General features: G+C 37.8%; 1 protein-coding gene and 1 long non-coding RNA gene across 2 annotated transcripts; both read left to right on the top strand.

Moving 5' to 3' along the window:
- Positions 1-16,806: 16,806 nt before the first annotated feature.
- LOC118279331 (cell adhesion molecule Dscam2) lies at positions 16,807-47,339 on the top strand. Its single transcript, XM_050698223.1, has 31 exons — positions 16,807-16,876; positions 17,093-17,187; positions 17,718-17,809; positions 18,999-19,153; positions 19,258-19,348; positions 19,869-20,114; positions 21,912-22,080; positions 22,588-22,723; positions 23,173-23,292; positions 24,295-24,471; positions 26,014-26,158; positions 26,963-27,111; positions 28,392-28,557; positions 28,904-29,043; positions 29,852-30,004; positions 30,151-30,241; positions 30,710-30,792; positions 31,354-31,482; positions 35,129-35,281; positions 35,652-35,781; positions 36,316-36,494; positions 37,090-37,269; positions 41,021-41,212; positions 41,683-41,880; positions 42,298-42,458; positions 42,945-43,122; positions 43,544-43,661; positions 44,463-44,617; positions 45,015-45,140; positions 45,920-46,000; positions 46,746-47,339. Exons 1-31 carry the CDS (start codon positions 16,807-16,809, stop codon positions 46,772-46,774), a joined length of 4,287 nt encoding a protein of 1,428 aa, XP_050554180.1. The 3' UTR covers positions 46,775-47,339.
- Positions 33,574-34,548, top strand: LOC126911418 (uncharacterized). Its single transcript, XR_007705971.1, has 2 exons — positions 33,574-33,857; positions 34,210-34,548. It is a non-coding gene; the product is annotated as an uncharacterized LOC126911418 (long non-coding RNA).
- Positions 47,340-72,089: the final 24,750 nt, after the last annotated feature.

Here is a 72,089-nt window from a genome sequence, read left to right as displayed (position 1 = left end):
GGAACAGCTCTTTCTGTGATCCATTAATTATTGTTTTGGGTTTGGGTATTATGTGCATGAAATTGTATGTTTGTAAATGTACCCATGACGTGAGAGAAAATCCTAGTGTGGGGTAACGTATACACAAATATTAAAAAAAATGACGCTGAAACTCCTGAACAGATTTAGATAAAACTTGGTACACAGACATAGTATGAGCTGTCTTGGGTAATAGGATACTTTTTATCCTACTACAAAACTTATGGTAGAAGCTAGTATGAAATAACTTTAACACTATCTTTCACTAAAAATATATCCTAAGCCTTCTCTCAAAGTTTATCTTTTAGAACTACATACCTACATAGATCCATTCGTCATATTACATAGAAGATATATACTCATATACCTACATATAAATATACATAGAAAACAAATAAATACACACGTACGTTTCTATCGCTGCGCTGTACGTGGCCAGTAAAAGTTTGAGAACATTTCGCTCGCCTGTTTCGCTCTACCAAATATTTAGTTGGTACACTTGCTTGCAAATTTATCGGTACAACGAAAATTAAATTTCATTTTGATCATTTTATAGTTTTGGTTGTGTAAATAGTGCTCTGTTTATTTTGTTAGTTAGAATGGTATTGTGATAAGTTTATGGAATATTTATTTTGTTGTTTGAGGTTTTTTATGTATTTGTGCAAGAAGAAAATGTTGTTCTATTGAAAAATAAGTAAACTCTAACCGCCGTGCTCACAATCGTTTAATGATTACTTAACCAAGTCCTCAGCAATAGTTTTCAGAACAAAATCATTACTGAGGAACAGTTTAAGTAATAATGAAAATATGTTTCTGAGTACGGTAGTAAGAGTTATGATTATTATGTGGGTGGAACTAGTATTTTTTATGTTACACCAAATTGTCAGAAGTTATATTAGAATACCAATGTAGTACAAGATGAGTCTATCAGTCATACATCGGACATAATACCAGGCTAGCACAGAAAATTCTTCTCTTTTCCAAAACAGTTGTGCTGAATAACTGTTAATTGAATATAATACAAAAAATATTCATAAGATTAATTCCTATGTATTAATAAAACACCCAAAACGAACACTAATTCACAAACTAAACCACGCAGAAACCTTCAACGTATTTAGGTCATTAAAGCGAAATTATGTAAACGCGAAGCAATTTCAGTATTTATACACTACGATAATAAATTACGAACGATAGAAATTTCAACATTCAACAGTTGTAAATCATATCTTAATGGTTACTCGGAGACAATAAATAATAAAGTAATATTATTATAATACAGTGTACAGGAGTAATATACTGAGCACGTTCCTTTAGTTTTGTTTACAATGGTAACTGGTAATTTGCTCTGATCCGGAGCTGCGGACTACCTAGCGGGTTTGCCGGGGCTCCGGCTCGAAAAGTAGGAGTAGGAACGGGGTGGTTTTTAGTCAGTAAGAGTCTGAAACTCTCCCTCGCTTCGCTCAAGGCGAGAGAAGCCATTGAATGATTTTCTCTTCTTAAAAATAACTGGTGATGTACTGTAAGAGGGACGATGATGGGGTATGAACATTGAAAATCTACTTAGTTCGTCAGTTAGATAATGAAAAAATATTAAACACGTATTTTTTACATTGTCATTACAGTATACGATTACAATATTTAGGTAAAATGAATAAAAGTTTAGGAATGGAAGCAAATACGACATTTCAACGTATAAAACGTATCTAAAAGTGACGTCACGCGATATTTTAACCAGCAGTGGCCACTTATAGGCAGTTGATGTGTATGTGAATGTGCTGCTATTTATTATTGTTGTAGTTTTTAGTTATCCGAAAATAGACTTAATAAATGACTAGTCAAGTGTGGTTTTTCTACAAATTGTTACGATTACTTCCTAGAACGTAATTTATTCGTCTTTTATTTTCTTGATTACAGAGAAAGAGGTGCATAACAACGGAACTTTTCACCAATTATGTTATTAGTCCCATTATTATAAGGAGCGAGCCTATTGTCCAACACCTGCCACCATTTTAAGGCCCGTGCTGTTTTAGAAAACTTTGGAATTGACAATAACACTTTTCCAAAGTGGAACTCGGACCCATGTTTTGAAAACCAATTGTTAAAAGCATTTAATTTTTTAAATTTTAGTTTATAATACCATTTGAATGACATTTAAATAAAAAGTCAACGATGGTAGTATGTTAAAGTTGTCAAATGAGTTATGTTGTTATTTCATAATCATTGCCTTTTTATCACTTTTCACCATTTGTGTTATAAGTCCCATGTAATAGGGGGTGAGCCTATTGCCACATACTGGGCACAATTCCAGACTCCGTGCTACTACTGAGAAATTTTCGAAAATCGGATAAAAGCCCAGCAATTTTTTGCCCGACCGGGGAATCGAACCTCGACCGAAGAGCAGCAATAAAAATAAGTATAATATTTAAATACGAAATAAAATTAATGTTAATCATCGATGAATATGATTAAAAAGATATAAAATAATTACAATACAACTGCTTATAAAAAAAAACAACAAAACGAAAAAGAAAAAAAACAAATCTTAACAAAAAAAACAAGGAAAAATCTTCCCCAACCAAAAGTGCGCCACAAATTGTGTCCGCAACTGCACAAAAACTTGCCCAGCTAGTCTACTAAAATTGCGGAGTAGACTGTCCGGAAGCACTTCTCTCGAAGCGAGTTCGCGATATCCGCCACTTCTACTTTTTTTTTACTTAATTAATTGATTCCCCTGGCTATTGTCTGTTCTAATTGATGCATAGTTGCAATCTTCGTGAACGATTAAATTGGATTTTTGCCGGCCAATCATGAGCTGTTTTGTTGTTGTCGGAAAATGAACTTAATTGTGTGTGATTATATGTTTGAGAGTTTGTTTTTATTAATTATAGCTTTTGCCCGCGACTTCGTTTGCGTGGAATAGTGACTTCCGGCAAATTTTTGGTTTTAACCACATAGTTCCCGATCTCGCGGGATCTCTTCAAAAATGAGATGTGGAAGATATTCCAGGGAACTCTTCAAAAATCAACATAATGAGCTCTGCGTTTGAATTTAATAGATGTATACTCACTTAGGGCATTGAAAAAATAGTTTAAAAACGGACTTAAACTGACTTAAAACTAAAGAAAGCTACGAATTACGAATTTATAACAATTAAAAAAGAAACTATATTACAACCTATCCTCTATGCTATAATAACCAAGCTTAAACTAAATAATTTAAAAGAAACGACTTAAATCTAATCTAATTAAAAAAAATATTAGACTTACAATTTTATTAAAAAAACTAACTACAGTAACTACTAATAATCGATATCAAACTAAACCTACGTTAAATAGTTTAACCACCAGGAAAACCCAACAAATAAACTTATTAATTGACAAATACAACGAAACCAATTTAGAATATACGAAACAGCAGGACCACTACAGACAAATAATAATCATACGACTGATAATACACTTTTTCTACGATAGTACCGAAGCGCTCGGCCGATACCCAACCAAATGAATGTAACGAAACCATAGCGCGATCTATTTCGATCCCAACGCCATCTATCGAGGATAAAGACAACTTGGATTATTTATTTATACTCCGTTCGGGCATTTTCTTTGTACTAAAAGTTTAATTATATTGATATTATTTTTTTCATACCTTTTTACTATTTATTTACTTTTTTCGATGAATTAAAACAATAACATGAACCGAAGTCGTGTAACGATCGACATAGAATTATCTATACTCCGTTAGAGCATTTTCTTTGTACTAAATGTTTTATTATATTGATATTATTTTTTTCATACCTTTTTACTATTTATTTACTTTTTTTCGATAAATTAAAACAATAACATGAACCGAAGTCGTGTAACGATCGACATAGAATTATTTATAAATAATTTATTTCTTATTTTTATTTTTTGATTTTTGAAATAAAAATATATCTATGTCCTTTCTAAGGTTCTAAACTATATCTGTACCAAATTTCAACCAAATCCGTCAAATAGTTGCGGAGATTAATGGTATAAGCATAGAATGTTCGACGTGATTCTTTAATTTGACATAACTTTTTTATTTATGAACCGATTGACATGAAACAAACACTAAATGTAAATTTAAGCATCCCACAATATATTCGTGAAAACCGCATCCAACTCGGATCAGCCGTTTCTGAGATTAGCGCGCACAGACGAACAGACAAACAGACAAACAGACAAAAAAAAAGTTAATTACATTTTTGGGTTCGACATCGACATAACAATAACCCCTGCTATTTTTTTTATTTTTATTTTCAATGTACAGACAGCACTTTTCTACGATTTTATTATATGTATAGATATTGTCTGTTTTTTGTGGGAGAAAGATGGAGATGTTTGATGTTATGAAATGATGTGGACATTGACTATTAGCTATGACCTTAACTATAGACTCAAAAACATGAGTATCGATTTAGATTTCTAGGATCTCGATTTCTGATTTTCAATAACAATCATTTACATATTTTAATGAAAATATATTTTACTAACAAACGCAGGGAACTCCGTTTCGGCACAAATTATTTTCCCTGTTTTCCTGCTTGCTATAAACCTCACGAAGCTCGACACCTTTCCAACGAATGCAAAACCATGAAAATTGATTCGTGCGTTCTGGAGTTATAGCGTCAAGAAGGAAAACCTGACTTGTTTTTATATTATAGATAAGAGTGACTGATTCTCGATTTCGATATCTTTTTTTTTTTTGAGTGTGGAAAATCATCCGATGACTTCTCTCGCCTTAGGCGAGGCAAAAGGGAGTGTCAGACTCTTACTGACTAAAAATCACCCCGTTGCTACTCCTGCTTTTCGAACTGGAGCCCCGGTAAACCCGCTAGGTAGTCCGCAGCTCCGAATCCGATTTCGATATCTAGGATCTCGATTTTTGATTTTCAATAACAATAATTTATTTTAATGAAACTTCTATACTTTATTAAATCTTGCTCTAATACTGAACACCACAATTTAAAAACCCCCCACCCACATCCAGTTATCCACACTACCTTCAAACTTCAGTTCCACCTTCCAATCTCGTCCCTGGCAATAACTCCAGCCGTCACCAGCAGACAGTTGTTCCAGAAGTTTCCACGCATTGTCCCAGTTCGTTTACAGTTGGCCGTACATTCAACACAAGCTATACAGAACCAGTTTAACCTGACCTTCGAATGTTTTTTTTTTTATGAAACAAGCCGGTAATCGAGCAGACGTATTACCTGATGGTAAGCAATCGCCGCCGCCCATGGACACTTGAAACACCAGAGGCGTTACAAGTGCGTTGCCGGCTTTTTGGGAGTTAGGAATTTAAGGGTTGTTGTTCGGGAATCGGGGTTGGGGAAGATTGGGAAGGGGGAATTGGGCCTCCGGTAACCTCACTCACACAACAAAACACAACGCAAGCGTTGTTTCACGTCGGTTTTCTGTGAGGCCGTGGTATCACTCCGGTTGAGCCGGCCCATTCGTGCCGAAGCATGGCTCTCCCACACTTAGATAGATGTGCGGATAGATTGTACAAAGGGAGATCAGGATAAACTGGTTTTGTATAGCTCCATGCAGCAAGCTAACCAACCAGTATAAACTGACCGTCGAATGTATGTAAAGATTGTACAAAGGGAGATCAGGATAAACTGGTTTTGTATAGCTCCATGCAGCAAGCTAACCAACCAGTATAAACTGACCGTCGAATGTATGTAAAGATTGTACAAAGGGAGATCAATATAAACTGGTTCTGTATAGCTCGATATGTTGCCGTGTGTACCTGACAGCGTAATGGAATGAATCGACGCACTATTTTATGCGCACTGTGAAGGGAAAGTTTTAATTTTTTTTTTTCGGTACTAAAACTGCCGGTTTGTAATTGGTTGCTAAATAAAGGCGTCATTTTTAAGTCTTTGACTGCCAATAGGAAACTGTTGAAGGCAAATCCGCTAACGTCGGTCACCGGTGACCACCACGGCGTTCAATGTGTTAAATTTTGAATTGATGCGATACTTTAAAATTTTCTAAAATATTTGCTTCAACTAACGGCTTCACTCGTGTTCCCATGGGATTAAAAGTTTCTTATCACCCAAGTCAGCTCATACCTAGTTTATGGAACACACAAAGAGTTGCTTAAAGTCAAAATCAAAATGAAAGCATTTATTTGAAACGTCAAATTGAATTGTCCGTCAGTCTGTCTGTCAGTAAAGATAGGTGCTCGTTCCAAAGTGTAGCTTCGAATGGAAAAGATCGAGTAAAAAACTCTATAGCGTTGTGCGGGAATCAAACCAGCTACACGTTGCGCGGCAGCCTGTTACCCAGACACCGCATCAACTGTGCAGTCGCAATTGATTGTATAACATTGTATAACTACGACATAGTAGTATAAAAACTCAGCTTTATGCTACAATTTAAAATAACGATATATATAAAAAATAAAAATAATTCATTCAATCTGTCCATTCAACAGTTAAAAACGTTTATAGTATCAACTTGGCAGTCAATACAAATTGTATATAAATCCTACAGACGGACTTTTCAAATGGATATATATTTTATTTTTAATTCTCGACTGACTCGTTAGTGAATTGGTCGCAAGCGTGACTGTCTGACAAGTGCTCTCGGGTTCGATTCCCCGGTCGGGCAAATCATTACTGAGCTATTTTCGGTTTTTAATAGCACGGAGTCTAGAATTGTGTTCAGAATATGGCAATAGGCTCACCCCTAGTCCCAGTGGACTTATAACACAAATGATAAAAACACACAAATGACGTTACATTACATAATGTACACCTCTGCCTATCCCTTCGGGATAAAAGGCGTGATTACATAAAATCGAATCGAATCTCTCTCGCTACACGTTGCCCGACAGACGGTAGCCCAGCCACCGTGCCAACTGTGTAGCCAAAGCAATTTAAAACACTACGATAGAAATACGCCCAAAAAAATAAACTTGCAAAGTCCGCAACAATTCGCAAAACAATTTTGTCGGAAACATTTAAAAAACCCGAAAATAATCCTTTAAAAACCCTCTTTTTTCAATAAAACAAAACAAGAAGGAATAAAAAATTAAAATCCATTCCGAAAAAAAGGGAAACTTTTAGAGAGAAGCGAATCCGAAAATATTTTAATCCCCACTTATTAAGGGCCCGAACAATTCGTTTCAAACTTCACCGAAACGCAACGCAAAACTTTTTTTTCAAACAAATTTTATTTTACTTACCTTCCCCGCCTTATTGCTATGTACATAAAGTCTAAATTGGCGTAGTTATTAACAAAGTTTAGTACGGATTAGTGGTTCGGAAGCAGGAAACTTTACCGAGAGGAAATAGTGTTGGGAACGTTCGAATCGAGAAGTCGATTTAGTCGAATAATTTATATATTGACAGTGATATATTTTATGATGTTTACGGTCACAAATTCATGATAATTTATTTTCTAAACCTTTGGCTTGTGAAAGGAAATCAAAGACATTTGTTTGTCTATTGTTAGATACGTTTTACAATAGCAGGAAGTTATTAGGTACGTCGAAGGGTAATTTATTAGGATTTCGGTTTAAGATTGCAGAAAGTTAAGATTTATGATTATTTTTTAAAGGAAGGTATATAAAAGTGTTTATAGAATAGTTTAAACCCACATTTCGTTAGTTAAAAGTCAAAATGTAATATGGTTAAGTTTTTGGACTCAATATTTAAGACCCAATATTTTTGCAAGAATGAGATCATTTCTATTTTATTAGGTATTTATGAATTCAAATCTAAGTAAACACTTAAGATATTACTATAAGAAATTTAATCAATTAATTGGTCTATTTTATATTTGATTCCATAAATAATTTTATTATAACTTTCGTGGGACATACTAAATTAATTATTATGTTATCAGTTTAATCACGTAGCAGTGTAACAATTGCCGCGTCCTGTGTCGCGGAATGCTGCTCGGAGCCTCTAGCATTACTATTAACAGTTACGTGAGTAAGCTGATAACATAATAATTCATTCCATAAATATTACATTAAGGTGGGTTGAGAAATAAATTTGTCCTGGCTTACATTCGTCAAAAGTCAAAAAATGCCAATAACATTAAACTGTGCTCCCCTAAATTTTTTTCACTACTCGACTATTTCATCGACATTAAACTTAGTCGATTACCAACAAGCATCGATTAACTCGACTAATTAGTCACATCACTAGCCGCAACCACAGGCAACGGAAAGTTTCCAGTGCATCGGGAGTTAGTTCACTAGTGGGTACTTTTAAACTAAACCGTTTGGAAATTGCTGGATTCCACTTTTTAGTTTTTACCCCTTTTTTAACGTTTATTTTTTTTAATGGGTAAGTCGGTTAGCTTTTTTATGATTTTGAGTTTGGAACTACAAGATTGAGAAAGTTTTTTGTTTTTTTTTTTTTGGTGTATTTATATTTAACTAGTGGTCGCCTAGTGGTCGAAATTCGATCATATGCGATTTAATTTACAATAGTACTTAACATACGTTCTAGGATATTTTTTATTTAACGAATTGCTATAATATCAGTTTTGTAAAATTCAAATTAATATATTCCGACGCATCATGAACAGGAAAACTCTATTCATATGAGACATGAGAATATCATCGCAATGTCTGTCGTTTTTGACGTTTTGTCATATGTATACGATCAGATACTATGCATGGTAGTGTGTAATGTTTTATTTATTGATTTAATGTACTCAAGCATTATTTTTGAAAAATATTAGCGTTCTGCACTTCTACTACACATAAACTATAAGTGTACCAAATTTTATGCTCCTACGTCCGCGCAATTTTCGTAAAAAGGTGTCCAAAGTTTTTGCATCACGTATTAATATATAGATGCTGTTAAGTTACGTAAAATTAAATGTAAATAACAAAATTATGTGGCGAATCTTATGATAACAGGGATGGTGACGGGGTATGAAAAAAATGTATTCCGTCAGTTCGGTAATGAAATAATATTAGACAGGTATTAATTTTTTCTTTTATTGTATAAAAAAACAATACTGTGTCATTGTCATGGGCGGCGGCCATTGCTTATCATTGGGTGATCCGTCAGCTCGTTGTACCGTCTTATACCATACCAAAAATATGTATTTCAATTCCAAACAAAATACACCGAATTTTTTTTCAACAGCATGTCATTACCTATTGAATAAAACAATTTGACATAATAATATTTGAACATCATTATCTATTTAATTAAACAACACACTTTTCAGACAACCTTTCACAGATTTTGACAGCTCTTTCCAATCGTCTAAATCGATTGACAGATATTCAATCAATGGCGAGCGCTTCGCATCTCGACTGAAAGACCGTTACGAAGTTAGTTCCAATTTAAGCCACCGAGCGGTTGAGCGCTAGTGTCTTTGAAGAGCGATTTGACATTAATTTGATGCAAATTCGAGCCGATCTTTGGATTGAAGATTGAAAATGTTGGATGTAAATGATAATTTTTGATCAAAGAAATGATAATTATTTGTTACTTATTCTGATCTTCTATTTATATTATGTAAAGCAAATAAAGAGAGAGAACAGAACAAAGAATAATTTAGATTTTTATACCAATGAAGTTTGCGCACACTCCGTGCTATTAGTAAAAATAAAAAAAAAAATACCGAATAAAAAAAATAAAAAAAATATTTCAAAATATTAGACGCGTATTTTTTATGTTCTTAAGGAAACAAGTACTTTTGAAGATATATAGATTTCAAATATCATGTGACGTCACTTCAAGGTACATTTTATACTTACGTATTTGCTCTTATAATTATGCCAAAATTTAAAAAAAAACGTGTCTAATATGTTTTCATTACCTAATTCTCGGATTAAATAGATTTTTAATTGTCATACCTCCTTATCTCCATTTAATTTGAGCTCATTCCACCAACAACACAGATTGAAATTTTACTATCACCCATTTTTTTCTCAATGAACTTCCAAACTCCAATCTATGCAGATAGCCTTTTATTTTAGCGTCCCCTAGAGTAAAATAATGCTTTAAACTTTTGTCAACTTGATCGACTTCTGCAAATACCCGTATGGCTGCCCTGGAGAGCTGTGGAAGTGATTCAAAGTACATTTAGAAAGTTCTCGAAGAATATCCACCGTTAGCCATGAAGTTCTTGACTAGTCTTTAAAGTTAGATAGAGAGGACAAAATGGTTTTTGATGCTGATGAGAAATAGCAGAAGAGAAGAGTGAGATTTTTTTTCCATTTAAAAGCAAAGTTATTTTTGGGATATTTCTAAACAGTTATTGATTTTTTTATGGTTTTAGCCGGTAAACAAGCAGACGCATCTCCTGATGGCAAGTTATACTATAGACACCCAAAACGCCAGAGGAATTTAAGGGTTGTTCGGGAATCATGGATTAGGAAAATTGGGAAGGGGGTATTTGGGTCTCCGGTAACCTCACTTACACAACGCAAGCGTTGTTTCACGTCAGTTTTCTGTGAGGCCGTAGTGTCACTCTGGTCGAGCCGGCCCATTCGTGCCGAAGCATGGCTCTCTCACACTTACTCGTATTATTGATAAAGAAACAGTTTTTAAAAGTATTCCAAATTTATAAATAGATAAATATCGTATTAATTAATTATTATTCTTGTATTAATTATTGATTATCAAACAATTTTTAAAATAATTCCATATTTTTAATCAGATAATATTGGGTACAATATATACACCTTATCACAGTAAACTCACAATTATATTATACATCCATTTAAATATAAGCAAAGTACATTATTCAAGAAAATATCGCTTTTGCTCTTCAACGTGGTAATTATTTTCTCATTATTAAGTTTTATTCAACGTATTCACTAGCAGAACTAAATATAAAACTAGCTAGTGCTCACGAATCTCGACTTTTTTCTTCTTTCCTAAGTTGTTCTACAAAATTCTGTGGGAATTTCATTTAATTTATACCAATGCAGTGTTTGTATACTAATTATTTTTATTTTTATTCCTACAGGTACTCTAGCTCGAAATGAGAGAAAGAATTCACACATATCAAAGTAAGTATTTCAGTCTTATTTTTTTTTATTTCTGAGAGCTTCCTTAATCGTCTACAAACAGGTACATTTTCAGGATGGTTTTGAATCAGTAAGAGTTTGACATTCCCTTTTGTTTTGCTCAGGGCGAGACAAGTCATTGGATAATTGACCAACTTAAAAATAAATAGGTTGAACGCAATCGTGTGTGTTGTTTAGTTATAGCCATTAGACACACCTTATTACAAAATATCGATTCACAAAAATTATGTGAATTTAATTTAACAAAGCCTCAGCTTTGTGGAAAGTCTTTGCTATTTTTTATGGGATAGGAGGCAAACTAGCAGACGCACCACCTGATGGTAAGCGATCAGTGCCGCTCATGGACACCCGCAACACCACAGAAGTCACAGTTAGGTTGCCCGCCTTTTAAAAAGGAAAGGAAACTATCCGAATCGCACGCCGCTGTAGGCGATCCAGAGAAGTAACTGGCACTAGGGTACCAGCCCCCTATCCGGAGCTGCGGACTACCTGGCGGGTTTACCGGGGCTCCGGCTCGAAAAGCAGGAGAAGGAACGGGGTGGTTTTAGTCAGTATAAGTCTGAGCCTGATACTGCCTGTCGTCTTGTCCAAGGCGGGAGAAGTCATTGGAATATATTCCGCCCTCAAAAAAAACATAATAATGAAAAATAATAGATCGTTCCAGAACAAACGTATTTACTTTTCACTCAGTCGTAACATAAACTAGTCCACACATTTCCTACAAGTTATTCACAAAGCATGCTCGTCTAAATTTTGCATCATATTAGTTAGGAGCAGTTCTGTTATGCAACTGTTTTTCTATGCAGCCATAATACTTTTGAGTTATGAGCGTTCTGAGTAAGTGTGGCGTTGTTTTTGTGTGAATGGAAGATGGGTGCTGTGGTTCTTTGAAATCATTATTATACTAGAAAATAAAAAATAATACTGCCTCGTTGGTCGAGTGGTCGTAAGTGCGACTGCCAAACAAGGGGTCTCGCTTTCGATTCCCGGGTCGGGCAAAGTAATACTGGAGTGTTTTCGGTTTTTCGAAAATTTCTCAGTAGTAGCAAGGAGTCTGGAATTGTGTCCAGTTTATGGCAATAGGCTCACTCCCTATTACATGGGACTTATAATACAAATGATGAAAAGTGGGTGTACATTGTATAGCGGCATTACGTGTCGTAATGAGTACCTCTGCCTACCCCTTCGGGGATAAAAGGCGTGACGTTGCTGCTTTTATAAAAAATAATATTTTGTTCTATTAATATTCAGTTCCGTCTTTAGTACGCTTAGTAAGAGTTTGCTTCACGTTTAAAGTTATGTAGTTAGTTAAGAAACGAAGCGCGTTCGGCGCTCTGATTAGTTGATTTATTCGAGTCAGCTAATCAGATCGCCGAACGCACTTTCGATTCGATCTTGTTAAATGTAAGGCAAACTCGTACTGAGGGTAGAGGTAACTGTTAAAAAATGGTATTTAAATGGGATTTCATAAATTTTTTTTTGGTTGAGTGCTTGTAGAGGGTATCGATTTAAAATCCCGAGTCAGACAAAGAACTACTTAAATTTTTTCGCGGAAAATCTGGTTAAGAGTAAATGTTTCATTACATAAATACATCTGCCAGTATCATATGTATTTTTGCCAGTGCCCTTAGGTTGAGTTTGTTTTACGTTGAACGAAAATGAAACGAGAGCACGTTCGGCGCTCTGAGGTCTTAGTACGAGTTTGCTTTACATTTAACGAGATCGAACCGTGAGCGCTTTCGGCGCTCTAATTGGTTGGTTCACTGTAGCCGGCCAACGATGGCGCCGAACGCGCTCTTGTTTCGATCTCGTTCAATGTAACGTAAAACAACCTCTAAGTAAGCCCTCTGATTGATCGCCACAAATGCAACCAACCAATCAGAGTGCTGAACGCGCTCTAATTTCAATCTCGTTAAACGTAAAACAAATTCATACAAAGCCTTCTAAATAAAAGGCGTGACGTAATGTGGTTGTTATGAAAATCTCTAGTTGAAATACTTTTTTTTTATTTAGTTACTCTCTTTAAAAAAACAGTTACCAATTTTCCCCTATCGACCGAAAAGTAGTTGGTCTGCATCCATTATTAGGAATGTTAGTTCTGCAACTCCGCTGAGTCGGCATTACTATGCATTGGCACGGCTCGCCATATCGATATGCTTGTAACATTGCAGCGCATACTATAATGTACTTTATATTTATACATATTGGAATTATTTTGCCTTCCTTTTAGCATTTGTTTGTAATATTATTGGCTGTCTAGTTGAGTCCAGTGAGAATTGTAGTTTATTACTGGGCATGTCGAAGTTCTTAGTAATATGGGCTAGTGAATGATAGTAACTACTATTACTATTAAGCTACCGTGCCACAAATAGCGGTATCAATTCCTACACGGAACAAATCTTTGTATGTGTGAAATCGTATGTTTGTAAACGCACAGTAGACACATCATCTGGCGGTAAATAAGCGCCGCCGTCCATGGAACTTGTAGGTTGATGTATTCTGATGACCGCTAAATGAATTTTGAAAAAAAACATAATCCATTTAAAAATTAAAGGGGCAATCCATACATGGAACTGATTAAAAAAAAATCTTTCACCTTACCTATCCATGATAGATAGGACTTTAAAAAAGACATTAAGGTTTCTAAAACCATTTTTCGTTAAAATTAATATGTAGTTTGAAAAATAGATGCTTCCAAAGTGGAAAAATTAGTGCCCCCCCCCCAAAAAAGTTGTCTGGAAGAAATCACCGTGTGTGATAAGACCGCCCATTGTACTCAGCTTTAAAATTACAACGTAATTTTATTTGATTTATGTGTGCAATAAAGCATATAAACTTTTTACATTGCACATAATTTTATTTAAATCCTTATAGACTTTTTACACTGCACATCATATTATTTAAATCCAATCCTACAAAACCAATTTTCATCGCCTTTCTTACATCCAGAATTGAACGTGGCTCCGTACATTTTATTCCCGTTGAATTTAGAGCTGATTCCACCGGCGATACGTAATCGAGTGTCAGCCGAACTTGAGGTATGCCTGACAGTCCATTTATTCTGTTCCCGACAGCTTTTTAAACAGCTGATTGATCAACCCAAATAGCTTGTCTTGTATTGATTAATTTATCTTTTTTTAATTGTCGTTTTTATGGGGCATTTTGTACGAGTGTATAGAATAATCAGGTGTGTTTTGAGTGGAAATTCATGGTATAGATTTTTATGTATTGTATTGTTGGTGGGGCATTTTATGTATTGAATGTTGTCAGAGTTTACGGACTTTTTAATTATTAGTTAAATTTTAGGTTTATATTTAAATAATTTGGTTTGCGTTAATGGAGTAGATGACTATTTTTTATTTCAATGTCCGTCTTGTAGATTATTTTAAAATATTAGACACGTATTTTTTATTTTCTTACAGAAACAAATAGGTACTTCTGAAGATATATCGATTTTAAATATCGCGAGACGTCACTTTTAAGTACGTTTTATACGTAAAAATTAAGTATTTGTTCCTACTCCTACTCCTAAACTTTGACTAGTTTTATCTAAGTATCGTTATCTTATATGACAAAAAAAAACGTATCTAATATTTTTCATTGTCTAACTAAGGGACTAAATAGATTTTTAATTTTCATACCCCGTCATCATTCCTGTTGTTACATTTGGCCGGCGGGACAAACATCGTAGTTCTAAAGGTTCAGTTTTATCAGACAGCATTGCTGGCCGGTCTCTGTCAAAACTGTAGTTTCTTTAGTCAGTTTTTATAACACCCACGGCAAGAGTAATGGTAGCTACAAAGGTAAACTCTTCCTTACAACACTACACGGTGTCAAACAAACCCACCCACATAGTTTAAATTCCAATTTTACCCCGGAAAACACGCAAAAATTCCCCCATTACCCCATAAACTCCAATGTCCCGAAAATCAACGATAAACTAAATAAACCCTAACAAAGTATAATTACTAACGGGCGCAGTTTAACAGCAGTTAACTTAACTATGCATAAATTAAACTTAGATTAATGAAATTACCGTACATGGTGGATCGTGCTGTTGCATAATTTGGCCTCAATTTGAATTTATAGTCAGGGCTTGGTAACATATTGTTTTGTTTAGTGTTCCAGGAACTAGTTGATTACTAAGGCTTGGATACATGTTGTTGTGGTGTAAGCAGATATGTTTAGTTCATATGTTGGTAGCTTAGCTGTAGCTATGCTACTTTAAGTGTAGGACAGCCATGCTTCGGCACGAATGAGCCGGCTCGACCGGAGTGATACCACGGCCTCACAGAAAACCGACGTGAAACAAAGCTTGCGTTGTGTGAGTGAGGTTACCGGAGGCCCAATTCCCCCTTCCCAATCTTCCCAATCCCCGATTCCCCAACAACCCTTAAATTCTTAACCCCAAAAGGCCGGCAACGCACTTGTAACGTCTCTCGTGTTTCAAGTGTCCATGGGCGGCGGCGATTGCTTACCATCAGGTGATAAGTCTGCTCGTTACATCGTGTTTCATAAAAAAATCTGAGTAACTGGCTAGTCCGGTTTTTTTTGAGGGTGGAAAATCATTCAATGTCTTCTCCCGCCTTAGGCGAGGCGAGAGGGAGTGTCAGACTTTTACTGACTAAAAACCACCCTGTTCCTACTCCTGCTTTTCGAGCCGGAGCCCCGGTAAACCAGCTAGGTAGTCCGCAGCTCCGGAATAGTAACGAGTAGAGTTCGATTCCCCTTGCTTATTATTAATTTTGTATGTGATTCACAAATTGTTTTTTGTAAACAAACACACATGATGACACAGGAGGAAATTCTAGTGTGGAGCAACTCTTTTTAAGGAATTTATATGTAAAAGCATTTAATTCAAATATGCTTGCAATTTCGCGACCGAAGTTGCTTGCATGAAAAGACTGATGACTGTTGATGAAGCGAAAGAAGTGTGTAAGAACCGTGGCAATTGGCGTTTCATTGTCTCTGCCTACCCCCATGGGAGACAGGCGTGAGGTTATGTATGTTTCTCGACCAAGTTAGGGAATTGGTAATAATATCAAATACGTGTTTGAGTTTGTGTGTGTAATGCCGCGTTTTAAGCTAGTTACATCTAACGTTCGAAATATGATAGGCGTAGTTCTCAATTACGGATTTCCGTATTTAACAAAAAACAAACATTGCCCTCAATTTTTTTTTACTGATTTGGACTGAGAATCGATAGCCGAGTTACCTCCTTGAATGTTTCTCGGCTTCAAAACGACAACCTGTATATACTATACAGGTTGTCATTTGTTTTTTACAGTACAATATTAACTTTTTATTATTTTTATTTTCAGACAAAATAAACAAAGAGAAGAGGATCAAAGAATATCTGAGAGCTATGCGGATGAACGTAAGTCATAATAAGTATTGTAAATGAATGGACGCATTAAAGATTTCTTTATTTCATTTTTGTCATCGTATAAGATTTTATTCACATTTAATTAATGTTCTTGTCTAGCATTTCCTTCGATTCACCTGCAGTTTCTTTTTATGAATTAGTCGTATTCTTCAATATTTTAAAGTTTCTATGAAAATTAATTTTGTTGTTGACAACTACTGTTTTGAGCCGTTTGAGGTGGAAACACTTGGGTCATCCCAGTGCACTGTTCTGTTTTTAAAGGAATTGCTCGTAAGCTTATCTACTCTACACGTGTGACCAGAAGGCTGGCTATTTTTTCGGTCAGAAGATAAGCATTGCCATTCAACGTGGCAATGCGGCCAGTCTTCTGGGAACGTTCTCCCATAGCCTTCGCTCCTAATGGGAGGTTAACGCCTGATGAAGGCATTTTTTTCTTTGTTTTAGTTTCAAATTATAGTTAGTAGTAGATATTATATTGTATTACTTATTTCAGTTTTCATTTCATGTAGATTTATATAGTAGGCATTATGTTTAATTTATGTTTCAAACTTTGAATTCATCAAGATATTATAAATACTTTGTAGTAAGTAATGTTAGAAAAAGTATGAAATTAGAAGAAGATCACTAAACATTTTTCAGATGTCCACTTCATAAGGACTAAGAGAGATCTTGGTTCTGGCAATGTTATCATCACTCAACATTTTAGTGACAAGGTTTTGAGCCCTGGCGATGAGGTAAGAAGTTATTCAACTAAGCTTAACTAAGTTTTCCGTACGGTAAAACGGGGTGAATAGAATTCGAGGGATGAATAGATAGAGAAGAGAGGTGAATAAATGTTGGGAAAATGTTCTAACATCTATTCACCCCATTCTTGTATCTATTCACCCTTTGAATTCTATTCACCCCATTCTATTAAGTTATAGGTCATGAGTATCTCCTGTAAATATTGAATTTAATTGATTATTTTCATTACTTGGACGAAAAAAAAGATGTTTTTATACCAAACTATATAAACATTTCGCGCCCGCGCTGTCGGAAGACTAGTAGGTATTTTAGTACTTTACGCGCGCCTGCTAATGAAATTTTGTTGTTTTGTTATTGTGATATAAATAAAACTAATGAGTATACAAAAAAGTTTCTTTGAGAAAGTTGTTTGTAATCATGAGTACAATCACGTGTTTAAATATCGTTCACTAATTACCAGCCACCGTATATAGTTTCTGTTACTCTCTTGCCTGTATTACCATGATCCTAATATTTTCAGATAAGTCTGCAATGCACTGCCACAGCGGACAAACCTCCACGGTTCATATGGGAGAGAGATGGAGTAGTTATATCTCCGAATACTGATCAAAGGTAAGAATAATATAATAGCAATAGCTTGGTATATTCAGTACAGTAGTATTAATCGCAGATTGGTTGGTATATTCGAGCCGGCCAATCAGAGCGCCGAATGCGCTTTTCTTTCGGTTTCTTTACACGTAAAGCAAACTCGTACTGAGGGTAGAGAAAGGAGACATACTGTGATTAAGATAAAATGACTCGTGACTAGTTAGAGATCTTTAATTAGGACTTTATTATTCGTGTGTTTTGGGCATTATTTTAGGATCATCTACGAGCAATTTAAATATAGAAAGTAAAAATGTTTTTTTTAAACCTACTTTTACACTTTTTACATTTCTATTTCATCAAGGTCAGTGAGAGTGAGTGTTTGGGCCAACAAAAACCGATTTTAATACTGAACCTTAAACATTTTTCAAATTCAAACGAAAATACTGAATCCAAATCAATTTTGTAGTTCGTTCGTTTTTCCTGAACAAATAAGTAATTAAGCCTGAACAGGACGTTTTCGTTATAAAAAAATGGTTGTTAGGAAAAGTTCATTTTAAATAACAAATAGGCACAGTACGTAGAAGTAGAAAAATTCGAATTGTAAATTGGAATAACGTTTGAAATAAAAATACAGACTGCCAGTGTGAACGTCGAGTTTGTATTAAGAACAACAAAATTGGGAATTTAGTTTTTTGACCGTTACAATTTAAATTATTCGGTCTAATATGATAGATATAGCGTCTGCTTTGTTCAAAGTGTAACTGTGTGGTGTTAAGTCAAAAATGTTTTTTATGGTATAAGCCAGTAAACGAGCAGACGGATCACCTGATGGTAAGCAATCGCCGCCGCCCATGGACACCTGAAACGTGCGTTATAAGTGCGTTGCCGGCCTTTTGGGGGTTAGGAGTTGTGGGTTGTTGGGAAATCGGGGATAGGGAACATTAGAAGGTGGGGACATTAGGCCAAAGGGGTAATTGGGCGATTTTTGATTAATTAGTCTAAATATTATACTTAATTGTAAGTGTGAAATCGCCAACCCGCATTGAGCAAGCGTGGTGATTAATGCTCAAATCTTCTCCGTATAAGAACAGGCTTTGATTTTCAGTGGCCACTAATAGGCTGTTGATGTATCATCATCATCTCATAGCCATCTACTACTGAATATAAGCCTCTCCAAGACGACTTGGTGATAGCCTTTATTTTTGTATTCCAGGTACACATTAGGTCAAATGATGTCACCGACAGGAGTCGGAGTGGTGTCACAGCTGAACATCACAAGAGTGAGAGTTGAAGATGGAGGCTTATACTCTTGCTTAGCTTTAGAAGGAGACTCCAATACCGGACATTCGTCTAGAATTGACGTTTTTGGTAAGAACTTAACTCTTATTTGAAAGAAGATAAGGTTTATATTTCTTTGAGTAGTAGATAGCATTTTAAAGATTTTTGTGTGTTGATACTTATTCTTTTTGCAGGACCTCCTTACATAAGGACGTTACCACCGATCAAAGTTCAAAGTGGCGAACCATTAAAGCTGAGATGTCCTTACTATGGATATCCTATCAGGTAAGGAGTAGATATAAATATGTATAACTATATATTATGCTTTGAAAATAATTTAAAAGTTCAAACCTCTATTGCACAATAATAGCACTGAATTTGTGACAGAGAAAGCTTAGCTAGATCCTTTTAAGTTCGAAAGTAATTTAAAGAATTGACTTGCTGAAAGATAGAAAGAGTGAAAGAAAAGAAAAACGATTTATTTGCACCGTTACAAGTTATTGCAGGCAAATCAAGAAAATAATGTAATAAATAATCGACACAGCGTTAAAGGCTAGTGCTCAGATAAAATGTCGTAACCTGAGCATGTAGACACAAAATTAATAAGACAGAGCCAACAATGTCCATACGGAATGTGTACGTTGCTTGCGATGCGTACCTTAAGTGGTCACCAATGACCGAAGGCTCCTTTCACGAGGAAAATTAAATTAAAATTAGAGCATTAACCTACACGCTTGCTTAATGCAAATTGGCTGATCAATGCGAATCACACAATATGAAATACAAAATTATTTTCAACTTACAGCAAACTAGAATGGGAACACAAAGGAAAGAAGATTATCAGCTCAAGTCTTCCCCAACATTCTAGATATAAAAGAACATACTCAACAACTTCTAGCAACAGTAAGAATACTAGAAGAAAACGGAAGAAAAGACAGCTCTTTGAGACTGGGGCTGATGGCGTGCTGAACAAACCAAGAGTGTCGAAGGAAGAAAATGGAGATACCTACACTTGTATTGTGTACAGTCCATCAGGAGAAATGGCTAGAAGGTAAACCAATAGGATAGCATGAATTAATGATAAAATAATATTTAATAATTACCTCACAGGCACCGGTTCGACTTTCGCACGGAGCAATGCTTTGTGCGATCCACAAAGTTCGGGTCTGGTCTATTCGCTGTGGTCTGTCAAGTGTATGTGACCTTGTATGTTTGTAAACGCACCCATGACACGGAGAAAATCCTAGTGAGGGGTAACGATTTTTTAAATAAAAACGAAATCTAGAAAAAAGGAGAGACAAAACATTTTCGTAAATACTTGATCGCTGTAACATTTCTTGTAGTGGACCTCTAAGAATTTTATGATCGCAGTTAATGGGAAACGCATTATTCTTGTAACTGTTTCACTACCTTACAGATCATTTGAAATTCAAGTAGTAGAAGCACCTGAACTAGACGAGTTGCGGGTGGGCAGCGGATTGAAGGAAGGCCAAATAGTCCAGATAACTTGCAACATTATCAGCGGTGATCCACCTATTTATTTTTCTTGGCTAAAGGACCGGATCGAGCATCAACCCTACTGGGCCCCAACTGTGGTGGTCTGGCTCTTTGAGGCGCGCGTGGAACGCGACGCGCCGTACGCACGGGTCTGGTTCTGGTCGGGCGGCGAGCTACCCTTGAAAACCCGGAGACCCGCACTTACGGTGGCCGGAGATCGTCCTGCGATCCCCGACGCTCGGAGTGTCTTCTGCGGCGGCTGGGGCGTGAGGAGGATCGTTCCCTCACGCGCTCCGCCTCCTCCTTAGCTAGCATGACTGCTTCGCAGAAGGAGGAGACGGCGTCCCATTCCCCCTCGCTCCGCACCATGGCCTGAACCAGGGCCGGACGCGAGAGGTCACCGTCGCTGATCACATCCCTAAGGACACGGCGATGCTCAGCCCATGCAGGGCACACCGCTACTGTATGTTCCACCGTGTCCTCCGGGTGATCCTCGCAATGACGACACCCGGGCGTTTCCTCCCGCCGAATCCGAAACAGGTACCTACCGAAACTTCCGTGTCCGGTAAGCACCTGCGTCAGGCGGTAGGTGAGGACACCGTGACGCCTCTCTAGCCACTCCTCAAAGAGGGGACTTACCGCTGCAATAACAGCGAGCCCAGCCCTCGGTTGCGACAGTCGCTGCTTCCATTCCGCCATGAGATCACGCCGGAGCTCATCCCGCCACGCACTAATCTGACGCGGCAGTGGGGTTTCGCCTCGGCGATGCGCCTCCGCACGTAGGCTGTATACGTGCGCGAGCACTTTCGCCTCCAGATCCCACGGCGGTGATCCCGCAAGGAGGTTAGCCGCCTCCCCGGAGATCGTGCGGTACCCACGGATCATCCGAATGGCCATGACCCTCTGGGATGAAACCAGCGCCCGAGCTGGTCGTCGCCTTAGATGTGGCGCCCACACCGGGGCCCCATAGAGGGCCATGGACCGCACGATCCCCGCGTATAACCTCCGGCAGGAGGCGTTTGGTCCCCCGAGGTTGGGTAGGAGCCGCTTTAGGGCAGCCCCCGTCCGTTCCAACTTGGGAGCCAAACGTCGGAAATGTTCCTCGAATTTCCACCGACTGTCGAGGACGAGTCCCAGGTACTTCATCGTCACCTCGATGCCGATGGAAACCCCTCCTGCCATGATCTGGAACTCACCCGGAGGTGGCGCATTCCCGCGGCCATAAAAACACATGGCCTCGGACTTATGAAGCGCCACCTCGAGTCCCAGCTGTGTAGTTGTCCTCTAAGAATTTTATGATCGCAGTAAATGGGAAAAGCATTATTCATGTAACTGTTTCACTACCTTACAGATCGTTTGAAATTCAAGTAGTAGAAGCACCTGAACTAGACGAGTTGCGAGTGGGCAGTGGATTGAAAGAAGGCCAAATAGTTCAAATAACTTGCAACATTATCAGCGGTGATCCACCTATTTATTTTTCTTGGCTCAAGGATGGAATGAAGCTGCCTGCTAGTTTGAAGGTTTGTTAAATATTTTATCTAAAAGGTTTGAGAAGTGAAAATGACTCATATTGTAGTGGGTTTTTAGTAAATGATACCTTAAAAGAGAGTAAAACACACGAAATACAAAAACTGTACATAAAGTAGAATGAGTTAGCAGAAAAAAAAAATACAAGCATATTTAAGGAAAGGATATGTATAAGTTACTTCGACTACTTCATACAAAAGTAAGAGCTATAAGTCTCACTGTCGCACTCATAGATATTTAATAATAAATTGTATTTATTTTTGGAAATAGGTTACAACGTAACTCTTTTACTCATCAATCTCTTAAATAACTAGATGAGATTAAACTATTCCATAGTAACGATTTTGTATCGAAAACAATTTCTAAGGACTGAGTTAAGTAACCATTAAATGACTCTGAATACGGCGGTCAATACAATATCCCAATATTTAATATTGTATTAACAAAAAAATTATAGGACCTAAAATACAGCCTTGAGTAACACCTTATATTTTTTACAGATAACTGAAAGAAGTTCAGATTTGTTCAGTGTTTTGATAATTAAACGTGTATCGCTAGAACACTGTGGGAAATATACGTGTATAGCAACTAACCATGTCGGTAAAGTTAACCAAACAGCCGATCTTTACATAAATGGTGAGTCAAACGCTTTTGTTAAGTTCAAAAATACAGAAAAAAATATATATATACAAAAATGGTACATATTTTTTAATTTATTTTATTTTTGAAAGTTACTAAGAGAAATAATTTAATCAACATAGAAAACGTTGGGGCAAACCCTTACTGCAGAATAATAATTATGCTTTTTTAACTCTTTACTAAACTTTAAAGATTGTTTGTTAACTTACTAAAGACCATGCAAAAATCACGTCGACACATTGGTTACCATTTATTTAGGTGTAAAAAGAAACAAAATATTCATTAGAAAAAAATAGCCTTTATTATAAAACTTGTTTTTACTATTTCATACAAATACGTATACCAACTTTAAAATAGTTTCTTTGCGTTTAAATAAATACAGGACTTACCGGTAAACGGTCGTATCTACACCATTACAAAATAATCCATGCTAAATTAATTTACAGTTGCACCAAAATGGATAGAAGAACCAACAAACACATCCTTGCTGTTAGGACAGCGTGGCGTGGTGTATTGCAACGCAAACGGCTATCCAACGCCGCAGATACATTGGATGAAGAGGGATGGTAAGTGAAATATTTACACACGATCAATAGACTGTTCTAAACTGCTACTGTGTCTAGAATTTTGGTGTTTAAGGCCGTGTAGGAATTGAATGTAATGTGAATGAGATGATTGATGTTAGGAAGGGCTAAATTTGGATGTATATAATTGGTTCATCTGACTGTTTCGTTTCTTGTGTTGTAAGTGGATAGTAATTTACAAAGAAAGGATTTTGATATTGATTCCAAAGTTGTGTAAAATAATATTATTAAGTTTGAATTTTTTAGATTATTTTTTAGATTAATGGAAATTTGTAGTAGTTCATAAAATAAACTAGTTCGGTTAAAAATACAACTTTAAAAAATAACTAGAACGCAAAAGGTAACCTATTAACCGTATCTTAAACAGCGAAAGAAACTGTGTTTAGTGTTAATTACATTATGCTTCTGTAGTTTTAATTAAAATAAATCTCCTGTAAGTGCACTCTATTTACACTCCTGCAGAATTAGATAGTTTTCGCAGTCAAAACAAATTATTTCGACTTTTTCATTCACATCACAATTTCATTCATTGATTTGTTGATCTACTTAATTTTCGCTAAATTTAATCTAGCCGTAGCTCATTGTATAGAAATAAGTGTGCTATTTAACGTAAAATTTTGATAACGTGATACCGTTTGACGTTTCGAAAAAAGTATTGATTTTGACTAGTAGGAAACTAGTCTATTACCGATACCTATAATGTATACATTTTGTGGATTTATTGCAATTTATTATATGGATTTATTGCGATGCATTTATTGCAATGGATTTATTGCGACCAGCCACCGAGGAATGGGCAGCAGCATTCTCAAAATTTATCGGTGAACTAACTGCGATCCCCAAGCCGGCTACCAAGCGTGGGGATTATGGCAACCCCCTTAAGGGGGAGGCCTTTTTCAGCAGTGGACGTCTTTCGGCTAATGATGATGATGATGATGATACATTCTATGAAAACAGTGTACATTCTTTCCCTTTCTCCCACAGCAACCCTCGGTATATGGAGACCAGTCCTCGACTTGGCTGGCGGTGGAGTGATGAGCTACCCAAACGGTACTCTCATCATTGAAGTGGTATCTCTCTCTGATGAAGGAATGTACGCGTGCAACGTTGAAAACGGAGTGGGCGATGCACTAAACAAGAATCTATGGATTAGTGTTAATAGTAAGTTGGATTAAAGAATATAGGGTAGATGACTTATTTTTTATTAAAATGTCCATCTTGTAGATTATTTTAAAATATTAGACAAGTATTTTTTATTTTCTTGCGGAAACAAATACTTTCGAAGATATGACAATTTGAAATATCGCGTTATGACACTTTTGGGAACGTTTTATACGTAGAAATGATGTTTTAGCTCCCACTACAAATCTTTGATTCGTTTTATCTAAGTATTGTTATCTTTATATCGATACCTTTGGGTAGAAAGGTCGTATAAACCGTTTTGGCCAAATTGAGTTATACAGTATGTGTATCGCTCTTATACAATAATTTGTAGGTACTATAAAGTAGTAATCTACTCGGAATTATTCGGCAATAGTTGTTGTTGAACGCTATTAGGTTAAATATTTTTATAATAATTATTTCTGATTAAAAATAATAAAGCTAATTGTATGACAAGGGCCCGTTTTTGAGTCCGTGGAGAATAAAATGTGTTCAATATAAAACTATAAGTGTGGGAGAGCCATGCTTCGGCACATATGGCCGGCTCGGCCGAAGTGATATCACGGCCACATAGAAAACCAACGTGAAACAACGCTTGCATTATGTTTCGTTGTGTGAGCGAGGTTACCGGCCCAATTACTCCCTTGCCAATCTTTCCGATCCCCAATTCCCCAACAACCCTTAAATTCTAAACGCCCAAAAGGCAACGCATTTGTAACGCCTCTAGTTTCAAGTGTCCAACAATTTAATAATGTATGTGAAGGACCAAATTATAGTTATTCAAACTAAAGTGGACTCTAATGAATTCATTAAGGTACCAAATGTCCATAAAGCGAGAAGTAAAAATGCCTGGAGTAGTCCTTAAATATTTGTTTCATCAATCAAATTGATCGATTTCGTAGGGAGAGTTGTAACTCGAGAACTGTTTACCCTCCTCCTCTTTCATACGTAATTACAAAATAAATTAGTTCTACTTTATTTGGTTTGGCGTTCTTCAATTATTTTATTTGTAGAGTATTTAATTCATGGCTATATAGTATAATATTGTCTACGTGTTTAATCCTACTAATAACATAAATGTGAAAGTTTGTAAGTTTGTTTGTTTGTTTGTTGATCCTTCACGTCGTAACGGCTGAAGGGTTCGATATGAAATTTGAAATAGGGGTAGATTATGGTCTTTTTTTGAGGGAGTAAAATCATACAACGACTTCTAGCACCTAGAGTGGGGCGAGAGGGAATGCCAGACTCTTACTGACTAAAAACCACCCCTTTCCGAGTCAGGCATTACTGGACCCCATCTGTGGTGATCTGATGACTCTTTGATGTGCACGCGGAACACGAGATTATAATCTGGAATAATACATAGGCCACTTATTATACAACGGGAACGCGAGCGAACCCTCAGACCCTAGCAGAAACTAGTATTGAATAAAGTTATTATGCCATTAAGCCCGCCTTTATGTATCATAATTCATTATACCTATGTAGGTTCTTGCAAAGTCTAATAATAAATAAATATTTTAACCACAAAATTATTTCTAGAGCCGGTGCACTTTGAGTCTGTGGGCACTAACCTCACTACGAAGATGGGTCTCCCTGTGACCCTGACCTGCAGACCACTTGGAGACAATCCCATCAGAGTCAAATGGGCACTGGATGGAAAACCCATTGATTTTACTTCGTCAAGGTAATTTTTATCTTACTTTATGTATCATAAGCTCTATTTTCCTCAAATATATTCATTATATTTATCACACGTAATTGAGTTTTTCTCTAAAAATGTGTTTGGAAAACTAAATCAATTTTCGTAGTTGATAACAACGCCATCTGTTAAGTGGCGACAGAACTTTCACATCCCTACGCGAGGAGTTACGAGTGTTTGAGAAAGGTTGAGCGCTGCGTTTGGTTTTGATCCCTGTACAAAATAAACAGTTTACTGCTATTCAGGGCTAAGTTCAGTGGAGTAGATACTTCGTTGGTAGTCTTTAGAGTTAGATCAGAGATGGCTCTGCAATAAACAAAATAAATGTAACTATACAAGGGTAAAAAACCTATCTTTTTCTCCAGGCTACTGAAATGTTACTCAATTTGAAGTTTTACTTAAATATCGTACTATCTCCGTCATTTTATAAAAAAATTTAAGTCACAGAACTATTCTAAAGAGAGTCTTATAATTGAGCGTCGTTTGATTATTTGAGTGTAAATATTAGTTAGGTAATCGTGCTACGAATTCTGTATATTTGTGAGATGAGTAATAAGAAAAATTTGTATATATTTACTTTTTTTTTTTAACGTTGCCCCACTCTAGGATTTTATCCTGTGTCGTGGGTGCGTTTACAAACATACAAGTTCACATACACATAACACCCAGACCCGAAACAACAATTTGTGGATCACACAAAGAGTTGCTCCGAGCGGGAATCGAACCCGCTACCCGTTGCGCGGCAGCCAGTTGCCCAGCCACCGCACCAACCGTATTTCATTGTTTTAGAGTCACAATATCAGAAACGATGACTCGCAATGGACTAAACAGTTTGATCAACATTAACTACGTGGAGAGCAGAGACGGAGGGACGTACGAGTGCCGAGCCAGCAACCCTTACGGAGTCGCCGCTTATAATGTGCATCTGGATATACTTGGTGAGAAACACAAATTTTTTTTTTTTTTTTATGGAACAAGCCGGCAATCGAGCAGACGTATTACCTGATGGTAAGCAATCGCCGCCGCCCATGGACACTTGAAACACCAGAGGCGTTACAAGTGCGTTGCCGGGTTTTTGGGAGTTAGGAATTTAAGGGTTGTTGTTCGGGAATCGGGGATGGGGAAGATTGGGAAGGGGGGAATTGGGCCTCCGGTAACCTCACTCACACAACGAAACACAACGCAAGCGTTGTTTCACGTCGGTTTTCTGTGAGGCCGTGGTATCACTCCGGTCGAGCCGGCCCATTCGTGCCGAAGCTCTCCCACACTTAATTTATTATGTAAGATGATAATGGAATTCCCTGCCGGAGTCTGTGTTTCCCGAAAGCTACAACCCTGGAATCTTTAAATCAAGAGTGAATAGGTTACTTCTAGGTAAGCGCGCTCCATCGTCGACCGCATCGTCGCTTCCCATCAGGTGAGATAGCGGTCAAGCGTGAACCTATAGATGATAATAAAAATTTTTGTCGTAATGGCCCGGAAGTTCTTCTGACGCTGGTTCTTCGTGAATGATAAACGATAAATGATATTTATTTTGCAAATAGGTTACAATGTTACTCTTGTACACGTCAATCTCTTAAATAACTAGATTAGGCCGATGATGGCGTTGGCTCGAAACCTACCAACGGCAAGTATCAATGTGACTTTTCTGAGTTATATGTACTTTCCAAGATTATTTAGACACCACTGACAAACGGTGAAGGAAAACATCGTGAAGAAACCTGTGCTTATTCTAATAAATGAGTTTGAAATCACCAACCCGCGTTGAGCTAACGTAGATAGCTTTAATACTCAAACCTTTTCCATGCGAGTAGAGGCTTTGGTTAGTAGCGGCCACTAATAGGTTGTTGATGTGATGGTGATTACTGATTATCATTCGATACTGCATACCTTCCCACGGTAAACGTTTCGGTATCAATGAATTTAGATACTTTGTAGATCGAAATTTCAAAGCACAACGCCACGATAACTAGTGACGCATAGGCGTAGCCAGGGGGGGGGTTTTGGGGGTTCAAACCCCCCCCCCCCCAAATGCTTACCTAGACATTACAGAGCGTTATTTTTGTAGCATAGTACTTTCGTACATTCCCTGTTTGGCAAAGGTCTCTATGACTACCTATGAATCTGTTTATCATATAACATTTAACATATTATATTAAATTGATATTACATTTTTTTCTACGCCTATGTAGTGACGTCTATACAATTTCATTTCCAGAACCCCCAACTCCGCCTCTAGACCTTCAAGTGGACTCAGTGACCAGTAACTCAGTGAAGCTATCCTGGCGAGACACCATCAGTACACATGTGCAGTACTACACTCTCCAATATACCACCAATGACTTCATGATGTGGGATACTGCTAAGAGCATCAATATTACAAGGTACGGAGCATTTGATGGAATAAATGTAGCCATCGTAAGAGTTAAGAGTTTGTATTGTTGTAGTTGTTTAGTATCCCTTAATAAATAAAATAAAATAAAATAGTATAGTTACCATAAATGTTGAGCATCAGATTTTTGGTGTCAAAATTTTATTGTAATTTTATTATAAGTTTGGTGAGACATACGTCGTAGAAACACGTCCATGAATTGGTGATAAGTGCAGAGACCTAAGGCTAAATTAATTATTGAAGAAACCGATCAACCAAAATAAATTTTTGAAGCCTTTTTGAGATGGTATAAAAAATACGAGTACAATGATTTTGAAAATCTAAATTACATCTTTCAGACAAGAGAACGATGTGCGTCAGAGTATCGAGCTGAGAGATCTGCAACCAGCTATGGACTACAGAGTCAGGATAGCATCAGGCAACCAGGTGGACTTGAGTCCTTACACGCAGCCAGTACATTTCAGTACGCAGCAAGAAGGTAACATGATTATGCATACTTTATATTGCTCATTGATTATTGTCAATGAAATATGAGTATGATGATATGATATGAATAAGATGAAATCATGGCAATAGGGAAACATAAAGTTTTTTTATCAAAATAACAGTAACTGGATATAAAGGTTATTTTTCTTTACTAGATAAATTTTCACCAAAAAGACAAGTAACATTATCAAAAATACTAAGATGATTATAATATTAAGGAAACATATTTACAGCAATGAAATAAGTACAACCTATTATATAAAAATAAGTCGGGTAATAAGGAAGGAAACTTCCTGACGCTATAACTCCAGAACGCACGAACCGATTTCCACGGTTTTGCATTCGTTGGAAAGTTCTCGGGCTCCGTAAAGTTTATAGCAAAGAGGGTTTAGAGAAAAGCAAGAAAACAGGGAAAATCATTGGTGGCGAAACGGAGTTCGCCGGGTTAGCTAGTGTACGGTTTACGTACATTTGTGACGCGACATCGAGCTGAGTAAGCATATCGGTCGATTCACTTAGTTCGTAACAATGATTGAAACTAGCTTGAGTGTGAGTGTAACAGCCAATGTAAAACGGTCGTATCTGTGAGAATCATTAAATCCTACTAAACTGTATCTGGTGGATAATAAACCTTACATAACTAAGTGAAGGGTATTCATTCATCACCACACTCAACAATCAACTCAACTCAACAATCAACTCAACTAACAGTAATATACGGGCCCACTAAACTCGTACAGCTAGTAGATTATAAAACCTCAAATCAAAACTACAAACAAAGTTCATTATTGCTTTCACAGCACCATCATCAACACCACTTGGAGTGCAAGTCCAACAGACAGAGAACCCTGGAGAACTGATCGTATCATGGCTGCCACCACCTCGGGAGAGTCACAATGGACAGCTGCAAGGGTATCACGTGAAGGCAGTTCCAAGAATCAGTGGGGATCCAGGTAAGAAGATTTATCTATGCCAGGGATTTTGACACCTAACGTCTATTCTGTAAGGTTGAGTGTAACTTGTAGATGACTCAGTTTGATTCGACCATCTATGACAATTTAACACCTGAAAAATATAGACTTTTTATGTACTGTTACAGTTCCAAATGACACGCAAACAAAAATTGTGAAGGTGATGTCAAGAAAAGGAAAACAGGAAACTACACTTAGTGGATTATTGAAAAATATGAGGTAGTTATATTATTCATATAATTACTATAACCATTACTTACAAGTAAGCAACCGATATTGGCAAAAGAAAAGAACCTATGTTATTTTATAGTAATATTTTAGTCTACATTTTAGGTCTCATGAGATATTATATCCATTAAGGCAATCAGAATCTTTTTTTTTATGGAACACGCCAGTTAACGAGCAGACGTATCACCTGATGGTAAGCAATCGCCGCTGCCCATGAACACTTAACACACAACAGGCGTTACAAGTGCGTTGCCGGCTTTTTAGGGGTTAAGAATTTAAGGGCTGTTGGGGAATCGGGGATTGGGAAGGGTGGAATTGGGCCTCCGGTAACCTCACTCACACAACGAAACACAACGCAAGCGTTGTTTCACGTCGGTTTTCTGTGACGCCGTGGTATCACTCCGGGCATTCGTGCCGAAGCATGGCTCTCCCACACTTATTTTTTTACTGTTTTTTCAGATACGCGGTGTCTGTCAGTGCCTTTAATTCAGCTGGCAATGGACCTTTCTCATTGCCCGTCTACCAAACAACGAGAGAAGGAGGTAAGATTGACATTCTTACTATTTTTTCTAAATTCAAATACTCGCTCTTATTCTTTTTATTTCTTTTTGCTTCTTTCTTCTTGTTCATTCTTTTTATTTTCTATTCAAACTTTTCACCTGTAAGTAGGTGTCTATTTATTTTTGAAATGCTTTTATTTTATTTGGCTCTCCACGCTATCACTATATTAATGCCATATTGAAGTTTCAATATCAATTGTATTAACCTTTCGTATATAAGACAACAATAGAAAATAATTTGTGTCTCGCGTAGACCTGCGTTCCGGCCCACGACGGGTTAATAACTAACTGCACGGGTTAATAATTGACTGCACGGTTGGTGCGGTGGCTGGGCAACTGGCTGCCGCGCAACGGGTAGCGGGTTCGATTCCCGCACGGAGCAACTCTTTGTGTGATCCACAAATTGTTGTTTCGGGTCTGGGTGTCATATGTATGTGAACTTGTATGTTTGTAAACGCACCCACGACACAGGAGAAAATCCTAATGTGGGGCAACGTTTTTTCTAAAAAAAAAAAATAACTATTTTTTGTTTAAATTTTCCAGCTCCAGAACTACCGCCTTCAGGAGTAGAGTGCAGAGGAGTATCCTCATCATCTTTGAGGATTGCGTGGCAACCAATCACAGCTCAGGGGGCATCGCTTCTTGGGTACTCAGTGTATTATAGTACTGAAGGTAAATAATTGTATTGTGAACCTGATTGAAAAGGAGTATACCTATGAAGTTTCTTGCTAGTTTTTCTCCATAGAAATTTACACTTTTGAAACAAGCCAATCGCGTCACTAGAGGAATGACAGATTGACAGACGATTTTTAATCTTATATATAAAAATGAATCGCTAAAATCGTTGGTAAGCGCATAACTCGAGAACGCGTGGACCAATTTGGCCAATTCTTTTTTTGTAATATTCGTCGAAGTTCAAGGATGGTTTTTACGGCGAGAAAATATCAAATAATTGACGGAAAAGCCCTAAAAACAGCCCTTTTCTTTATCCCATGCAAACGTTTTCTAACTAATACGTAGAGTCAATTTGAGCTTTATTGCTATTGGATAAAGTTCATATTGCTATTGGATATTAAAAACAAATGCTATTGGATAAGTGTGCGTTGGAGACTTGGAGCACAGAATCCCTACTAATATTATAAATGCGAAAGTAACTCTGTCTGTCTGTAATTACGCTTTCACGTCTAAACCAGTGAACCGATTTTGATGAAATTTGGTACTGAGATAGAATAGACCTTACTTGATACTTTTTATTGCAAAAAAATAGCGGAGAATGGGTAAAAATAGGGGATAAATGGTCATATGTAAATTCGTAATTATAAAAGCTGTAACAGTAAAACTTTATAATTAGATACTTAATGAGGAACGAAAGAACATGGTCTACTTTTTATTGCAAAAAAATAGGGGAGAGTGGGTAAAAATAGGGGATGAATGGTCATATGGAAATTCGTCATTTTTAAAGCTGTAACAGTGAAATTTTGTATTTAGACACTTAATGAGGAGCGAAAGAACATAGGCTACTTTTTAATAAAAACGGTAGAAGGCGTAGAATGCTTGATAGAGGAGATTAATGTTTGCTTGAAAATTCGTCATTTTCGTTAATACATTGCCTGTGGCTTCACTCGCGTTCGATTCTTATTTAAATACACATATACTTATTTAAATCGCCAATATCTCTACTACCATACTAATGTTATGAATGCGAAAGTAACCCTGTTTGTGTTGAGGTTACGCTTTTTTTAATATAACAACGAAATAATGTATTTTTTTAGTAGGAAATATATAGGAAATTAAAGGATAATAATATAGATAACCTTGGCTACTTTTCATCATGATTATAAAATGATGAATCGGCGGTCGTGGTTTCTTTGGAATACATATCTTTAAAAATGCTAACAGTAACATATTCTCAAGTAATTCACATTTTAGATGACATACGGCAGCATTTTGACCACTAACACCACTACGCGGACGAAGTCGCGGGCAAAAGCTAGATTCAATAAATTTTCATTTGTACATGTCAAATATTTGTTGTTTCTAAATTCAAATTCTGTAAATAATGATTGACATTTATGCATAAACTATGAAAAGGGTGAATAAACAATTGTCTGTATTTTTTTTAATCTATTGAAAATGTTGAAAAGTGCATTAAGCATTAATAGAAATTCCTCAAATATTTATGCGTGCGTTCAGAAATAATGACAAATTATCAACAGTTACGCGTGTGTTCAGAAATTTATTTTGTGTAAATTAAAGTTTCTATTCACGTTTTCGACAAACGATGCTCTTTCAATATAGTCTATTGGTGTGAATGACATTGACATTCGTATTGCGCGTTTTTTAAAATATGCAAAATTAAATGTATATTTTTCAATATTTCTGAGAGATTATCTTAATATTTCTTCGAGTTTTAAAGACTAAGAAGATTTTTATTTTCTAATAAGTGTTTGTTAATCAAGGTAAGTTCACATCTTCATATTGATTTTTAGTAACTTTTGGTGACTACACAATACTACAATTTGGTATACATGGTTATGCAGAAAATGTATGAGAGCTTTTTATTTTCAGTTGGAATTTCGTTTTTAACAATGTTACCAACCAGACGTACAAGCTTAGGCCGCAGAACTCGAAATACGGCAAGTCAAAGAAATATAAGAGCAAATCAAACTGATGAGCAACGCGAAGCGCGAAATGAACTTGAACTGAATCGACATCAAGATAGAAATGTTGTGTTTAATCCCACAACATTTCTTCACAAAGCTGCATTTAGTTATAATGTGGCAATTGATTACAGTTCAGAGCAAATTGTTGCTATTGGACTAATGAACATTGTGTGTCCACATTGGGATTGAATTTCAAAATGAAGCCTCTGGATTGTGTTGCGCCAGCGGCCAAGTCAAATTGACGCCATTGGTACCGCCACCAGAGCCACTACATTCATTGGTTCATTTTTTGACTCATATCCAGCAGTACAATAATTGCTTTCAAATGACATCATTTGGGGCAACAAAAGTTATACGAGACAATTTTTTGCCTACTTTTAGCAAGTAAGTATAATTGCAAAGGTTTTTTTTAGTTTTAAAACCATGTAGCTGGTGCAAAATATGTCGAGTCAGTGATGTGTTTATTTTGTAAACAATAAATCAAATACATAATAATAATCTATAATCCGAAGACTTAATCAGCAACATTTTATAACATGTTGTATTTTATAGTGGCATGAGCAAGATGTTCTTGGTAAAGCCTACTACCTAAAGCTGCCGTGGAAGGCTGTTTAATGTCGAGGTTAAAAGTAGTTTTAATTTGAAATGATGTAAAGTATTGTGGCAGTATTTTGCGAGCCACATGGTGGTACAATTTGCTATACAATTGCCTGTATACATATTTATATTCTTGCAGATTCAGGGATTCAAATATATCATCAAACAGGTTCCTTAATGCCAGTGCCTGTTGAAGACTATACTTTTGCAAATATATTTTATGGACAATTCAGCAAGAGAAGTCGATCAGCGTTGCGCACACAACAGCTCAGTAAAGAGATCCATTGTGATGAACAACTTCAAACATTTTTCCTTCACCACAATGAATTAACTGCATTAGACCGATGCATTAGACATTCACAAATGCATTAGACCGCATGCCATCAGATAATAATCACAAAATTGTCATCAGAGCCGATAAGGCGCCTGCAGGACAGTGAAATTATTGAATCCTATGAAATAAACACTATTATGAAAATATATTTTGTTTTTTTTTTTTTTTTTAATTAGTAAAGTCCTTTTCAGGTATAGTGAGATCAGGAAATTATGGATTCATTTTTATATGGAGGATATTATAGATTCCAGTTCAAATTGAATAGGGACTCATACATAGCTCAGCTATACAAAATAAAGTAGAGCATCATTGCTACGCGAAAGCGGTACGAAGTTCGCTGGGTCAGCTAGTATTATAATATTAGCTTTGACGTTCAAAAGTGCCTTCCCCATCTTTTTGAAATACATAATTTTGACTTTGTAAACTACGTAAAGAATTGTCATTATGTTTATTATCATCATCATCATTGTCATTATCTGGTCATTAGTCATTAGTTATCACTATACTTTTTCTCCTATAAATCGAAATAGAAACTATACCTAGAATACTAATATGTTTTATATTCGTTGAATTTACATTTTATGCAGTTCAGCCATTAAGTACGGTACCAATTAGCAATATAGTATGTACCAAAAATGAATCATAGAACTTAAGCAAAATAACCTTTGTCTATTAGGACATAAAGTTTTATTTTGTATACCAAAATTTTGTTTCACATTTTCAGATGGACCCTGGCAGAATATGAGCTCTTCACACACAGAGCTGTATCTTCAAGCTTTACTAAAGTACACGAACTATACAGTGAAAGTAGCTGGCTTCTCGAACTATGGATTGGGACCATTCTCGTATCCCATCGTTTGTACTACGTTGCAGGATGGTAAGTGACCTTAAGGACCATATTAGACTAATTAGAGCATTAAGAAGAAGATAATTTCTAATCGGCGAGGCGTCACCGTTTCATGGTAGATATCCCACCTACTCTCTAAGCACGCTTCAAGCGTCCTTGTGCGAACTGCTAGGGAGTGGAACTCCTTGCCGGAGTCTGTGTTTCCTGATGGGTATAACCTGGGTGTCTTCAAGGCCCGAGTGAATAGGTTGTTTATGGGCAGACGTGCTCCATCGTAGGCCGCATCATCACTTACCATCAGGCGAGATAGCGGCCAAACGTCGAGCCATTAAACATAAAAAAAAACTTATTTAGTAGTTCTTAATAACAAAATAAAGAATCCACTATAATCTGTCCACAGTTCCCGGTCCACCAGCAGCTATTAAAGTCTTGGTATCGTCGCCCACCTCACTCCTCGTCAGTTGGAAGAGGCCAGAGGAAGCAAATGGAGACATCTCACATTATACCGTTTATGTTAAACCAGTATCCAGGTATGTAGACATAATATTCTGGGTTCTTTCATAATATATTATGATGTGTGTGTGTGTGTATATCGTGATGAAAAATCTCTAAACGAGCAGATGGAATACCCGATGGTAAGCAATCGCCGCCGTCCATGGACGCCCAAATATCAGACGTGTTACAAGTACGTTGCCGACCTTCTGGGAGTAAGGTTAGGGTATTATTTAAGGGTTGTTAGAGAATTGGGTATGGGAATATTGTGAAGAAACGCAAGCGTTGTTTCACGCTAATCATCAAATATTAGTCACTATCATTATACTTATACTAACCACAGGTTTTCCACTAGCCCTTTTAAAATTACTTACATAGCAACCAGCATTCATCATTGTTGCATGCGACTTTTATTACACAGTACAAAATTCTACGATATAAGAAAGTTTAAATGTTGTCGCAGAGGATCATTATGATGTGTAAATTATTTATGGTCAGTACATAATGATCCAATTATCATTATGTTGTGTATATTTTTAGCATCAGGCTTGAAGTATAATCTATTTTTTCAGCACAAGCTCACCGCAGAATTACAGAGTGGAATCCACACAAGAGACAAATCTCCGACACCTCACGTTTCCAGTATCAGGTCTATCCACAGGAAGGCAGTACGAAGTATTTGTCAGAGCACATACGGCTGTTGGAGAAGGCACCCCAAGCAATAGGGTTCATATTGATTTAACTTCTAAAGGTTAGTTCTTGATTTTGGGGTTGAAAATTGTGTGTATAGAATTGTGAACCTTAAAGTGTTTTGTTTCTGTAGTAAAGTGATGAAGATATATTTCAAGGAAAGCATGAACGACTTGATGTTTTTGGGTTTAATCCCCTAGAAACTCTATTACTTTACTGAAACAGGTTAAGCTATTGTCATTCATATGTGCTACTGATTTCTATATTTTGTGGCAAGACTTATTTTAGGAGAAAGGAGACTATCATAAAATCCATCGACGTTGACGTTTACTCTCCTTCATGCATACCTACATAATTTCTCAACTTCTTCTTATTGTCACGCGTTTTATCCCCGAAGGGGTAAGCAGAGGTGTACTTTTGCCATAATGTGCCACTGTACAATGTACACCCACTTTTCACCATTTGTGTTATAAGTCCCATTTAATAAGCGGTGAGCTCATTGCCATATACTGGGTAGGTGTAATTCCAGACTCCTTGTTACTACTGAGAAGGAAAAAAAAAACAATAATACTTTGCTCGACTGGCAGTCGCACTTGCTACCACTCGAACAACGAGGTAATCTCTTAATTTCTGAAATTAATTATTTTAACTTTCAGTGGTAGCCGGCGTGGCCTCATTAGGGGGTCCTGTATCAGTAGGAGTGGGCAGTTCCCTGCTGCTGGTGTGCCAGTGTGTGGGCGCGCCGCCGCCGCGCACCGTGTGGTACCACAAACACAACATCATCACGCACCATCCCAGGTTCACCAGGAACCATGATGATAGCCTGCTCATTAATAGTAAGTGTTCTTCTTCTTGTTATACGGCGCGCCGCCGCCGCGCACCGTGTGGTACCACAAACACAACATCATCACGCACCATCCCAGGTTCACCAGGAACCATGATGATAGCCTGCTCATTAATAGTAAGTGTTCTTCTTCTTGTTATACGGCGCGCCGCCGCCGCGCACCGTGTGGTACCACAAACACAACATCATCACGCACCATCCCAGGTTCACCAGGAACCATGATGATAGCCTGCTCATTAATAGTAAGTGTTCTTCTTCTTGTTATACGGCGCGCCGCCGCCGCGCACCGTGTGGTACCACAAACACAACATCATCACGCACCATCCCAGGTTCACCAGGAACCATGATGATAGCCTGCTCATTAATAGTAAGTGTTCTTCTTCTTGTTATACGGCGCGCCGCCGCCGCGCACCGTGTGGTACCACAAACACAACATCATCACGCACCATCCCAGGTTCACCAGGAACCATGATGATAGCCTGCTCATTAATAGTAAGTGTTCTTCTTCTTGTTATACGGCGCGCCGCCGCCGCGCACCGTGTGGTACCACAAACACAACATCATCACGCACCATCCCAGGTTCACCAGGAACCATGATGATAGCCTGCTCATTAATAGTAAGTGTTCTTCTTCTTGTTATACGGCGCGCCGCCGCCGCGCACCGTGTGGTACCACAAACACAACATCATCACGCACCATCCCAGGTTCACCAGGAACCATGATGATAGCCTGCTCATTAATAGTAAGTGTTCTTCTTCTTGTTATACGGCGCGCCGCCGCCGCGCACCGTGTGGTACCACAAACACAACATCATCACGCACCATCCCAGGTTCACCAGGAACCATGATGATAGCCTGCTCATTAATAGTAAGTGTTCTTCTTCTTGTTATACGGCGCGCCGCCGCCGCGCACCGTGTGGTACCACAAACACAACATCATCACGCACCATCCCAGGTTCACCAGGAACCATGATGATAGCCTGCTCATTAATAGTAAGTGTTCTTCTTCTTGTTATACGGCGCGCCGCCGCCGCGCACCGTGTGGTACCACAAACACAACATCATCACGCACCATCCCAGGTTCACCAGGAACCATGATGATAGCCTGCTCATTAATAGTAAGTGTTCTTCTTCTTGTTATACGGCGCGCCGCCGCCGCGCACCGTGTGGTACCACAAACACAACATCATCACGCACCATCCCAGGTTCACCAGGAACCATGATGATAGCCTGCTCATTAATAGTAAGTGTTCTTCTTCTTGTTATACGGCGCGCCGCCGCCGCGCACCGTGTGGTACCACAAACACAACATCATCACGCACCATCCCAGGTTCACCAGGAACCATGATGATAGCCTGCTCATTAATAGTAAGTGTTCTTCTTCTTGTTATACGGCGCGCCGCCGCCGCGCACCGTGTGGTACCACAAACACAACATCATCACGCACCATCCCAGGTTCACCAGGAACCATGATGATAGCCTGCTCATTAATAGTAAGTGTTCTTCTTCTTGTTATACGGCGCGCCGCCGCCGCGCACCGTGTGGTACCACAAACACAACATCATCACGCACCATCCCAGGTTCACCAGGAACCATGATGATAGCCTGCTCATTAATAGTAAGTGTTCTTCTTCTTGTTATACGGCGCGCCGCCGCCGCGCACCGTGTGGTACCACAAACACAACATCATCACGCACCATCCCAGGTTCACCAGGAACCATGATGATAGCCTGCTCATTAATAGTAAGTGTTCTTCTTCTTGTTATACGGCGCGCCGCCGCCGCGCACCGTGTGGTACCACAAACACAACATCATCACGCACCATCCCAGGTTCACCAGGAACCATGATGATAGCCTGCTCATTAATAGTAAGTGTTCTTCTTCTTGTTATACGGCGCGCCGCCGCCGCGCACCGTGTGGTACCACAAACACAACATCATCACGCACCATCCCAGGTTCACCAGGAACCATGATGATAGCCTGCTCATTAATAGTAAGTGTTCTTCTTCTTGTTATACGGCGCGCCGCCGCCGCGCACCGTGTGGTACCACAAACACAACATCATCACGCACCATCCCAGGTTCACCAGGAACCATGATGATAGCCTGCTCATTAATAGTAAGTGTTCTTCTTCTTGTTATACGGCGCGCCGCCGCCGCGCACCGTGTGGTACCACAAACACAACATCATCACGCACCATCCCAGGTTCACCAGGAACCATGATGATAGCCTGCTCATTAATAGTAAGTGTTCTTCTTCTTGTTATACGGCGCGCCGCCGCCGCGCACCGTGTGGTACCACAAACACAACATCATCACGCACCATCCCAGGTTCACCAGGAACCATGATGATAGCCTGCTCATTAATAGTAAGTGTTCTTCTTCTTGTTATACGGCGCGCTGCCGCCGCGCACCGTGTGGTACCACAAACACCTGCTCATTAATAGTAAGTGTTCTTCTTCTTGTTATACTAGTCCAGTCAAATAAGGCAAAATTAGGTAAGAATCTCGGAATGCGAACATCATCACGCACCATCCCAGGTTCACCAGGAACCATGATGATAGCCTGCTCATTAATAGTAAGTGTTCTTCTTCTTGTTATACGGCGCGCCGCCGCCGCGCACCGTGTGGTACCACAAACACAACATCATCACGCACCATCCCAGGTTCACCAGGAACCATGATGATAGCCTGCTCATTAATAGTAAGTGTTCTTCTTCTTGTTATACGGCGCGCCGCCGCCGCGCACCGTGTGGTACCACAAACACAACATCATCACGCACCATCCCAGGTTCACCAGGAACCATGATGATAGCCTGCTCATTAATAGTAAGTGTTCTTCTTCTTGTTATACGGCGCGCCGCCGCCGCGCACCGTGTGGTACCACAAACACAACATCATCACGCACCATCCCAGGTTCACCAGGAACCATGATGATAGCCTGCTCATTAATAGTAAGTGTTCTTCTTCTTGTTATACGGCGCGCCGCCGCCGCGCACCGTGTGGTACCACAAACACAACATCATCACGCACCATCCCAGGTTCACCAGGAACCATGATGATAGCCTGCTCATTAATAGTAAGTGTTCTTCTTCTTGTTATACGGCGCGCCGCCGCCGCGCACCGTGTGGTACCACAAACACAACATCATCACGCACCATCCCAGGTTCACCAGACCAGGACCTGATATTTACAGCACATAGCTGTTAATGTGTAATGGTTGTTATTAAAAAGTTACTGGGAAAGGCATAATATATGTTGACCAGCTGTAGCCATCTTGAGATTGTAAAGAACAGATATTTTTTCTAAAGCCTTTCAGTTTCATATTTCTCCTTTTTTTACATTTAATGGGTCGACGTTTGGCCACTTTCTCACCTGATGGTAAGTGATGATGCGGCCTACGATATAGCACGTCTGCCCATAAACAACCTATTCACGCAGGCTTTGAAGACTCCCAGGTTATACCCATTAAAAAACACAGACTCCGGTAAGAATTTCACTCCCTACCAGTTCGCACAAGGAATCTTGAAGCGAAGCGCTTCGTGCGAGTTGGTGGGATATCCACCATGAAATGGTGACACCTGGCCGATTGTCTTGTGGTTCAATGATGGAAAGGACTAGAGGGAATTAAGTTGTGCAGTTCACCCGCACACTCTCCAAATTTTACTGCAACACCTAGTTCGTTATACACAAATATTAAAAAGTTTAACTTAACATCCAATAAAAAATATGTTATATTTTTCCAGATATTGACCAATCTCTAAGCGGCAATTACACCTGCTTAGCGAAGAACCTGTACGGTTCTGACTCAGTGTCTTACGAGGTGCTAGTACTGCCTACTCCTGAGCCCCCGAGCTTAAGGGTGACGTCACATAAGAATGCGATACACCTGCAGTGGGAGCTACCAAGGAAGATTGGTGGGAAGTCGCAGAAAATAAGTAAGTGCGACGTGTGTGCTTCTAACATATTGTGGACTTCATAATTGTCAATAACCCTTCTGAGTCTCATAGGTTGTATGCACATATTGCACATAGTGTTTTTTTTTATGGAATTGGTGGCAAACGAGTCACCTGATGGTAAGCGATCAGCGCTGCCCTTGGACACCTGCAACACCAGTGTTATTAGTTTCTCAACTATAAGGTCCTTAGAATACATAGCATGAAGTTTCAAACTTACATCAAATTTCGGCTAGTAGCTTGTGTTGATTAGACTGAAATATGAAATATTATACTAACTAGTCAAGAAGATTCCCAATTTTGGCTACACGTTCAAAACGATCGACTATAGTTAATCATCTAATTTAGCTAGAAAACAGAGGAAAATAGAAGAAACAAACTTACATTTAGAAACTTATATAATTATTTTCTTTAACCAATAAATATTACATCCTTTTTCCTACTCATTCCAGGTTACAATCTAACTTGGAAGGAAGCGAATGGTTCTTGGCAGGACGCATGGTCAAGCAAGGGAACCTCTCTCCAAGGCACTCAGGAGTATACCCTGCAGGGTTTGAAATGTGGCACTAAATACTCTTTGAGAATGACTGCAGCTAATAGTGTGGGATCATCACAGCCGACTTATATGGATGCTACTACTTTGGGGGGAGGTATGTAGTAAATTAATTTCATTTTAGTTTTGGGTAATTGCTATAGGTCAATAACTAAAGGATCATCTGATGATAAGTAATCTGCGCAGCCCATGGATACCCGCTACACAAGAAGAATAGGAACACAATCAGATGATCGTACCGCCGGTAACCGTATTTACATAGTGTGATCACTACTTCCAGTAAGTTAAACTCCGTTATTTTATTTTTAACCGTGATCGTCCCATCGCACGGCAATTGTCTCCCTACCCTTCTTCCACTCCTCTCTGTGCAGAACTTTCTGCGGCCAATCCTTATCGTTTAGGTGTCAAGTTCGCCATCTCCTTCTGGATTTGCCGTGACGTCTGATGACGTGAAACTCCGTAACAAATACAAATGTTGTCGATTTAAATTCAAAGTATTCTCCATTTTTTCCAGTACCAATATCACCAACCAGTACTGAGTGGTTCTGGAGTAACGCCACCCACATCTACATACAGCTGAGTGGGTGGGATGACAACGGGTGTGAGATCACCAGGTTTGACGTGGAATACAAGGAGTATGGTAGCAAGACGTGGAGGAAGGCTGAAAATAGACTGGTAGGTATCTTAGCAATACTACTCAGTACCCATTTTACTAATTATGTTAGTACATTGTAATAAGGCACAAGTGTTTTCAAAGGACCGGAACTGATTTCTGCTTTAAGTATTGATGTTATATTGTACTCTAAGCAGTAAATTTGCAATAGATAAGTTTTCTACATATCATCATCATAAATCAGATTCAGTCAAAAACACACATCTGACTCTTTACTGCTAACCGTAAGAGACATCATCTATGTAGAGGTGACTTGTAATTCGACGTTTTCCTCTCGGGAGGTGATAAAACAATTTATTTCCTACAAAATTAAACCTGAGGTGTCTGATCCAAAAGTGGCTAGTTTCAAAAACCTTCCGAGAAGAATACGTCGTATTACAAGTCAGCCTGTATAAAGCGGTCTCCTATTGCAGAGGTATATCTTCCATGGCGCATTATAAAAGTATCATAAGAGCCATATCATTAACATGCTTTATTTCTCTTTCCAGCCTTCAATAGACCAGGCATGGAGCCACTACGTACCATCTTCAATCCTCGCTCAGCCCAATTCATTTGTACTAGCAGAGCTGGTACCAGCTCAGTGGTACCATGTCAGGGTCACTGCTGAGAATGCTGCTGGTATCTCCACATCTATGTATAGCTATGCTACCACTACTGTGCAAGGAGGTAAGATGTATAAATAGTAGACTGTTTTGTTTTTTAAGGGTGTTAATGTCTATTACTAAATATCACACATGATTACGGATTTCTTTCTACCACACTTTTTTTTAAGAGGGAAAAGTATCCAATGGCTTCTCCTACCTTGGGCGAGGCGAAAAGGAGTGTTAGACTCTTATTGATTCTCTCTCACTGAATAAACACCATTGCGTTTTTAATCCTACTCTTCGAGCCGGAGCCCCGGTAACCGTTAGGCAATCCGCAGCTCCGGGTCAGCATCAGCCCTGCTGAACCCCATTTGTCTGTTGGCTCTTTAAGGCGCGCGCAGAAAATAGTAGAATACTAAAGTAAATATAAAGAGATGATGTATTGACGAGGTCACAACACACCGCGGTCTTCCTTTTTATTAATTGATTGTCTGTTATTTCAGAATCAGTGGGACCACCATCAGATTTCTTCGATCTGAACATGCTGGTCATCATTTGCAGTTCTATACTTCTCATGATTTGTTCGCTGACTTGCGTTTACATACTCGTGAAGAGGCATAAGTAAGTTTTATTGGATATATTATATTCTTCTATTTTACATAAAAACAACGCCGAGATATCTCTTTTCTCATAAGGAAAACTTTAAATACCCCAAAAGGGATGATGAGTGAGTCCTTCAGTTAGGTAATAGTTAGAAAAATATTAGACATGTATTTTTTTATTTCGTCATATAAGATAACAATACTTGGATAAAACGTATTAAAGTTTGGCAATATTAGCAAATCCGTCATTTCAACGTACAAAAAGTACCTAGAAGAGACGTCACGCGATATTTCAAATCAATTATTATATATTTTTTTTTTTTGTATGAAACAAGCCGGTAATCGAGCAGACGTATTACCTGATGGTAAGCAATCGCCGCCGCCCATGGACACTTGAAACACCAGAGGCGTTACAAGTGCGTTGCCGGCTTTTTGGGAGTTAGAAATTTAATGGTTGTTGTTCGGGAATCGGGGATGGGGAAGATTGGGAAGGGGGGAATTGGGCCTCCGGTAACCTCACTCACACAACAAAACACAACGCAAGCGTTGTTTCACGTCGGTTTTCTGTGAGGCCGTGGTATCACTCCGGTTGAGCCGGCCCATTCGTGCCGAAGCATGGCTCTCCCACACTTAAATATCACATATCTTCGAAAGTATTTGTTTCTGTAGGAAAAAAAAATTACGTGTCTAATATTTTTAAAATAATCTACAAGCCGGACAGCAAAACCAAAATTAGTCATCTACCCTATGCTAGCAAACTTCTTTTGCTTATCATATGAATAATTCCAATATAACCAATTTTGTAATCTTTTTATTCCAGTCACCAGCACCTAACAGAATATAGAAACTCTCTAACAGCAGAATGTAAGTCAGAGCGCAGTAACATGACTGTGAATACACCGCAAAGTGTGCCTAGTGACATGAACAATAGGGTCTATAGTACACCTGTACATCTCACAGCTGAGAATAAACATGGTAAGTTTTATTATAATAAAACTATGTATAGTGTTTTGGATGTGAATTGCTTGTAGCAAGATTTGGAGTTCTTTTATCGTAAAAAAATTACCTGAGGGTAAGCAATCGCCGTCGTCTATAGACACCCGAAACAACAGAAGCGTTACAAGAGCATTGCCGGCCTTTAGAAATTTACGGGTTGTTGGGGAATCGGATATTGAAAGGATTGGGATAGGAAATGGGGATTCCCAATCTTATTCCCAATCCTATTTCCAATTTGGGTCTCCAATAATCTCACTCAAACGACGCAACACAACGTAAGCGTTGTTTCTTGTTCATTAACTGCAATTAAAGGCACATTTGAAACCATTTAAGAAAAATAGAACTTAACTTATTTAGTTTTGTTTTTAATTTTCAGAATTGTATGAGATAAGTCCATATGCGCAGTTCGCAATAGGCTTCCGAACGTTTGGTCACGTGGACAACCAAGAAGTGCCAAATAGAGTGCATCTACCTGGTAATAGCAAATCAAGATATGATAGTGGTAAGTGTAAAGTATCTTAACTTGACACCGGTTTCAAATATTGGCCCAAATGTTGGTGCCAATACCACTTGTCTAATATGAGAAGCCAGATACCAGATAGCAAGGCTCGGAACCGGTTTAAAAAATACCGGTTAATACCGGTTTATATCGGTTTTCCTCCGAACTTTTCTTAAGAACGTGAACATTAAAGAACTTTATTTTAACCTAAATTAACCGGTTTATTCGACGAGGGGCATGTCGGTACACGCGTTGAAATATTATTATTGAAATAAGCTGAACAGCGCGCGGCGTTTCTTTGATGTGCGTCGTAATAACCGGTTTTTATTGCTCTAAACCGGTTAATCCGAAAAAACCTTTATGAAAATACTGTTCCAAATACCGGTTTAAAAAAACCGGTTTCGCGAACGAAACCCAATGTAAAGGTTTTGCGTACAAGTACATAATAACGGTTTGAAAATTTAACCGGTATCCGAGCCTTGCCAGATAGGTTAGTTCTACCAACATTGGAGCCAAAGATAATACTGTTGGATGCTTGTCATTAGAGGGCAGCCATTGCACTTATGGTTAATGTGACAATATTAAAAGCAATCTGTGGAGCCAGTGAGAGATTTATAAATCAGAGAATTCGCCCATTCGCCCCATGTCAAATACTAAGTGGTATTGTATCAACTAATTATTTGATCGTTTCAGAACTCTTTATATTTATATTCAATAACACTCACGCTTGTGGTCATACAAATATTTAAGTATGTGTAACATGTAACATTTAAATTTTCCAGAAACAAGTTTTCAAATGCGATCCGAGTCTGAAGAGAGTGACTGCGTATCGCGGACAACTACATTGAAAAGTGTACCAAGAAGTAAGAATTGCATTGTTATTATGTTATATTTTAAGCAATAACAATATGAACTTAAAAAAAAAAACTGTTTTAAACAACGAAAATCTCAGTTTAGGAGAAATTACCAAAATGTGTGTAAGTGCCATCTACCGGCGCAAGCAAGAACTAAGTCATGTTGGTCGCTGGGGGTAGTACGGTACGGTAGTATGGACGGTACAATTTAAAACCCAAGTCTGACGATGGATGGCAGAAGCGAGCGGACATTGGCCTTTGTTACTACTTATAGTTATAAGAAATATGATATCATCTAAGTACCTGCCGAACTTTCAGTCAAAATATAAAGTCTGAAATAGATTTTAGGTTTGTTTTTACACAATATAAGTTTACTTTAATATCATTACTAATTGGTGATAGACTGCCTCATTGACCAAGCGGTTTCAAGTGCCACTACTGGGCAAGGGTTCAATTCCCGGGTAGGGCAAAGTATTGGTGGACTTTTTTCGAATTGTCGAAAATTTCTCAGTAGTAGCACGGAGTCTGTAAATCTCCCCGTATATGGCACCCTATTGCCATATACCGGGCACATTTCCAGAATCCACCACCTATTACATGGGACTTACAACATAACCTGTGAAAAGTTGGTTTTCATTGTACAGTGTCATTACGTGCCATAATGTGCACTTCTGCCTACCCCTTCGAGAATAAAGATAAGGCGTGACGATATAATTATAATATTATAATTGGTAATATTATGTTTTCTTTCCAGAAGCCTGCAGAGTACCACACCACAGGTAGCTGAAAAAAATAACAGGATAGTAGATAATGAGTTGTAGACAATTTTTATAATGGTTGTGTTCATATCAACATAATAACTTACTGTGTCATATAAACTAAGGTTGTATGTTTATTTATATCACTTTGAAATAGTAGTATATGGAAATTAATAACGATTTGTATGAGTTAAGTAGCAGTTTGTAAATTAATGACGGTTATTAGATTTTAAATTATTACGTTATGCAATCAATTGCATAATTGAGTGTTGATTGAGTATTCAATTGCATAATTGAGTTTGATTAAGTCAATCATGACTGGAAAAGAGTTTAAATAATTGTCATAAATTCTGTTAGCGAATATTTTTTTTATTTTTTATGTGATTGTATATATTTTGAATTGTTGCGTTTTTTACAAACTGCTACTAACTTCAACTATAACAGTCAATAAAATATAATAATTATAAAAATAGATTTGTTATATAAATAATTAAATCTAGTCAACGTTTTTGATCTCACTCTACCGTATTGTAACTATTTAAAAAGTTTTAAATTTTTGTTTTAAAATCCATTTTATGAAAATGTTGAGTTTTTACTGTGTAAGTTTTTTATAAAACATAATGTTTAAAAAAATATATAAACTAGGAATGTTTTTTATTATTGTATAACTACTATAATAGTTTTTATGTAAAATAAAATTCATTAAAAAATAATAGACATTTTCTCAACCATTTTTATAAAAAAAAAATACCTAGAACTTTTCTCAAAAATATAATTTACCAGAATATTTAAAATAAAATAATACTGCCATGTTTGTTTTCATATTTTTGTCTAATTTCAAAAACCAAAAATAATGACATGTAGTAGAAAAAAATCGTAAAAAAAAGAATAAAAATTGAAACTTAATTATCTTCAAAAAGACTGATTATTTAATGTTTATTTTTTAATATAATAATAATAATTATGTAAATCCTCGATTTACTATAGAAATAAAATTTCGAAAGTATTAAATGTTAGAATACTATACATTGTTTTATTTAACCAACATTTTCTCTGTTGTTAAAGTTTTAATATTACCCAGATTTGACAGACTTATTCATTAGTAGCGGTCCGTCTCCGCACGGGTGAACAAAATAGTCCATAATAATCAAATAATGGTGAAACCACCTCGTTGGTCGAGTGGTGGCAAGGAATTTTGGGTTCGATTCCCGGGTCGGACGAAGTATTACTATCTATTCGTCTTTTTGTACGGCTTTCTGTGGCCAATCCTTTTCATCCCGCCATCTCCTTCTAGGCCTAGCGCGGCGTCCATTGACGTTGGGTGGGCTCCACTCAGTAGTGAGTTTTGCCCACCGCTCGTACTCGCCCAATTACCATAGTATTACAAAATAAGCTAAAACACAAGCACACATCTGACATTTAATCCAAGATTTCATTCACAAGGCAAATCACTAAGACAACCTACAATAATAAAAAAATCAAACGAATAGTTCTCAAAACCAACACAAAACATCACAAACAAAAACTTAGAAACAACAATATCTTGACCTTTGAAATAGAAATTGGGAAACATAAACACGAAATCAAAACTCAAAGCACATTAAACCAATGAACCGTATTCTGAAGCAAAGAAAGTGAATTTCTCCATAGAAAACAACACAGAAGTTGATCTAGACTCTATTATAACAAAATACAAAACTTTTAACGTAGCCTTAAGGTAAGCGTTCACAGGCCCGCATTTTTTTACGTTTGGCCGCTATCTCGCCTGATAGTAAGTGATGATGCGGCCTACGATGGAGCACGTCTGCCCATAAGCAACCTATTCACTCGGGCTTTGAAGACACCCAGGTTATACCCATCAGGAAACACAGACATAGGCAAAGAATTCCACTCCTTAGCAGTTCGCATAAGGAAGCTTGAAGCGAAGCGCTTCGTGCGAGTGGGTGGGATATCCACCATGAAGCGGTGGCGCTTCACCGATTGTCTTGTGGTTCGATGATGGAAAGGACTAGGGGGAATCAAGTTGTGCAATTCCCCCGCACACATTGCATCGTACGCAACGGACGGATCGCATCAAACGGATTAAATTTTCAGACTGCGTCCAATGTATCGGCAGCGTTTGGATTGCCGACGTGAGTATTAGCAATCGAATTGCCGATCCCGCTTTCTCTCGGATTTTCATCATCGGCATTTCGTATGACGTCATCGGTACATATTGCATATAGGCATTGCTGATGAGCGGTCCGTACGATGCGGATCAGTGGACGCAGTTGTATGAATTTCTATACCAGACAAAATAAAATCCGTTGCGTGCGATGCGTACGATGTCGGTCTGTGGACGCAGTTGTATGAGTTTCTATATACATACATACTAGTTTCTATAATATACAAACTAGAATCCATTGCGTGCGATACGTCCGATGCGTACGATGCGGACAAACTAAAATCCGTTGCGTGCGATGCGTACGATGCGGGCCTGTAGACGCTTACCTTAAGGTAAAAGTTTTCATATAAAATCGTTTGGAACAGCGATTTACTTTGGATGTGCAGTGAGACGTGAAATTGCCGGAAAACTCTCGGGAGGGATGGAAGTTTCCGAAGGTGTTTGATCTTGATTGACTGAGAGAATGTGGAATGTGTTGGTAGAGACTTTTAAAGTCAAGTTAAAGACTTGCGTGTACTATAAATACCTACATTTTACTCTTCAGTGAGTCTTTACTCAGACAGACTTACTGTTTTTTATTAGTGCTAGAATAATTCCTTCTTCCAGATGGTTTAGATGTTTTACCAAAAGCATTATTTCATTAGCATTTTTCTCACTCCTAATTTTGTTCCAACTAGGTTGTCACTGAAATAGAGAGTTTGGCTTACGGTTTTTACTAAAGGAATGTAACAAGATGTCTACTGCAGTCAAATATTTCGGTTTCTGATCAAATGGATCAGTTGATGGTAAGCAATCGCCGCCGCCCATAGAGACTAGAGATGTTATAAGTGAATTGCCGTCGTTTTGGAGGTTACGTATTTAAGGGTTGTTGGGGAATCGGGAATTGGAAAGGGGGCTATTGGGCCTCCGGTAACCTCACTCACACAACGCAAACATTGTTTCACGTCGGTTTTCTGTGAGGTCGTGGTATCACTCCGGTCAAGCCGTCCCATTCGTGCCGAAGCATGGCTCTCCCACACTTAAAAAGTCACCAGATAAAATCTCTCTCTTGATAGATTCCATCTCCAGTCCACTATTTGTACAGGTGAAAAAAAAAAACGTACCTTACCACCATTATAAATTAGGTCATCGATTTAAACGAGCCGGGGCCATCCAATTTAACGGTTGGTGTGTCCAGTCGAGAATTAGAAGGACTTAAGTCAACTAAGTAACCTTTTAATTGAAGTTTCGAAAATGGTTAGGAAACTGTTTCAAAGAAAGTTGGTCAGGTCAGTGACTTGAGATACAAAGTCGGTAAATAAAAAGTATTCCCATTGAAATAAAGCAACGTCACGCCTTTTATCCCTGAAGGGATAGGCAGAGGTGCTCATTACGACATGTGATGCCGCTATACAATGTACCATTTGTGTTATAAATCCCATATAGGGGGTGAGCCTATTGCCAAATTGTACTGACAAATTTTCGAAAAACCGAAAAAGCCCAGTAATACTTTGCCCAAAAGGGAAAGTATTACTGGGCTTTTGAGACAAGGGGTCTCGGGTTCGATTTAATCGAACCCGAGACCTTGTCCGGCAGTCGCACTTGCGACCACTCGACCAACGAATTGAAATAAAAAAAATATTAACTGATTTAAAATGTCATTAACGAATTTTATTTTACTTCCTTTGTTATATTTTATTGTCATTAGAACTTATGACGGGATATTTACAATGTTTATTCACTTCGATGAGTTTCTATAAACATGGTAAATAACCCGTCGTAAGTTCTAATAATAGTGTTAGTGACCATGTCAGTTTAAAAACTTATATATTTTATTGGTCAAAAGTATTGGCAGTGTTCCATATTTCACGATTTTGACAGTTATTTTATGTGTTCTTTTATTGTATTAGCGATCTATTGCCACAAGTTTTGACTCCATTTTATGTTAGATCTCATTCTTCCTATACTTAAAGCGAAATTATGATGTACATGCCGTCATTCTAAAGGTATGCGTCCACAGACTAACATCGTACGCATCGCACGCAACGGATGCTAGTTTGTCTTGTATAGAATCTCATACAACTGAGTTCACTAATCCGCATCGTACGCACCACATCATCAGCAATGCCTACATGCGATGCGTACTGATGACGTCATACGGAATGCGTACGATGCGGGCTTGTGGACGCTTACCTTAATAAGTAATTCAGTCTTATGAGGTAATTCAATTTCGGGAAAAACGTTTAAATGCAAGTTGAAACCAAACATAAGTCGTTTATATTTTGTTCATCATCATTATCATATCAGCCCCAAAACATCAACAGCTCAGCCTAGACCTTCCTCAAAGTCTTCCAATTCAGCCAGCTATAAACGACAGATTTAATCCAAACGACGAATCTAAAATCAAACACAGGAAAATCAATTTTATTGCAATAGCCCTAAAAGCCATTAGCGAAAAGCTGACTCGCCAATATAATTCCAATAAGCAATTACATTTATCGGCGAGTTTCTCATCCTAAATATTTACCCAGAACTAACAATATAATTCTGTGCTAAATAATTGTGCAAACGAACTGATTGTTGTGCACATAACTAGCGAACACTTTCGTTGGACCGCGACAACTTGGGAACTTCGATAATATAAAGTTGGGAGCTTGAAATTGTTTGGGATACTACTAACGGTGTTCATAACTCGAAATTATGTGGTGACTTGTAAGGTTTTATGATTACTTCGAAATTTTTATAATAATGTGTGAGATTTTTTTTTCAGTTTTAGATTTTTTGATATTTGATTTATTGCATAAGAGTGTTCATGTAACAAGAATACCAAAAAAAAATTAAGAAAAAGTGGTGGATTTAATAATTTTTATGTGTACGTAACACCAAACAGTACCCTTAGTACGAGTTTACGTTTAAAGTAATCGAAACGAGAGCGCGTTCGGCGCTCTGATTGGTTGGTTTATTCGAGCCGGCCAACGCAATCTCGTTCCGATTACTTTAAACGTAAAGCAAACTCGTACTCAGGGTACAGATGCTTAAAGTCGGCAGTAACACATCTTTTAATTTTCGGAGCAATTACTGCGGTGCCCAAGTTATCTGGCAAGAATAAGAATTACGGCAACGCCTTATCTAGGAGGCTAGACCAGAAGTAAACGTCTGGCTGATGGTAAGAATAAATTAAAAGGTTTTCTTGAATCGTGTTATGTTTTTGACTGTTAAAGAATGTTTTAACACATTGTACGCCGTGGTGGTCACCGGTGACCGACGTTAGCGGAGGATTTGCCTTCAACAGTTTTCTATTGGCAGTCAAAGACTTAAAATAATAAGTTTCCAAACTCCGTCAAAAAACAATGTCAGTACATTGTACAGTACACCAGCGTTAATCCAGAGACACAAAAGGTTTCGCTGTGAAGCTATAAAATCTTCATTACTACAACTTTCAATTCGTCTTTATTCAGTCAATCCAAGATTCCATTGCAACAAAGTATAAAATGAAATGCCATCAAGCAAGACCACAACTATTTTTAATACAATGAAATGTAAATGCAACGTCACGCCTTTTATTTCCGAAGGGGTAGGCAGAGGTGCACATTACGGCACGTTTAATACAATACTCTTATACAGAATTAGCTATGAAGAGCGAGTCTTCATCATGAGCAGCGAGCAGTCGCGGCGACATCGCGCAACTTACTCCAGTAGACAGGTACGCACGCTGCTCATGATGAAAAGTCTCTCTGTGACTCGAAACTAGTAGAACTTTTCTCTATGGTACACATAGCTTAACAGAGCAGACTCAGCTAAGCTTTGTTTTTTATATGAAAAGATGCGCGCTATGGATGGCTTCCCTACTATCGATACATCGCATACACGAGCTGCACATCTTCCTCGCACAGCTACATAGCTTAGTATCAGTGTAAACGGTCACATAGATTCACACCTTAGCTATTAGGTACATCTTCGTAGCAAAACTACACAGAACATCTCTGGTTTAAAAGCAACCTTAGACTATGATCTACGCCAGACTTTTGTATTTTATCTCACTTAGATTAAGTGGTAGACTATTTAGGCTAAAACAACTATAATTATTATCTCAAACAAACTTCAAAAACCCAAAAACCAAAACATTAGCAGCACGCACCCAAAATAGTAATTTCAAACTTCAACACTATTACATTTTACTACCATCCCACAACCATTTGCAAGCTCGAACGAAACTCGATTTGAACAAGTTCCTTACCCGAACAGTTCCAACTCATACCTTGGTACACCGCAACAATCCAGCACAGTTTGTCGGCCAAACAAATAATTAATCTACAGTGGCTAGAGTTTAATTGCTTGTTTGAGTTTGTCTTGTTCGACGTACACACAGGCGCAACAAGATTTATATTTATGTTATAGTAGTGGAAGATTGTCGGAGTTTGGTATTTGGAATTTTGGGTGGTTTGTTATTAATTTTGAGAGCCCTGTGTTTAATAGTGGACGGTGTAGGGCTAGTGATGATAATAATGATGACGAAAATATGATATTACAAATGGATATTTTTAAAGACTGCCTCATTACTCGAGTGGTCGCAAGTGCGACTATGTTTGCCTAGACGCGGTCTATTATTATCGATTTAGACTATCCTGTGTTCGGTAACCTGTTGCGGAGAGTAGTGCAGAGACTGGATAGCGAGGGTCCTTGGTCGCCTCTGTACCATGAGTTCAAAGCCAACAGATCCGTCGATCTGGCATTCGTACAGAACATAAAAGTCAACAATGTTCACACCATTGGTATTGAGAAGACAACGGAAGTTCTACTCGATGAACTCATCCCGGACGATGTATCCGAGACAGACAATGATTATCATCAGCAGATTAGGTCGTGGGCAGCTATACCGCCCGATTCACCGGTGTCTGATCTTCCTTCCATCAACGAGCTCTTAACTGTTGTTAAAACCTTGCCTCTGAATAAATCGTCTGGTGAGGATAAGGTTTCAAATAAAATGATAATAGAAGCGTGTAAATCTGCGGCTGATGCGATCCTGACCGTGTTTAATCGTTGTATAGCGGAGGGCGTCTTTCCTCGTATATGGCGACGTGGATTCATTCGCATAATACCTAAGAATGGAAATAAGCCACCCGATGACCCTAAGTCATACCGGCCTATTACGCTTTTACCATCATTAGGAAAACTCCTTGAGCGGCTTATCGTTCCTCGTTTAATGCCCGGTGGACCGAAATTTCACAATAATCAATTTGGCTTCACTGTAGGTAAATCTACTGTTGACGCGGCTCTCTCTGTCCGAACCACGGTGAATTCATCTGAGCACAAATATGTAGTAGGTATTTTTCTAGACATTTCCGGTGCCTTTGATAACGCGTGGTGGCCAATGTTAGTCCTAAAACTTAAAGGGCGTGGCTGTTTCAGTAACATATACAAACTAATATACACGTATTTTCTTCACGGTTCTGTAAAACTGAAACTTGGTCATTATTCGCGGTCGAAGTCATTGTCAATGGGATGTCCTCAGGGCTCGGTTATTGGCCCGTATCTATGGAATCTAGGGTTTGATGATTTGCTCGCGATCCCCCTTCCTTCTGGTTGTACATTGACTGGATATGCGGATGATGGCCTTTTGTTAATACAGTCAAATACCCGCGCCGGACTGGAGAATCTAGCTAAAGACTGCCTCGGTGAGATCTCGCGTTGGGGTGAACGTAATCGATTAACTTTTGCACCACATAAAACTTACCAGCTATTGCTTAAAGGAAACTTGAAATCATGGCCGTCCATTAAATTCAAAAACGTTCCCGTAAAATGAAAGGAGTCGGTTTGCTATCTCGGTCTAGTCTTAGAAAAAACCTTTTCTTTTATTGAACATATTAAGGCTATTAGTGAGAAAGCCAAAAATAATTTCTATGCACTCACGCGAATTTCGAAGGCTACCTGGGGTCTCTCTTTTCTTACGCTCAAAACCATATATGGAGCAACCTACCTGGGATGCGTGTGCTACGGGGCACCAGTATGGGCTGATAGGGCCACAATAGGCGCGGTACGGCGGAAGCTTCTTCAAGGTCAGCGCCTAGCCTTGATCTTTCTGTGTAAGGCTTATAGGACGGTTAGCACAGAGGCCCTACCTGTGCTCGCGGGACTACTTCCAGTCGATCTTGAGGTGCAGCGACGTGCTGCTATGTATTACAATGCGAGACCTAACTTTTCCGCAAACTTTCTAGCACAAAGTGATCGAAACAAAATTGCTAGACGGCTTAAGCCATTAACGGACGTCTGGGATGAGCTTCTAATTGAATGGCTGTGCAGATGGGAATCTTCCACCAAGGGCCGTCACCTTTACCAGTTCTTTCCATCCGTGCATGAGCGACTGGAGAGGACATGGTTGGAGGTGGATCACTGTGTTGCCCAGTTTCTTACTGGCCATGGCAACTTTAAAAGCAAATTGTTCTCATTTAAACTCGTTGATTCACCATGGTGCCAATGTTCGACAGCGGAGTTGCAACATGAGCAATCCGCCCATCACATACTCTGGGAGTGTGGTCTCTGGCAATCTGAGCGTAACACTATGTTAGATAATTTAATTGTTTCATCAGGTGTAGTCTATTATACGGACTTTGTGGAGTCTAGAACGAATTTCCGTGCGTTTAGGCGTTTTTGCCATACCTATTATTGGAAGCAAGTATAACAGCTCACACATAGGACCCACTTAGTTTTAAGTCAAATTTCCGTGGTGCTTGGCGACTGGGCTTCTCCCAGTTGTGGAGTCTCTTTGTGCCTTAAGGCTTAAGTCATTCTGTCTCCTGCATTAAATTCACCGAGGGAAGTGGAAACTATCGTTTTCTTTTCTTCTCCTCTAATAATATCTTCTGATTTATTTCGTTGCGGGATCCAAGACAGTCATTCATGTCCCTGGGACGCGCCGGACTTCAATGTTCCGGTGTTTTCATGGTTGTATCTACTGTAGATCCTGGCTTACAGGAGTTGCAGCGGTGTGGGAGGTTGTGGCGGGCTTGTCCCTTAAAAAAAAAAAATATCCTGTGTTCGACACTGGAGAGAAACCGACTGATGATATTTTCAATTTTTGGGGTAATTTAGAAAGAAATGCAGATGTGTAAATAGAAAAACGATAAGTTGAAATGTCAGACAGCTGTTTGATCTAAAAAGAAACAAAACCATGTCCAGCAAATTACCATTAATTTAGGATTAAAATAAGATGAAGACTTTGATCACACTGTAAAGATGGATTATGATAAATCAACATAAAAAAGTCGAAGATATACAAAACTACGGTAAGATCAAAATTAGTCGTTGATAACAACATATAAAATCAAGACGGCTTTGCTTTGACATTTCATCATTCTAACCTAAATCAATTTTACTGTCATGTGAACAATAAAAGATCAATGCATAGAATTAAATTATGGGTAAGCAATACTCCTTTCTGTATTGAAACCAAGACAAATTCAGTAGAAGATATCAACAATCAAAGAGTCTATTTCATAAAGTTTTATTCAGAGATGTCAATTAAAATGTATGTTTTGATTCAACCTAAGCTCAGTATTTTATATTTCTTTTTAAAAACAAAAAATACCAGAACATTAATTATAAAAAACCAATTAGTACAGATACAACTCTAATGGTAAGCGTCCACAAGTCCACAAGTCCACATCGTACGCATCGCACGTATCGGACCGATAGCATCAAACGGATGGACGGCGTCCACTGTATCGGCAGCATTCAAATTGCCGACGCGAGTATTAGCAATCGGATTGCCGATGTCACTTTCACTTTGAATTTTAGCATCGGCATTCAGTCATCGGTACGCATTGCATGTAGACATTGCTGATGATGCGGTCCGTACGATGAGGATGAGTGAACGCAGTTGTATGAGTTTCTATACAAGACAAACCAAAATCCGTTTCGTGCGATGCAGGCGTGTGGACGCTTACCTTAAACTTCACTTTTAATTTACCATTAACATTCTTCTTTCCTATTCCCTTATTTTATTCTTCAGGTTCAAATTGCTCATGCATCAAAAGTAGACATAGTAGTTGGACCTCACTGAGATGTCGTATGAAAAACTCCGCGAGTCTCCGACAGCTGAACCGCTGTCGTTGTAGAAGACCCAAGTGCTTGATGATCAGGAGAAAAAGTCAGAATGTAAGTACTTTGGACATTTAGAAAATGGGGAGACGATTCGTTCAAATTATTTTAGTTATGGTATAAGCTAGTAAACGATCAGACGGATCACCTGATGGTAAGCAATTGCGAAATCCAAGAGGCATTAAACGTGCGTTACCGTCATTTTGGGGATTAGGAATTGAAATGTTGTTGGAGAATCGGGGATTGGGAAGATTGGGATGGGGTGCTTTTGGGCCTCTGGTAAATTCACCCTAATAAAATGTAACACTAGAAAATTCAAAAAGAAACAATTTCAGTTCGTTCTAACCTGACTTATAAAGTTATCATAAAACAACACAATATTATACTTTGTTTCAGATCTGCGAATGTGCACACAATAAATGTAACTGCTCAAGAGCGTCTTCAGTCAAGTTCAATTGTGGCGACGACACACCACGTGTTAAGAATCTGTGTCGATTCACTGTAGACGCTTATTTCACTTGATATTTTGACAACCATCTTTAATCTTCATACATACATATTTATCTATAGATACTTTAATATTATTATTTTTTTCATATTGTGAAGTTAAAGAGTTTGTCTGTCTGTTCGTTTTTATATTGACGCTAATCCCAATTGGGTAGTTTACTCGGTCAAAAATAAAGTATTTCGACTTTTCAATACAATAAAATATTCAAAAATAATCACACTTTATTGATAGATTGGATGATCTATTTAATTTTAGATTTTTATAGCAAATTTTCTAGAAATAAATCTGCTATTTGACGTAATAATCTGATGACATCATAACGCTTTATTTCATACAAAGTTCATAGAAAATATTATAGTTTTCGACGTTTCGAAAGAAGTATTGAATTTGACTAGTACGAAACTAGCCTATTGCTGGTCCATCGAATTTCAAAATTAATTTAGTGTCGCATTTGTTTTTTGTTGAAGAGTTTAGCTATAAAACGTCACGCTTAGATTAGAATAAAAGAAATCAATCAGCGAGGGAAATCGTTGGTCTAGTAGCTAAAGCAGATATATATAAATAACTAGCTACTTCCGCGTTGTTTCACTCGCTCTGCTCGGCTCCTATGGGTCATAGCGTGATGTTTTATAGCCTATAGCTTTCCTCGAAAAATGCACTATCCAACACATAAAGAATCATTCAAATCGGACCGGTAATTCCTGAGATTAGCGCGCTCAAACAAACAAACCTATCAGCTTTATAATATTAGTAGATTAGTGTCTAATGCTGTGATTGTTTGTAAAACGAAACATCCAGATTGAAAGCAATGTGTATATTGATGACACGGAGTCCGTTTCTAGACTCCGTATCGAAATTCTCACAAAATTCAAAATTAAAATGGTTAACGCTTATTCGAGTGCTTTGGTATCAGATTAAGAATCGGTTTAAACACTGTATAAAAGCCTGTAACTGCCGTACTCAGAGTCATATAAAGGATACTCAACCCAGTCCTCAGTAACTGTTTTCGATACAAACTCGCTACTAAGGAATACTTTATGAGTAATCATTAATATCTCTGAGTGCGGCTGTAAATGTTGTATTATTATTTGCCAGACTCAAGAAATTAAACAGAAAATATTTATAAAGTCTTTTATTTCTCCTTTTCGTTGGTTTATTTGTGCAAAAACATTGCGTTCCGACTGTTTTCCAGTCTCGATTCCGAAAGTCATTAGACCACCACAGATAGAGCACAGTAGGGCTGACGGATCACCTAATGGTAAGCAATCACCGCAGCCCAGGAACACCGGAAACACCTGAGGCGTTACTAGAGCGTTGCCAGCCTTTTATGGGGTTAGAAATTTCAGGCTCGTTGAGGAATTGGGGATAGAGAAAATTAAAGAGGGGCGTAATTGGGCCTCCAGTAATTTCACTCAAACAACGCAATCGTTATTTCACGTCGGATTTCTGTAAAGTATCCACTCCGGTCGAGCCAGCTCATTCGTGCTGAAGCATGGCTCTCCCACAACTCACTGACTCAATTAATAACCAATATGAGATTGGTGATATGACTGACCGTGAAAAATGGATATCGATCCAAAGATTTTGGAATGACATTGGTAATTGATGTGAAAACCTCAGTCCAAGGGTCCTTCAACGTTCCAACTTACAGAAATTCTTACCAACACTAATTACGAAAGACGAAATAAGTACAGAAAACTGTTTTTACTTTAACAAGAAACTAAAGTAATTTATCAGAGTTTGAGTTCGGTATTAAAGTTAGTGTGAATGTTTACTCGTCAATAGTTTACTCATTTGCAAGGACATGATTAAGGGCTTCGAAGAGTTATCAAAACTCACGTACGGAGGGAACGAGATGGTGGATGTAAGGCCGTGTTTGTATTGGAGTAGTATGAAAAAGGGTTTAATTTAACCGACTTCAATGATAAATGATAAATGATATTTATTTCTGTAAATAGGTCATAAAATAACACTTTTACACGTCAATATTTCAAATAGCTAGATGAGGCCGGCCGGCGAATAAAAGGAGATTCTCAGTATGTATGTTTGTGCAAGAATATCTCAAGTTTGACTGAATCGCTTTTAGGCGTAGGATCTTTCAGACTTAAAAGATTTCAGGTATAGTACTCGACTTAAAAAATAAGTTTCGCAATTTAAGACACGTTTAACGTATTGTACGCCTTTAGTTCGCGTTTGAAGTCAGTTTTTTTAAACGTATTTATCTTTCTTTCTTCATACTTAATTTGCACCATCTCTCGTAAGAGATCTTCAAAAATGATGACATAAATATTATACTTATTACAAATCACAAAAAAATTGTCGCCATATTTGGCTGCTGTTCTGTCTTTGTCCATTCGAGTTGTTTAAAGCAATTACGTTCTATCACTAAAAAATTAAAATTTCTTAAACTATTATTTCGGTATTTCATTCAATGGCTCAAGAAATAGTAAAAGAAATAAAAAAACTATTCTTAAACAAGACGGAATCGACGTCCTGTCACTATGGGCGAGCCTTTACAAGCCGTTAGCGTCGGTTCTGATCCAACTTAGATTAGTTGTTCGTTGCGTCTTCCGCGGTAATTACCAACGCGACGTCCGAACTATCTACCGTTTATATAACTCCTCATATATTTTGGTGCCCTGGTACTTTCCGTTCAGTTTCTAGCTGATCACTGTAGTTATTTTGAAGTTATTATTACTGCTTTACTTGCAGCTTCATTAAATTATAACGTTTAATGGCGATAATAAAAAGTGGGTTTAGAGTTCGTACTCACGATGCCGTCACCGCGCCGTCAACACGTTAAACGGTGATGAAAAGTGGTTGATAGCGTTCGTGCACACGACGCCGTGCACCGCGCCGTCACCGCGCTGACACCTCGCTGCCTGCGTACCGCCGCCGCGCGCACATCCTTTGTTTGATTCATTACATTACCGCCGTGTACGAACTTACACGTGTGCAAGTATTTTTCCAATACCAAGTTTGTATGGGGTTGGTAATTAAATAAATCAAAGAGAGGAGCAGCCGCGGACCTCTCAATTATGCCCTGCTCCTAATCTTCCCAATCTCCGATTCCCTAACAACCCCTAAAACCCTGGCAATGCACTTGTAACACCTCTGGTGTTTCGGCTGTCCATGGATGGCGGTGATTGCTTACCGTCAGGTGAACCGTTTGCTTGTTTACTGGCGTATATCATAAAAAAATACTATGGCAGCCCTAAAAAGTCGGCAACACACTTGTAACGCTGCTGGTGTTACGAGTGTCCATAGGCGGCGGCGATTGCTCACCATCAGGTGATTCGTTTGCTCGTTTACCGGTTTATATCATAAAAAAGACGTGGTGGCGGCATCGTGTGCAGAAACACTTACATTGTTTATAAGGCCTAATATTATGTAACACCTAAATATTCCTAGTAATAAACAACAATTTTGCAGCATGACGTCATAATATTTAACAGCACAGTATACTGTTCTAACTTATTGCTAGACATCAGCTATTACGAACGCGTTATATTACATGCCTACATAAAACATAAGTATACAAGTGTAGGCAACACGGCTTGTTAAGGTACCTTAACTTGTGAAATAGTTGTAATGAATTTTCAACCGTACTACTTTTTTGTTAAAGTTGAGAATACCTTGATGAGCTACTCATAACATGGTTGAGAGTTCTTGGTGAATATCGCACACAGTTATAAAATGTTTTATTTTTGGCAATTAACATATTAGCTGAAATGAGTCATCGTACATACACATATTAAAATGTGACTCCTACTTTTTACTATTGATATTTTTTTTTTTTTTTTTTTTTTTATGTGACTTGCCGGTAATCGAGCAGACGTATTACCTGATGGTAAGCAATCGCCGCCGCCCATGGACACTTGAAACACCAGAGGCTTTACAAGTGCGTTACCGGCTTTTTGGGAGTTAGGAATTTAAGGGTTGTTGTTCGGGAATGGGGATGGGGAAGATTGCAAAGGGGTAATTGGGTCTCCGGTAACCTCACTCACACAACGAAACACAACGCAAGCGTTGTTTCACGTCGGTTTTCTGTGAGGCCGTGGTATTACTCCGGTCGAGCCGGCCCATTCGTGCCGAAGCATGGCTCTCCCACACTTATATTTCACTCTATAATTAGGTGTTTTAGTAAAACCAACTTATTACAATACTCTGAGCACAATCCAAACTAAATGCTATTACTAAGAATTTTTTAAAGCTGAAATACCCAAAGACGTTGCTCAATCTTGAAAACCGACTTGAAACAACGCTTGCGTTGTGTGAGTGAGGTTACCGGAGGCCCAATTACCCCCTTCCTAATCTTTCCAATTCCTGATTCCCCAACAACCCTTAAATTCCTAACCCCCAAAAGGTCGGCAACGCACTTGTAACGCCTCTGGTGTTTCGGATGTCCATGGGCGGCGGCGATTGCAAGGTTTATTATTTTTCCCCTTTATTTTTTAATTAATTCTGTAGCATTCGCTACTTATTCTTAAACTAGACCATAACTTACAAACACCAACGCAAACTAAACACGAACATTACTTCTAGCAAAGAGGTAGAATTCATAAAGTCTTATGACTTATTTAATAAAACTTGCTCCCCGTCGAGCAATAAACTGTAAAGATGTGTAATTAACATAATTTGCATCAAGGAGATTATTTTACACGTCATTTTAAATTCTCCCATTATTTTCCTTGGCATATTTTCTTTGAGCAGCTTTAGCAAGGTTTTGTTTAGGTATTTTTTTAAGGAGAGAAAATCATCCAATGACTTCTCCACAAAACAAAACTGAGTTTCGATTATCATAAACTCGTTTTATTTCCATGGTAAAATACGCTAAACAGATTTTGATACATTTTTATAAGTAAAAGCGGAATTGAGGCTTTTTTTAAAAGGGTGGAATAGCATCCAATGACTTCTCCTGCCATGGGCGTGGCGAGAAAGAATGTCAGTGTCTTACTGACTAAAAACTACTCCTGCTTTTGAGCTGGAGCCTCCATAAATCGCTAGGCAGTCGGCAGCTCCGGTATAGTTAAACTAGCTTCTTTAATCACATCTTAGCAGCAGCATCTAGTATGGCTTGCAACTAATCGAGTTGCTCGTCAAACAGTTACGTGCGTAAGCCGATAGCATAATAATTAATGTACATTTCTGTAGAGAACCGGAATGTTTAATAAAGGATTCAATTTCAAAATTCGTAGAAGTCTAAAATTCAATCCGGCGTCAGTCAGTAACTTCGCTTCCGAGTACTATGTTTCAATAACGCGAATCATTCGCCGAAGGGAGAAGACAGAGGATAATCTTACTGAAATCTAGTGGACCACGCTGTTTTTGTTTCGCTTTAAAGCTGACTTAGAAGATAGGATACTTTTATCCCACGGGAACACGGCCGAATCCGCTGGCAGAAATTAGTAAAATAATAGTTTGGCTTATGCGTAGTTCGAAGACAAGAAATTATAAGCCTAGGTTTCGCCACAATGTTTCCCTTCACCGTTTATCGGTGGTATCTAAGTAATCTAAGAAAGTACAGATAACTTGAAAACAATATTTAGACGCCACTGACAAACAATGAAAGAAAACATTGTGAGGAAAGCTGGGTATATAAATCTTATTATATTATGTTTGAAATTGCTAACTCGCATTGAGCAATTCTCCACCACGTTAGAAGAGGTATTTGGGTTGCAGTGGCCAACTTATAGGCTGTTGATGATAGTCGAATAAAAATACAGATATAAAATACCAGATGTATTTTCTAAAAAACATAGTATTTACATACATGCAATATACAATATACATGTATGTAATGTATGTGTACGTATACCCAAGCACGAACCGTACTGAATCTCATATGCACATCACATGCAGATCTTTTGTGCACGCACAATGGACATCACGAGCAAACATTTTAGTTTTATATGAAAACAAAACGCTATTGTTTGCCGTTTTTATTTAAAATAGTATTTTTTTTGTGTTTTAAATTATTGTCCGAGTGTGTTTTTGTGTTTTTTTATGTAAATGAGAATGAATTCTATTTGTTTTTGATTATGGTTTAAATTTGTTAATGGATTATTTAGTTATGTTTGTTTTTGTTTATTTATCTTTTTCAATATTGCAGTGTTTCAATGAGTGAAGTGTGATCTAATACTTTCAGATTGTCAGTATGTTTATGTGAGAACCATGTTAGATCAAAGGGTCGCTCACTATACTAACTTAGTAAGTTGTTCCATTTGTATTACGCGTTGCAATGTGTCTGCATTGTTCTCACATATACTCGTATAACATGTATATTTATTCATTGGGAAATTGTATAGAAAATGTATCAGAGAAATTGTAATCATCTATTTTTTTAAAAGAGTAACGTGTGTAGTTTCTTGCTCGGTTTTCTCTATTCAAAGCCACATTTTGGAATAAACATCACTGATGGACAGACTGACAGATTTTTATTTATTTCTTTATTTGTTGACATGTCAAAAGTACCTATTTATGGTTTTATTGAAATAAATTATTGACTTTTTCTTTTGATTTACAGTACCATTTTTATTTTACCAAATCCACTATCACGTAACATCATACAAAATGATCATCATTTAGCTTACCCAACATAACATTAAATACACACAAAAAAGTATTATGACACACATTTAAATAAGTCCGGTCGGTGAAGGCAAATCGTACTTTATTCCACCCACATAGAATTAAATTTAATTCGTTCACACAATCTCGTGGCGTGTTCATTTTAACCACAAATTGAGTTATTAAACAACTTTGTGTTGCGTAATATTGGTAATGTTCGTTTTGTTTTGTTTTTTCTTTTATTTCGAGGTTTTCGTTGGATAAAGGTTTGGATTTTGTATTTATATGAATGCTGCGGACTGTCTAGTGGGTCTGCTACCAGTCCCTAGGAGAGTGCGTGCAAAGCCGTGGGCAAAAAGCTAATGACCTACAATTTTACCCACTTACTTACTTTTTTACTTTAGCTCGAAGGACTGATGGCCGCTGGGCCAGGAAGACGCAGCGTGGGCAGACCTCCCACTAGGTAGACCGACGACATCGTCAGAGTGGCGGGGAGCCAGTGGATGCAGGTGGCGGCTTGTCGTTCTACGTGGAGGACTAAGGGGAGGCCTTTGTTCAGCAGTGGACGTCTCTCGGCTGATGATGATGATGATGATGATGACTTACTTTTTTAAGGGTGGGAAATCATCCAATGACTTCTCCCGCCTTGGTCGAGGGGAGAGAGGGTGTCAGACTGACTAAAAACCACGCCGTTCCTGGGTGATTCTTCAATAAAAATCACAAAAAGTTAACGGCGTCATTATCCTCAACCAAAAGTTAACAATTCTGTCGATTGAAACACAAAATTTGGTTTCAATAAATTAAACTGTAACACTGCTCTCAACCAATCCAATAAAAATAAGGATGATAATAAGCTACCACGATGCTTAATAAGGCGGGAGAATAATAATTTGTTAAATAAAAGTTAAAGTTTTTTGAAAAATGACACTGATTCTTCTCTCTACTTTTCGAGCCGGAGCCCCGGTAAACCCGCTATCGTACTTTTACTTAAAACTAAATAAAGTCACGTTTGGTATCAAAAGTTTCACTACACAAATTACCTCTTTCTTCAGAGCCACTATAAGCCGTATCTACACTAACAAACTAGTCGGTATCTCTATTTTATCTATCTTAAAAAGCGTTTACTACAATACCATTCCCTACAGAGTATTCCCGCAAGATATTCAAACTAAAATCAGGAACAAGCCTAGCACTATTTCAAGCATTGCTAAGAGAGCTCAAAGCAAAACTCACTACCATTTTAAGCCCACACGAAACATACAAAAACCACCCTTATAGGCTACGAAATAGAGATTAGAGGGACTGCATTAATAACTTTGCCACTTACCTTAAAACACTTTTTGATGCAAATAAGCCGCAATCTGTTTGCATTCAAGAAAAAATGTCGCAGATTTTTATGTCAAACATGGCGTCGAGTTTGTGATGTAGTTTCGTCAAAGTAATATCTTAGGCTATGTGGTAGTTATAGCTAGTTAAATCTAAAGTCTTTTCAAATGTTGTGTATCCTATACTTTGCGGTTTCCTGGGTTGGCTTTGGTTCTTTTTAACCGACTTCAAAAAAGTAAGTTCTCAGTCTGTGTGATTATCTCGCGTTTGGCTGAAACGATTTTGTCTGGAGATTACTATCTCCAGACATAAAAAATGAGACAGTAAAAATAAAATTAAAGCCGGTTCCCTTTCTTTAAAAAATTAACTTTTATTAGGTATCTTGTGTACGTTTTCGAATACGATCACATATAAATCACCCATCAGATTTTCTATCGTACATTATTGAACCTACGAAGCAATGTAATCAAGAATTGTATTGTGAACCAAATTGCAAAAAAGTAACCTATGGAGTTTTTTGCTCGTTCTTCTCCATGGGCATCTACATTTTGGAACAAGCAAATAGCTTCACTAGAGGACTGACCGACTGACAGACATTTTTAATACTTTAATATTTGCATTGATATTCAAAAGTGCCTTCCCAAATAAATGATTTAGAATTTTTTTTTGCTTTACCATTCAAAAGAGCCTTCCCAAATAAATAATTTTGACGTTTTTGACAATATTCTGTTAACCGACCTCAAAACTGCAATTTGCGTACTTTAAAATTCCACTTACAAATAGTTTTCCTAATCTTCCATTTGCACTCGTTGACTCAACTTCAGCCTGGCAGAGGCAAAAAGATTCCCATTTAAAATGTACAATTTTTAAATGTTGAATTTTTTACTCTGAGTAGTTGACGTTTCGTGAAATGCTGAAGCAGTAACTTAACTTTGAAATAAAGACTATATTTGCGTAATTTTGTAGGTGTATCAAATGGAATTTAGTGTTTAATAAAATTCTGTATTTTAAAGGAAATAAGCTTCTGTTTAACTTTTCTGTGACTAATCGTTTCTTTCATTTATCGATTATTCCTCGCTAGGGTATGGCAATCGTCATCTCTATATATAAAAATCAATTGCTGTTCGTTAGTCTTGCTAAAACTCGAGAACGGCTGAACAGATTTGGCTAATTTTGGTCTTGAATTATTTGCGGAAATCCAGGGAAGGTTTAGAAGGTAAGAAAAATTTGACTCTACGAAATTTGCCGGCTCGGCTAGTATTTATAAAAAAATGGTATTTTGCGAGTTGTGAGATGTTAAGCTACGTCACGACTACGGATCTTTGCACATAAACCCGCAGTCCAACAACCTCCTAGCACGAGCTGTTTCAAAACAAAACGAAAGAAACTCAACTTTAGTACATTCTATTAGCTACAAAAACCCTTTAAAAATAAATTAATTTAATTCTCAAAACAAACAAAATTAGTAGTGATATACAACGTGTAACAAAATACCCATATACATCAAGAAGCCCTGATGAATACAGGTTGAATAGAGTCTCTACACGAAGTTTCAGCTTAAAATACGTTTAAATTGGTATCGCATGGTTCTTTATTTTAAATCATACAAACGTGTCACAACACTACAGGGATCACTCGCTAATATTACGAAACATTTATTCTGTCAATCTGATCGCCTAGTACCTGTCTACGTAATTTTGAATCACGTGGCGGCGCGATTTGAAAAATTCATAACTTGGTACCATGAAAAAATTAGTTTAAAAATCCCTTACCGTATCATTTGTTATGTTACCTAGAAGACGTGTACTTGATATGTATACCCCCTTTTTGTTACACGTTGTATAAAAAATGCTCCTTAATGAATGAAGTTTTGCTAATGTTTAAGGGTATAAAACCCTAAAACAGGAGTGACGTAACAAAAACGAGCAAGATGCGCAGCTTGATTATGCTATGTATCGATAGTAGGGAAGCTATCTATAGCACGGATCCATAGCACGCATAAAATAAGATATCTTAGCTGAGTCCGTTTCCACCAGCTAGCTGCCAGCCAGCTATGTGTACCAATGAATATGATTGGTGGAAGCCAAACGCATCCACAGCAACGTAGCATAGCACATCTCTGGCGAAAAAGCACCCTTAAAATAAAATTATATAATTCCCAAAATTAGTAGTCATATATAAAAATGCTACTTAACGTTCATACCCTTAAAACATTAGCAAACTTCGGGTGACGTAACAAAAACAGGTTCGCATTATGGGGGCCTATTCTGTACACCTGTTCCACATAGATTGGAACAAGTCTACGGAATTTTAAGCAGAATGGAAGGGATTGGGTAAGCCATGGATGTAATATTGATAGGTAATAGGCCCCTTGTTGAATTAGGATGCGTTTGGTTACTTGGCGGTTTTGAAATGTGGTCTATTGATTTATTAATAGATATTAGGTCTTCAGATTGTCTAGATTGATAGTTAACTGAGGTGAAGTTTTGAGTTTTGCTATAAATAAATATATTATAACGAGTTAAAAAAATCCGAGGTCGTCCTTGATGGAATTGATTTTGATGAATTCTTTTTCATGAATGGGCCGGCTCGACCGGAACGATACCATGGCCTCACAAAAAACCTACGTGAAACAACGCTTGCGTTGTGCGTGAGGTTACTGGAGGCACAATTACTCCCAATTACTTCCCATCCCAATCTTCCCAACAACCCTAACCTCCAAAAGGCTGGCAAGCTCCACTAGCGTTTGGGGTATCCATGGGTGACTTCGATTGCTTACCATCAGGTGATCCGTCTGCTCGTTTACCGGCTTATACCATAAAAAGAAATCTAAAGATAAAAAACCCTATATAAAAAAACAGATTTAAAAAAGAAGTACGTCACTTCTTGCCTCTCTATATCTGTAACTTGGTAACTAATGCGTCATAAGGTTTCGCGCTTCCTTGTATCTTCCCCAAGCGAGAATAGCGTTATAAAGGCATTAATTAATTGTCTTTACTTTTATACTAGGTACATATTGTACGTTAGCAGGTACAGGTCTGATATAAGACTATCTCATTGCCTATATTCAACTCCCAGATTTTGTCTTGCTTTATCTGCCTATATGTAAGTGTTCACTACTGAGTAAATGCCTCTTCTAATATGGAGAATATTTCTCCTGATTACATCTGAAGGTAAGTAACGATCGCTTCAAATGAAAAATCGCAAAGCGAAAGTAATATCAAGCATTTTTCACACCAGTATAGGGCCTCATCATACTAGCAGATGGCGAGCGTCCTCAAAGCGAAGCGGGCGTGCAATAATTATCGTTAGAATTATAAAACTCTTATTCTCAGATCTGTACTATTAAAAAAAGACGTTGCCCCACACTAGGATTTTCAAACATAAAAGTGCATTAAGACACGACACCTAGAATCGAAACAACAATTTGTGAATTACACAAAGAGTTTCTCCGTGCGGGAATCAAACCCGCTACACGTTACGCGGTAGCCAGTTGCCCACCCACCACTATAATAATAAGAAAAGATTTCCCACTTCAATAAAACAAAACAAAGAGCAAAAAAAGTAAAAGGAAAAACTAACAAAGACTTCCAAAACATCTTAATCCTTCCCAAAAGGAAACCTTCAAAGCCGAAAGAACAATTACTTTGAGAAAAATCACTAATTAATCTCTAGAAGACGATTATACAGGGAATTAGTTGAATATCCAAACAGAATACTTAATGAAACTAAAGATAACAAGATTACTTATTCTGATTGTGCTGAGATTGTTACGTTCAAAGCTCAAGCTTCTTACAAGGATTTGGACTAATCAGAACGGATTTAATAATAACGGAGCTCTTTGAAGGAACTCGACCGGTTCTAAGGGTTGGTATTGAGATTTATGTTTGTGTGGTGATCATTTTGGTCATCAAATTGGTTTGATGGTATTCTAAGGGATTGGTAGTACAATTTATTCTCAAATCCTTACTTTTGAAATGTGTCATGTTCTATTTAATGAGAAAATATTTTTTTATGATTACATAATCATTTACGTGTTGTTGTGACAAGAAATTACACTAGTTTCAAGACTTGCTACAAGCTCATTCATGAGCAGCATTCCGAGACACACGACACATGTTTTTAATGTATTATGACTCCACGATGAGAGAATAGAATCTGACACAAATGATTGTGACTCATCTGGAGTTGTGTCCATAAAAAAAAAAAAACAATTGGATAGTAAAGTACATGACCAACGGCTTTAGATTCTTTCTGCAGCATAGCGATACAATACATAGGACCCACCTCGTTCACTCACAAACTTTTTTTTTTTTTAATGATCTTGTATTTAAAACATTTTGAATAACAAATTAATTAGACCAAAAAACCTTAAAATTCACGTCTTCCTTCTAAAATAATTATCATATTAATAACAAATTTCTCTTAACTTAACTTTAGTCAAATATTTGTCAAAATCCAATTTCTCTACATACTCCGCTACGTAATTATATGATTCTGTTCAAAGTCAAAACTCAAACTGTGTTGGGATCGCAGGTAGAATAAATTAATGCAGAGACATCGTGAAAACGTGTTGCCGAATGGAGTAGGTAACTTGGAGGTGATATCACAGTGTAAAATATAATTTTTTTAGGACGAAAATTTTACGAAAATTGATGTAGAGTTTGGGTTTGTTACATTGTGGTTGTGATTTTGGAGAAGTAAGTTAAGCATAGACATAAAGTTTTTTTTTATATATATAACTTTTTTTAGATTGAAAATTGAGTGTCAGTTTACTTTAAAAAACTATTTTTAAAATAATGTTTCCCCAAACTAGCATTTTGTCCTGTGTTTGGTTCCCATAAATGTACAAACATACAAATTCACATACACATGCTAACCAGACCCGAGTTGCTCCGTTCGGGAATCGAAGCCGCGACACGTTGCACGGCAACCATTTGCTCAGGCCCCAGATAAACCATGCAGTCGAACTTTAAAAAATTATATACATACGTTTCGATATACAAAGGAACTATTGGCTAAAACATCTCTGAAATATGCTTACGACTATACGACAAAGAACGTTTATCATAATTTATTGACATTAAAAATGTCCAAAATTAACCTAAAACACAAAATAACCGTTAAAAATGTCTCATAAATAATTTCAAGGTCAAACCTCATTATTCAACAACCTCCCTAACTTTCCAACCACCAACCACGACAATCACGCCAGACACATGTAACACAAACATTTTAATTCTCTTGTACGAAAGCCTTTGAAACATAGAACCACCCTTCTAAATTATACGCTCCATCTACCAAATTACCTCATCAGATCTTCTCACATCCGACACGCCCATCCCAGGCCGCCATATTGTGAGCTTAATCTGCATGTCGTTACGAGCCGTGTCTCGACTCATCCATAATTCACATAATGAGAACAGGCGAAGTACTGTGGAGACGAAATAAGTTATTCAGAAACGAACTTATTTAGATTTGGGTGCCCATGGCCGCAGTTACGTTGGGAGTGTCAAGTTTTTTGGGGGTTTTGATTTTTGTATGATACTTTTGAGTGTTTTATGGCTTTGATAATTTTATTAAGTGCTATCCAACGTGAAGTGGTTTTAAAGAAATTCAACAAATAATATCTTGTTTTATGGTATTGATAAAAGTGCTTTCCAATATGATGTTGATGGGTTATAAGAAGTTTAATAAATAATACTGTTATCTAACAAATGGCAAGTTAGGAACGAATCGGCACGAATGGGCTGAATCGACCGGAGTGATACTACGACCTCACAGAAAACCGACGTGTAACAACGCTTGTGTTGTGTTTCGTTGAGTGAGTGAAGATACCGGAGGTTCAATCACAATTACCACTACCAATTATTACTATGTTTATTTTTAACATTGCCCCTGACTAGGATTTTTCCTGTGTCGTGGGTGCTTTTGAAAACATACAAGTTCACATACACATGACACCCAGACCCGAAACAACAATTTGTGGATCACACAAAGTTTGTTTCGTGCGAGAATCAAGCTACGCGTTGTTCGGCAGCCGGTCACCCAGCCACCACCCTAATAGAAAGTCGAAATATTGGTAAAAATGGTGGTATTTTTTTATATTATGTGAACCGTGCATGCATATTCTTTGCTTATACCCATCTAACACAAATATAAGTATTCTATTATCAAAATGAATAGATAGCTGTTATGTAGCCTAACCTCAAACCCTTTTACTGTTCAACTCATTTAGTACAGATTTTGCAAAATAAACCTTCCATAACCGAATTAGGGGCGCTAATGATCCAAATTCGCAACCGAAATTAATGTAGCAATAAATTCTTCAAATTATCTGTAAAAATGGACCGTTTTGGGGTTATGTCCAATTTGTTTTAAAGAGTTGTGATTGTAATTCCTTTCTGGCTTTGGCTTTGGTTTTAAGTAAGGGCTGAAGAAAAGATAGAATGATTTGAAAGAAAAATGAGTTAATAAGACGAAAATTAGACTATTCTTAATTGACTTTGGATCAGTGTGAGAAGAAAATAGTATAACTATTAAACATGCCAATTATTGATGTTTTAAGTTTCCTCTGTCGAAATTGAGTGTTTTTTTCGTCCCACATGACATATAGACAAGCTTCGTTTTCAAAGTTTGTCTAATCTAAAATAAACCATTTGTCGAATATCATGAGGTTGCTAAAAGAATAAGAAC

Source organism: Spodoptera frugiperda, chromosome 14, assembly GCF_023101765.2.
Source record: "Spodoptera frugiperda isolate SF20-4 chromosome 14, AGI-APGP_CSIRO_Sfru_2.0, whole genome shotgun sequence".
In the NCBI taxonomy this organism is placed as follows: domain Eukaryota; kingdom Metazoa; phylum Arthropoda; class Insecta; order Lepidoptera; family Noctuidae; genus Spodoptera; species Spodoptera frugiperda.
This window is presented reverse-complemented; position numbering and strand designations above follow the sequence as displayed.

Bases quoted from the DNA above. Each gene is read 5' to 3' on its own strand.
- LOC118279331 (XM_050698223.1), top strand. From the start codon at position 16,807: ATGCGGCCAGTCTTCTGGGAACGTTCTCCCATAGCCTTCGCTCCTAAT. The intron at 20,115-21,911 runs GTAAACCAATAG...ACTACCTTACAG, and splicing joins TCAGGAGAAATGGCTAGAAG to ATCGTTTGAAATTCAAGTAG. The intron at 41,881-42,297 runs GTATGTAGTAAA...CATTTTTTCCAG, and splicing joins TGCTACTACTTTGGGGGGAG to TACCAATATCACCAACCAGT.